General features: G+C 36.7%; 1 protein-coding gene and 1 long non-coding RNA gene across 3 annotated transcripts; one reads left to right on the forward strand and one right to left on the reverse strand.

Annotated features, from left to right (window-relative positions):
• Nucleotides 1-8357: 8357 nt before the first annotated feature.
• On the reverse strand, nt 8358-37010 carry LOC133804161 (uncharacterized). Of its 2 annotated transcripts, XR_009878330.1 has the most exons (10): nt 36751-37010; nt 36519-36669; nt 36312-36425; nt 35715-35894; nt 35386-35465; nt 35156-35303; nt 24691-24771; nt 9691-9813; nt 8829-8972; nt 8358-8649 (listed from the first exon to the last, which is right to left on the reverse strand). XR_009878330.1 is itself a non-coding variant. In XM_062242328.1 (9 exons), the coding sequence occupies exons 1-9, from the start codon at nt 36945-36947 to the stop codon at nt 8928-8930; spliced, it is 1119 nt and encodes a 372-aa protein (XP_062098312.1). In that variant the 5' UTR covers nt 36948-37010; the 3' UTR covers nt 8671-8927. The 2 variants fall into 2 exon arrangements, 1 of the variants encoding a protein (XP_062098312.1); XM_062242328.1 differs by lacking the exon at nt 8358-8649 and having other exon boundaries at nt 8671-8972.
• A 7284-nt stretch (nt 37011-44294) lies between these two features.
• On the forward strand, nt 44295-46034 carry LOC133804162 (uncharacterized). Its single transcript, XR_009878331.1, has 3 exons — nt 44295-44332; nt 44818-44896; nt 45955-46034. It is a non-coding gene; the product is annotated as an uncharacterized LOC133804162 (long non-coding RNA).
• Nucleotides 46035-72089: the final 26055 nt, after the last annotated feature.

Genomic DNA, 72089 nt, shown 5'->3' on the forward strand with positions numbered 1-72089 from the left:
CTACATGCATACTAATTCACATAGTCATGCATTTCAAATAATCAAAAAGTCATATAACATGCATTAAATCATAATCATGCATTTAACTCATTAAAGTCACACACAAAATCCCATTATGCCCTCCAGGCACACTAATCAAGGCCCTTAAGCCTTATTAGCGATTTTGGGTCGTTACAAATATTAAGCCCCGTTATGACTTTCCCGCTATCTAGCTCCTTAGGATCGCCTCAAGTCGCTCGCTGCAAATCTACCCACATAATAATGTGGTTCTCACAAATATAACATTTAACCACACTTACATTCATATATTCATACAAGCATGCTTATCATATAATCATGCATTAAATCAATAAACTCACACATAAACCAATTATGCCCTCCCGGCACACTAATCAAGGCCCTTAATCCATATCAGTAATTTTGGGTCGTTACATATAAGTTCAATAATATTTATAAGTACATTGATTCCCAAGTTTTAGTGATGGTTAAAATAAATCAAACTATCATTTTCCAAATAGATTTATAATTTTAAGCACAAATTACTTCTAAAAAGATAAGATTTTTCTTCACTTTTCAAAATTATAATTTCAAAGCATTTAGTGTAAATCAATCTAATAAAAAAACAAATAAATCAATGAACATTATTTATAAGGCAAAACATAATATTTTTGTTCTAAGCATGGATGTGTACAATTTAATGACACATCTTACACAAAGAATATTATGTTTTTGCACTAATGAAGAACAAAGTGTAAATATGTGCTAACAATCCAAAATACATGATATTTAAGATGAAAGAAGATATTTGAAGAAGAAAATTCCATACACTTTGTTGCACAAAATGAGAAATCAACATACAAAATAAATATTATCTAGTTACATACTGTTTCATCATCACCTTAATAATCTTAAAAAGATTAGAAACTCATAACTAAAATAGTCAATACAAACTAAAAATTACAAACATTAATAAGAAAATTTGGAGGATGAACCCCCAAATTTTTCCTCTAAAAACACATAGAAAAATTAAAACAAAGAAGAAGAAAATTGAGAGGTCTTGAAAGTGTAGAATGTGTAGTGTGGTAACCTCCTAAAATGACACCCCAAATCCCTTATTTATAGCCAAAAAAAAATGTATTCAAATAATCAATTTAAATTAATTAAATTAATAATAATATGGTAAATAGGTGTAAATTATAGGATATATGATGATGTTTTTGGGTAAAATGTATAGAAAAGTTTGGATAAAAAAATGTGGCATTTTTTATCATAGAGGACAAGGGGACATTGGGCAATTGTTGGGTTCAAAATGGTGCAAGGGGGCTGGCTGGTGTACGGCTGGGTTGTGTAGGCTGCTGGCTAGGAGCATGCGTGGGCAGAAGGCAGGTGGCGTGGCGTTTGGCTCTCAGCTGGGACTGGCCTTTGGGTGTGTTAGGGAGCTGGAGGCGTGCGTGGAGTTTGGAGCAGCTGGGTCTGGGGCGCTTTGGTGGAGATAGGCGCAGGAGGCAGCTACATATGGGTGGTTTCGGCTGGGTGATGAAGGAGCTGACAGCTGGCGGGCCCAAGGGAAGCTGCTGGCTGGAAGGAAAGTTGGGTGTGGGCTTCGGTGCTGGTGAGGAAGCTGCTTCAGCTGGAGGCAAATGGGCCGGATCTGGGCAGGCTTCCTTGGGCCTAAAAAATGCCATTTTTTCTTGTTATTTTCTTTCAAAACTACCACCTTTCTTTTCTTTTCTCTTCTTTTCAAGAACAAAAGTGCAACAATTTCTCTACAAAAATAAACATAAATTAAATTAAAACTAAATATTTTCAATAATAAAATATACAACAAAAGTTCCATGAAAATATTAATTAAAACTTAATTTAATTTAACATTTAGTTTCAATAAAACACACATTTTTTACTTCTAACTAAACACAATAATTTAAATAATTAAACTACAACAAAATAACTATAAAAACACACAAAAATATATAATCATGATAAGACTTAATAAATTCAAAATTACTTAAAAACTTAATAAATCAATTAAAAACTCAAGAATTAAGCAATAATTAGCATATAAAAAGTGGTAAAATAACTCTATTTTGTAGAGTTATCAGAGAGACATTCACAGTTCAAACATCCAAATAGCATACCGATATTCCATTTCAAAAGCATCGAGATGAGTTATCATGGAGATCGTTAGTTGTTCAGAATGTAAGGTCAATGAGACTCAGAGACAGACAAAGATAGAGCCAGTTGCCTAGAGTGAAAGTTGTTAGGACTCAGGTACTAAGGTAACATCAGTGCAACGTTTGCCTAAGGTGAAAGTCAGCAGGACTCAGGTACTAAGGCAATGTAGACATGTCGAATGGCAAAGAGTCAGAATGACTGAGGCATTAGTTCAGCATCATCTTCAAAAGGAATAAATGGAACGAGCGACCGCATGATAGAAAGCGGTTAGCTTGCGAGCTATACCTTGAGAGGTACACCTCGAGATAAGAAGTTATTCCCAAGTGGAAGTGGGGGAGCCCACTAATTCATATGTTCATAGGGTTAGGGTTCTTTTTCAGTCTTAGTGTATGAATCCAAAGGGAAACACAACAATAGACGAGTTGTACAGTGCGAAGGCATGCATGACTGATGCGAGTGGGTCTGGTGGCCAAGTGAAACTGCAGATGGACAGTATGCATAGGCGTAGGCTGAGACCAAGATTGGGCAGGTTTTGCAGCATGTTATGGGACATGTTTAGTGTTTTTATGGGGACACGTGTTTATATGAACACAGGTCGAATGATTTAGAGAACGTATACCAAAGAGAGATAGTAGATTGGGACAACTTCAGACCTCAAGAGTGAGGTAGTGTGCAGTTAAGTTGGTCAAGATTCAACATACCATCTAAGTTATGTAAGGTTGATTTGGGGGGCAGAACTTGAGGCACGATGCTGGGGAGTCAGCATGTACTCGAGCCAGAAAGCAGTGTAGTGGTTTTGAATGATGTCAGATCATTGACCACATTGTAGAAGCTCAGAGGAGCAGTTATGCTTATGGTTAAGAGTGGACATTTTGCATCAAGTCATGGGTATGCAGTAAGGTTGGAGGGCCAAAAGTCTGAGAGACTACTTTGTGAAGTCTGTGTGCAAGGATGCACTAGATACTGCATAAAGACTACAGTTGGCACGAGTTTCGCTTGAAGAGAGACATGCCTTCATCGGAAGGATGTTTCGTAGGTATCATTGGGAACGGTTGGTTTGCGAACCTCATCCTAAGGGGTGCACCTTAATTTCTTCCTTGTCAATAGGAGTAGGCATTGGACAGTTGGCGGGAAGGCAACAATTAGATGATGTGTTGGTTTTGGGGTCAGTGTTGCAAGGGCTGCTTGATTGTCTGGAGGGACATCGTGATGGACTCGAAGGAGTTCATGTATGCAAGGAGTATTCGAGTGCAGAGGCAATACTTCATGGGAGAATTCTGAATAGCAACAGTGGCACAGAGTCTTTGATCAAGTCCAAGAGTTGACGTGGGAGATCACCACTAAGTGGGTGATTCTATAGTGGTAGAGGGACAAATGCAGACTTAAGATTCAGAATAAGCATGGAGTGAGCTTAGGAGTCGAGGCAGGAAGATTGGCTAGCAGTCCGTCAATGAGGGCATCGACAATTGAAGTGGGGGTGAGTGTAACATGCCAGCCTTGAGGACATGTTACAAGCTAGGATGGTGCTCGATCAGATGCGCACGCGAGGGTGCAGGTTGGTGAGCATGTTGATGCCTAGTTTGTACGGCAGTGACATTTTTGTAAATATCTTCAATATTGCCCGGAAATGGACGGGACATGGTAGTTCCCATATTTAAGGGGCAATGAACGCAATGGTGCGATCATATTTGGGAGATTCAGAGAATTGGCGAGGTGAGAGCCAAATATGTCTCCCAAGAAAAAATCATATATGTTCTTGATAGAAGGCTAAAAGCTAAGAAGGCTCTTTGTAGGGGGAGCACCTGGTGTTAGCCTTCCACCACCCCCGGCACAGGTGCGTCAAGTGAGCTACTACTAGTCGGAAGGGCTAGTAGGGCGGGCATATGAGGACCACGAGGGGACTCATATGTCTCCATGAGTAGGAGTACTCACGGACATTACCGGGCCGCCCCAATAGTGCATTGAAGTGTGCTGCCAGAGGTTTATGGGTACTTTTCTCTTGGCTTGCTCATATACAGCTTGCATGGAACGTGGCCCAAACCTCCCAAAGACGTCGTGGTGCGCCATGGCCACGAATCTTGACACAAGATGGCACGGAAAGTCATTCGTGAGACTTACTAGCATACAGGCATTGAAGGGTGCACAATGCTTGAGAAGGACAAAGGTCTAGTGTGTGCTACTAGTCTAGCAGCTCGCCTCGAGGGCCTGCCAACATCCGTGAAGGCATGGTGTCTTGAGGATTGGACCATGGACGTATGGGATTCCTTGGTCTGTGACGGGAGCTATTCAGATAGTATCGAATGGGGAATGACAAGAGACGTTGGCACGTCACTTGGTGTTGGCTCTTGGCCACACCTGCCACCTTGGCATGTGAATGTCTGGGTGAGCATCGGTGTTGGGATTTGCCTTGCCATAGTGGGAACCTATGGACAGTGTGAGTATCTTGGCTAGAGAGCATTGACGCACAGATGCACTCATAAATGCTTGAGAACGTGACTCTACGAGAGTTGTTCGAGAGACGGAAGTGTTCAGAGGCATACGGTCGCGCGAAAAATGTGCACATTGTAATCCGAACAGTTGGAAGGCTGACCTTGGCCCAGTGGAGTCAAGGTGTCGCACGGACATTTCCGCTGTCAAAATGTCAGCCTGTGACACTATGCATGTTAATATACCTTAATTAAAATTTATGCTCAAATTAAGGCTCATCCCAAAAGTATGACAGTTAATAAAATTTAGACTATATTTCCATTTTCATAAGCAACTCACCTCTCTCTCTCTCTCTCTCTCTCTACTAAGATCAATGGCACCAACACCATCTCCCCACAGCGACAGAGCACCACTTCCCCATTCTATTACCACAATGAAGTTTTTTCTCCATTTCTTTTGAAGTTTCATTAATGAAAAATTCAATCCAAAACTTGAACTCAAGAAAAGATTGTCTTCAAGACACTAATATATGGATTTCGAGCACTTATGTACAAGATTTTTTTGGTTTTGTTTGAATTTTTTTCAGAGTTAAACCTTTAAAAGATACAGTAAAACGATGTCTAACGATGCATTTGCGATGGTTCTTTGAAAACAATATTTTGGCAAAATACAATGCTTAACGATGCCTACGCGATGCTTAACAATGCATTTGCGATTCTTAGCGATGCATATGCGATGTAGTTGCGATGGTTCCATAAAAACATGGTTATTTGGCCAAAACAATTCCTAACGATTCATATGCGATGCATTTGCGATGATAGTTTGAAAAATGGTTTTTTTGGCAAAAAAACGATGTCTAACGATGCATATGCGATGACGCCTTGAAAACATGATTTTTAGAAGAAGAAAAAAGGATGTCTAAGTCTTGAAAACATGGTTTTTAGGCCAAAAACGATGTTTGGCAATGCATATGCGATGCAGTTGTGATGGTTCATTGAAAACATGATTTTTAGGCAAAAAATGATGCTTAACAATGTCTAACGATGCGTATGTGATGCAATTGCGATACGTTGCGAAGCAAATGCTATGCTATGCTGATAACTCTATATTTTAGAGTTATTAATTGAGCTTTGGGATTTAAAAATCTAAGTGAAGTAGAGTGTTTGTGTTACTAATGTGTGGTTTTAGTCATTTTATCTTTTCATTTTGTTTATGAATTTTGCTTTAATCAATGATAAATCTTGTTGGAAAATAATTGGATTATGAACTAAAAAAATGTGATATCTATTTTGAAGGCCAAAAAGAAAGTATGCTTAGAAAGCTTGGTGGAAATTGTACAAAGAAAGCATTTTGGAGCTAAAATCCTGATATTTTGTGGTAGCGTCATTTCAACTTTGCCACAGCAAAGTGTACACAGTCAGCAACTTAAGTCATTCATGCATACTTGGCAAGTCATTAAATGAGATGGAATGACATGATGAGATGGAATGACATGATGAGATGGATGATGAGGTGGAAAAAGAGCTAATATTTTTAGGGAAAGTTGTGGTCCCCACGTAGAGAGAGAGAGAGAGAAGAGGGTTTATACCCATATTTTAGCCCTAAAAAAGATACCCTTCATCTTCTTCAACTTCCAAAAGCCACCCAAGACCAGGGAAGAACCCATTTTCTGTAATTTTTTGAGCTAAACACCAAGGAAAAGAGGAAGAACGTGGGAGAAGAGAAGAGAAAGAATAAGGGGAAGAGGAGAACTCTTTACCGTTTGGGGCTAGATTTTCTTAATCTTTTCCTATTTTGAGTTTGCATTTCTTTTCTCTTCTTGAACTCATGGAAGAAATGGTGTTGAATGTTTATGGTTATTTGTTTATTTTGAGTATGAACTAACTATTTTGAAGCTAGGGATAATATGAACCATAATTTGTAGTGAACCCCCAAGTTGTTAATTTAAATTTATGATATGTTGCTTTTGTTCAATTAAGCTATGTTTATTGTTAATTCTTGTTTGAGATTGATCAACTTTAGTGAGATCCAAGCTAATATTAATTCCGAAAGGGTAGAAATTAATAGATATGCTTAATTGATGTATGTTAATAACTATGTTGTTAATTAGTGAATATTATAGAAATATTGTATTCACCATGCAAACATATAAGATTAATGCTTAAATTGTGTTCTTGAAATTTGATTAGCATAGGAATATGTGGATTTAATTGTGAGAACTTTAGCATGAGCATTTTGAAAGATGGCATGTACAATTGTTATAGAATCATCGTTACAAGAGTAACTTTGCTGCGAACTTTACTGTAGCATTAGGGGTGAACCATAAATTAGGGAGAATTGATATTCCTAGCTATTTCATCATTCATTTGACAAAGTGGCTATTCATTGAATTGGTTTAATTTGCTCATTTTATTTTTCTGAAGTAATTTGCACATTCTTAATTACTCACATCAATTCAAAATGTTTGCAACTCTGTTAGAGTTGATTTTGATAATATTTAGCTTAAAGCAATCCTTGAGGAGACGATAAAATTACTTAATACTTTATTAGTTGTCAGGCGATTATGTACACTTGCATATCCTAAAAGAAAGAAAAATTGCAACATATGCGCTGAAATTTGACGAAAACTTTGGAGATGCATAAGTTTTCACTCAAATGCATGTTTCAACTGTTTTTTTTTTTTAATTTTGGTATTTTTTTCGACATCTACAAGTTTAGATCACATAAGACTTTAGATTTTGGATGTAGATCATACAATTTCGACGAGTGCTTCAATGGTCGTGTTAATGGGGGTAGGTGCTTCAATGGTGCTTCAATCAAAAGGATAGTTGTGGGTAGAGATTCGAAGGAGAAATGATAGAGATAAACAATTTTTGAGTGAGAAAAAGAGCTTCAATGGTGAGATAGTGGTGGTGGTGGTGGTGGTGCCGTAGTAAAAAGGGAGAGCGTGAGAGATAGGTTGAGAGAGAAGAGTTAATGAGAGCGACGTTATAGTAAAATAATTCAGAAAAACCTATTTTTGAGATGCCACATAATTTTGCATATTTTAGAATTAATGTGCATTATCATGCTCAAAACATGAAATTTCCCTATTAAAATCCCACAGATGTCAGAGAAACATAGGAAAATTCCTACGAACGGGAAAGCCTTGTCTGGTGCAGTTGAACGTGCCTACATACACATGATTTTGTACATACTGCTGAGATACTTGACAAACTATTTTGCAGTTTAAAAGTCTACCGAATATTGGAAAATAGAATGTCTTTCTTTTTATAGCACCACTGATTTGCAGGCTAATCACGCAGTGGACCACAAAAATTTACACAGCAATGTAGCATGACAAGATTCGGATCAACGATTAGCACAAATATAGGATTCACCCCAAATGCAAACGATTATAGTCACTTTTTGTGAGAAAAATTCCTAGTGTTTGGTAAAACTCAGCGACCCATTACGCCAAAAGTCATGGATATTATATCCCAAAAGGGACTTGATTAACAAACACGACAATTTTTCTTTGGGAGCAAGGCCATTAGTTTGAGAAAAATTATTCATTGAACTCTAAAACTTGGCTCATCCGTATTTTATTTTATTTTATTTTTCTCACGACCTTACCTTAAATAGACTCAAGAATACGAGGTACGCCACTATAATATATTTGCCCATAGAAGTGATAATTGCAAGTAGAGTGAGCATTGGTTAAGTTTTAGAGCTGCTTGTTCAAAAAAGATCCGAGGGAAAGGAAAAGGAAAGAAAAATGAAAAAATTGCTTTCATCCAATTAATGAATCTGAGCAAGTTGGGTACTTAACAAAAGCCAAGTGGTCCAACCAGATAAATATCCTTGGTTGAAGAATTATCTTCCTATCTTAGACTGATAATTTTCGTATGCCTAATATCCAAAGCAACCGTGACCAAATAATAAAAGTGGGAGTGACAAGGATATGCCATATACAGATGCCGACAGAAATGTCATTGTTGCTTGATTTGTTTTGTATGGAAAGGGATGAGAACGAAACTGTTTGGCATCAGACAGACTACATCAAACCTACTGTTTGCCCCGAACATGGAATAATATCCAAACAGCCAAAAGAAATGGATTAAAATAAAATATGTAACTATTAACAAACAAAATAGTGGACACAAATTTCACAAATGACAAATAAAGTGTAATAAGATGTACAGGATAACTTTTATATAGAAAGAGAAAATAATTATTTTTGTACTTACAAAAAACTTCCCATCTTCACTGCCTATATCTTGGTCGATCAACAGAAGCACTCCACTATTGCTGGCATGAGATTTCTGAGCTCATCAACATGGCTTTTGTCAGATATGTTTCCTTCTAAGTCTCTCATTCTTTAAACATTCCTCCTGGGCATTAATTGGAAATTAGGAAACAATCTAGACCACTAGATCAAATTCTCTATACTACTTCAGTTCTCCTGACTACTAGTGATTGATGATGACTTTAAATATTGTTAACAGAACTACTGCTATCACTATTATTTGAACTTGCTTGGCCTACTCTAGGGGAAGAATACTACTCAATCAACTGACAGTAAATGGAATCAAATTCACATTATGCTGCAGAACATCCAAAAATTTGGACGTAGAAGATTTTGACTTTTGAAAAACATATCTGACTAATTGTGCTTTCTATTAGACAGCGCAGCTAAACTCTGACCTGACTCTGTTTCTTTTCCCCCTCCTTTAAGAGGTAGAACGTAAAAGTGAAAGCCAAGATTCCAATCTACAGAAATCACGTGATTTTAAGCTCCACTTTGATTTATACTACAAGAGGTAATTCTAAAATATCCACCAAATGCTCCACTAATTGTTGATTTTAAAAAATGTTGCAAGAGAAGTGCAACCTAGAATCAAAAGATGGTAAGTGCAAGAGCAAGAACCGCCAGGTAAAAGGTGGAGAAACACGGCTTTCTCAAGCATTAGAATAACATACAACCTTCGAATAAATTATGCAAATTCAGTAACTAAGAAATCAATTTTAAAAACAGGTGATAAAAAAGTGACCTTAATTACTTGGCCCAAATGGTTTGAGTTGATATATATTAAACCTTAGAGCGCATACCTGAAAAATCTTCAAGAGAAAAAACCATTGTCTTTCTGCTGTAATTTCTGCAGTATAACTTTCTTTTAGAGCATCACATACTTGTTGCTGTTCTTCAAGCCCAAGTTGCAGTTTTTCCAGTTTCTATAAAAAGGACGCAGCAGTAAAAGCCCCTAAGATCGTTAGATGTATTTCTATATGTTATAGTGTGAATATTAGCTGTGTTATAGTGTGCATATTAGCTGTTTATTAGTTGACAATTAGGATTAATTAATTGATTTAGTTTCCTAGAATAACTTCTCTAGTTGTGTATAAATAGATGTTATATTTTCAATACAAAACATAATTCTCTTCACATCTCATTACATGATATCAGAGACAGGTTCTGGGGTTGAGATTCGAAATTCGAAATTAGGGTTCATCACAAATTGGGGTTTGCAATTAGGGTTTAATTTTCTTTCATTTTTAGAGTTCCTATTTCGGAAACCTCCATAGCCCGCTGCCTAGTCCCCCACGCGTCGGCGCATGCGCCGTTCTGCCGCCGTGCTTTCGACTCTGGTTGGTCCCCACGTCTTTCTCGGCGCTTTTCTGCCCAGTTTGTGTTCTTCTCCGGTCATTTTCATCTCTGTTTTTGTGCAGATCTTGTGTTTAGGAGGTTTCTTTTCTTGGCTTTGTTTACTTGTTTTCTCCATATTTACTTTTAAGGTTATGGCTGAGACAAAATCAATGGTATATGATGTGGTTTCTGTGATGTCTAAAATCACGGGCCATAAACTGAATGGTTCGAATTATTTGAACTAGAGTAAGACTATTCGGCTTTATTTACGAAGTATCAACAAAGATGACCATTTGACTGATGATCCTCCTAAAGACAAAGGTGATTCGAGACAAGCATGGCTCAGGGAGGATGCTTGCTTGTTCCTTCAAATTCGAAATTCCATTAATAGTGAGGTAATTGGCTTGATCAATCATTGTGAGTTTGTTAAAGAACTAATGGATTCTTTTGAATTTTTTTATTTGGGAAAAGGGAATCTCTCTCGTATGTATGAGGTTTGCAAAGCATTTTACCATGTGGAAAAACAAGATCAGTCGCTTATAAACTACTTTATGGCATTTAAAAAGACGTATGAGGAGATTAATGTGTTGCTGCCATTTAGTACCGACGTGAAGGTTCAACAAAAACAACGAGAGCAAATGGCTATTATGAGCTTTCTAGCTGGGCTCTCCTCTGAGTTTGATTCTGCTAAGGCACAAGTTCTTTCTAGGTCTGATATATCCTCTTTACAAGATGTCTTTAATCGTGTCCTCCGCACGGAAATAACACCACCCATTTCGCTTAATGGTGCCTTGGTAAGTCGCAATAATAAGTATGCGCCTGGGAGATCCTCTAATCCAAGTGGAAACAAAGGAGGTAGTTCACGAGGATTTGACACTCGAATGTTGGAATCTAGTGGCATTATTTGCAGCTATTGTAAAAAAACCGGGCCACACCAAGTTTGAGTGTAGAAAGTTACAGTTTAAAAACCAACATAAACACTCAGCTAATGTTGCATTTAATAGTGATACCTCTAACAAATCAATCCTTATCTCTGCTGATGAGCTTGCCAAGTTCTCCAAGTATCAGGAATCACTCAAGTCTTCATCTTCTTCTATCACTGCTATTGCTGATTCAGGTAAAACTAATGCGTGTCTTCTTTCCTCATCCTCAAAATGGGTCATTGATTCTGGTGCCACAGATCATATGACAGGTAATTCTAGTCTCTTTACTTCATTTTAGTCTTCTGCTTCTACTTCTACAGTTACTTTAGCCGATGGATCACCATCGTGTGTTCGTGGGTCTGGCAGCATCACTCCTATCCCTATGCTTTCTTTGTCTTCTGTCTTACATTTACCTAATTTATCATTTAATTTGCTCTCTGTCAGTCAACTCACTCGTAATCTCAATTGTTGTGTCTCATTTTTTCTTGATCATTGCTTATTTCAAGATCTTATGACGAAGAAGATTATTGGTAAAGGACATAAATCTGGAGGTCTCTACACTCTTGATACATCGCCACCCAGCTCTATTGCTTGCTCGAGTGTTCCTTCTCTCTTCGAGGCTCATTGTCGGTTGGGTCATCCATCTCTCCCTTTACTAAAGAAGCTTTGTCCTCAATATAGTACGGTGTCTTTCTTAAATTGAGTGGTGTCAGTTTGCAAAACATCATCGTCTTAGTTCGAGTCCTAGAGTCAATAAACGTGCTAGTGTTCCTTTTGAATTAGTTCATTCTGATGTTTGGGGTCCTTCTCCTATTTTGTCTAAATCTGGATTTAGGTATTTTGTTACATTTGTAGATGATTATTCTCATGTAACTTGGTTATTTTTAATGAAAAGTCGTTCAAAGCTATTTTCCCTGTTTTGTGCGTTTTGTGCTAAAATAAACACAATTTAATGTTTTAATTCGTACTTTGCGAAGTGATAATGCCAAAGAATATACATCTGCGTTACTTCAATCTTATGACTCAGAATGGCATACTTCATGAAACTTCTTGTGTTGATACCCCATCCCAAAATAGTGTGGCGGAACGTAAAAACAAACACCTTCTTGAAACTGCACGAGCTCTCTTATTTCAAATGCATGTTCCTAAAACGTTTTGGGCTGATGCAGTTTCCACATGGTGTTTTCTCATTAATCGAATGTCGTCCTCTGTTCTTCAAGGTCAGATACCTTACAAAATTATTTTTCTGCAAAAGTCTTTGTTTCCTGTTGACCCTAAGATATTTGGTAGCACTTGTTTTGTTCGAGATGTTCGTCCGCATGTCACTAAATTAGTTTAAGTCTTTGAAATGTATTTTCCTTGGTTATTCCCGTCCTCAAAAAGGCAACCGGTGTTATTGTCCCAATCTTAACAAATATTTGGTCTCCATTGATGTCACTTTCCTCAAAGATACACCTTATTTCCATTCTCTGCCCGTTCCCACTCGTCAGGGGGAGGACGATGATTTGTTGGTCTATTCTATCACATCTTCTTCTCCCGACTCGAACCTATCACCAATCTCGCAACCTGTTCTTGTGAAGCCTCCTATTCCTCAAGTTTACTGCAGATGACAACCTCTTGATTCATGTCCTGTACCTGCTCCTTCATCATCAGATCCGAACCCGAGCAATGATCTTCCAATTGCATTACGCAAAGGTAAACGTCAGTGTACTTATCCCATTTCTTCTTTTGTTTCTTATAATAACTTCTCGTCTTCCTCTTGCTCTTTCATTGCTTCCCTTGATTCTATTTCTATTCCTAACACTATTCGTGAAGCCATATCTCAACCTGGTTGGCATACTGCAATGATAGAGGAGATGAATGCTTTAGATGATAATGGTACTTGGGACTTGGTCGATTTACCTTCAGGGAAACAGGCTATCGGTTGCAAATGGGTCTTCACAGTTAAGGTCAATCCAAATGGGTCAGTTGCTCGATTAAAAGCTCGTCTTGTCGCCAAGGGCTATGCTCAAACTTATGGAGTAGATTATTCTGAAAATCTACAAAATTGACATCTGTTCAGTTGTTTATTTCCATGGTAGCTACTTATCATTAGCCTTTACACCAACTTGATATCAAGAATGTTTTTCTTCATGGTGAGCTTCAGGAGGTGTATATGGAGCAACCTCCTAGGTTTGTTGCTCGGGAGAAGTCACGGCGAGTTTGTCGTCTTCGAAAATCTTTATAAGGTTCGAAACAAAGTCCTCGTGCTTGGTTTGGAAAGTTTAGTCAGGCTATTGAGAAATTTGGTATGATAAAAGCAAGTCTGATCATTCGGTGTTCTACAAACAATCAGAAGTTGGCATCATTTTGTTAATTGTATATGTAGATAACATTGTTATTACTGGAAATGATACTATAGGAATCTCTTCTCTTAAATCTTTCATTCATACTAAATTTCACACGAAAGATTTGGAGGTGTTAAAGTATTTCTTAGGAGTTGAGATCACTCAAAGTAAACAAGGTATCTTTCTATCTCAAAGAAAGTATGTCCTAGACTTATTGACTAAAACAAGAAAATTGGGGGCAAAACCCTGTAGTGCTCCAATGACTCCAAATCTGCACCTTACAGGAGATGGGGAACCATTTGAAGATCCTGAAAAGTATCGAAGATTGGTTGGGAAGTTGAATTATCTTACTGTGACTCGTCCAGACATTGCCTACTCAGTTAGTGTTGTTAGTCAGTTTATATCATCCCCAACAATTGATCATTGGGCAGTGTTAGAGCAGATTTTGTGTTACTTGAAAGGAGCACCAGGACGAGATATTGTGTATGTGAATCATGGACACACTCATATTGAGTGTTTCTCAGATGCAGATTGGGTCCAAAGTAGATAGAAGATCCACTTCAGGTTATTGTATTTTTGTTGGAGGGAATCTGGTCTCATGGAAGAGTAAAAAGCAAATCGTTGTGTCACAATCTAGAGCAGTCAGAATATCGAGCTATGGCACAGTCTGTGTGTGAGATAATGTGGATATATCAACTATTGACTGAAGTAGGACTTAAAACTGCAGTACCTGCAAAATTATGGTGTGATAACCAAGTTGCTCTTTATATTGCAACTAATCCTCTGTTTCATGAACGGACATGATTAACATTTATGCTCTAGCTTGAGGGAGAGTGTTATAGTGTGAATATTAGTTGTGTTATAGTGTGAATATTAGCTGTGTTATAGTGTGTATATTAGCTGTTTATTAGTTGACAATTAGGATTAGTTGATTTAGTTTCCTAGAATAACTTTTCTAGTTGTGTATTAATAGATGTTATATTTTCAATACAAAACATAAGTCTCTTCACATCTCATTACACTATACAAAAAGCATGAAGAGTGAAAACACAACAAACATAAATTGGGGCCAAGTTATGGCTACTTTGTACACAAAAGTACAAATGCAAGTACACGCCAAATTTTACTCTAGTAAATTGATGTAATCATACGAGGAAATAAGTACTCCACTATAAATGATTGGTTATATGTTCCCAACAAAAGGCGTACAAACAACAATGAGTAACAAAAGATATTAGTTTCATTTACGAAGTGCCAATTGATGTGACATAAAAGAGGAAAGAGGACGTCATTTATAATTATGTAAACCAAAGAGATTTCTTGCACCACCTAACTCAACTAACCAAAACCTTTCTATTAGTTGTATATTATACTTAGAATATCAACCCAGGCTTGTGTATATCGTATATATCTGATTCTTGGGGATTATTTTCCTATTTTTGTGATATTGTAAATCCGACAGGTGTAGATATTATCTAGACCCTAATTTTAAGGAGATGTTCTAGGGGATTTTGTATCTGGCTTTTCTATAAATTTTGTATATTTTTTACGCTTGAAATGAGAAATATGATTCATAGCAAACTCTGAGAACTACAAGGTATCAAAGCTCCAGAGAGAGTACGATCCATTCCCTAATTTTTTTCTCTCCTTCTGCTCCGGTTGCCTTCTTCGGTGCCAGCCACTCCAATTCATCTTCGACGTCTTCTTTGCCTACCCTCCATTATTGAGCCTATTACATTCAGTCCCTATTCCCTATTCCCAAAAATCGTCCATTCCCAAAATCAATAAAACCCTAAAATCATCTCTTTCATTCCGAAGAAAAAAAAAACTTAAAATCGCTCATTCCCTGTCTTTCAATACTGTTCAATCCCAACATGGTAGAATCTGAGCAGACCTCCAGGGAGTCATCCATGACTAATCCCTCTCCTGCTGCACCCATAACCTCTCAGCTACCTCCATCCCTAGTTGAAAGCAACTTTGTCCCCATCATCTCTCACAAATTGATTGGCCAGAACTATCTTCAGTGGTCACAGACAATGATGATGTTCATAAGCGGAAGGAGCAAAGATGAATACCTTATAGGAGATATGCCAAAGCCAGAAGCAACTAGTGCTGAGTACAAAAACTTGGAGAGCCGAAAATAATATGGTAATGTCATGGTTAATTAGTTCTATGATAACTGAAATAGGAGAAATTTTTTTGCTTTACACTACAGCCAAAGATATATGGGACGCAGCACATGAAACTTTCTCTAGTAGTGAGAACACAAACGAGCTTTTTCATGTGGAAAGTACACCCTAGGACCTTTGTCAAGGTGAGAACTCAATTACAATTTATTACACAACTCTTACTCGTTATTGGCAGCAACTGGACCTATTTGAGACACATGAATTGCAGTGCACTGAAGATCGGGCATATTTCAAAAAGATTGTAGAGAAAAAACGCATCTTTAAATTTTTGAAGGGGTTGGACAAATATCTTGGTGAAGGGGCAGAATTCTTGGAACCAAGCCTCTTGCGAGTTTGCGAGAGGCCTTCTCAGAATTCGCAATGCAAACAGTATGCATTGCAAGTGGTAAATAGGCCAAAGTGGTTGGCACTGGAACTATCTGTCTCTCAAATAATCTCTCTCCAATCTGTCTCATTTGTGCCAGAATTTGACCACAGTCTTATATTTGTTAGTAAGTTGAATCGAGATTTAAACTGTGCAACTAAATTTCTCTCTAAATCATGTGTATTTCAGGACTTGAGCTCGGAGAGGATGATTGGCAATGCTGATTTTCGTGTTGGCCTTTATGTTCTAGATGTCAACAACCCTTCAAACCATATTGTCAGTCATCAATTTCAAATGAGTCATAGTCTCCTGTCTGCTAGTCAATTTAATAAGGAAAGTGAGATCATGATGCGGCACTTTCGACTTGGTCATCCAAATTTTATGTATTTGAAACATCTGTTTCCATCCTTATTCATCAATAAAAATCCCAATTTATTTCATTGTGAAGTTTGTCAATTAGCAAAGCATACTAGGAACACTTATTCACCACGATCATACAAACCTAGTCACCCTTTCTCCTTAATTCAAGGTGATATTTGGGGACCATTCCGAATTCCTAGTGTGACTGGTACTAGATGGTTTTTACTGTTAGTAGATGATCATACACGACTATGCTGGACATTTCTTATGGAAGAAAAATCGGAAACCAAACACATTCCAACAATTTCATGTCATGATCAAAACCCAATTTCAAGCAGAAATTCAAATCCTCAATACTTATAATGCCAAAGACTTCTTTAATTCAAGTCTTGGTCCGTATCTCAAATCTCACGATGTTGTTCAACAAAGTTCATGTGTTGACACACCACAACAAAACGGTGTTGCAAAACAAAAAAACCAGCATGTACTTGAGGTTGCTCATTCTCTATTATTTCAAACCAATCTGCCTAAGAAATTTTGGGGCGAGGCTATTTTAACCGCAACATACCTCATCAATCGCAACATACCTAAAATTGTTGGTAAAGTCATATATCATTCTGTAGAGGAGATGAATGCTTTAGATGACAATGGTACTTGAGACTTGGTTGATTTACCTTCAAAGAAGCAGGCTATAGAAAACAAATGGGTGTTCGCAATTAAAGTCAATCCGAATGGATCGGTTGCCAAATTGAAAGTCTGTCTTGTTGCTAAGGGCTATGCTCAAACCTATGGAGTGGACTATTCTGACACTTTTTCTTCTGTTGCAAATTTGGTCAAGCTATTGAAAAATTTGGTATGAAGAGAAAGTCTAACCATTCTGTGTTCTACAAACAATCAGATGTTGGTATCATGTCGTTAGCTGTTTATGTGGATGACATTGTTATTATTGTAAGTGATACTGCGGGAATCTCATCTCTTACGTCGTTCATTCATACTCAATTTCACACAAAGGACTTGGGGGTGCTAAGGTATTGATAGGATTAACCCCCTACAAAATGGTTAGAACATAGAAAAATGGACACTAGAGATGAATAGAAATCAGCTTGTATTGATATTTGCCAGGAGTTCAAGAGCCTGGTCTCTCCCGAATGTTCACAGCCAACCAATTACTCAACAACAATAGTCTCTCCTTGATCTTATTCTACAAAGAATAAAATTAGAGAAGATGTGAAACTATTTTTTCTTGTATATTCGATCAATACTAGGTGCCTTTTACAGGGAATGAACAGAATAATCACAATAAATGTATCTTCCCTACTAGTTGCTAGTATCTTCCTTTGTCAACTAGTGACTTGTTAAGCTTGCAGACAACCTTTGCATCAGGAGTTTCTTCAAAGCCTGGTGGTTGGCTCATGTAAACTTCCTCTACAAGTTTACCATTGAAAAAAGCATTTTTTACATCTAGCTAATGTAATTCCCACTCTAGATTCGCAGCAAGCGAGAGTAGGACCCTAATAGTTTTCAACTTGGCAACCAGAGCAAAGATCTCAGTGTAGTCAATCCCATAGGTCTATTTGAATCCATTTACTACCAACCGTGCTTTATACCGTTCAATAGAGTCATTAGCATTATACTTGACCGTGATTTGTACCATTCAATAGAGCCATTAGCATTATACTTGACCGTGAACACCCATTTGCAACCCACAACACTTTTATCGGGTTGTAGTTCTACTAATCTCCAAGTATCATTCTGTTTGATCGCTTTCATTTCTTCTAGAATAGCTGCTTTCAACTCAGGAATTTTAAGAGCTTCAATATTCCTAGGAATAAAAACATCTAACAAACTAGAAGTGAAAGCTTTAAATGAAGATGACAAATTTGAATAAAAGTTGAATTTGGAGATGGAATGTTGAGTGCAAGACCTAACTCCTTTTCTCAAGGCTATAGGAATGTCTAGACCAGTGTTTGGGTGATTATTACCTGACTCGTTTGGAAGAAGAGGATCTACCATCGGGTTGGCTTCGTGACTATGTTGAGGATTCATGATTTAGTTATTTTTTTGTCGTCTAGAATAAACACGCAGCTCTTGTTGGTTTGGAGGATGTGTATCCGTTTCTATTAACCTAGAAGATAAGGCAAGATCTTTTAAATTTGAATTTGTTGGAGGGTGAGTCGATTCTGGAAGAGTGAGTCAATTCTGGAAGAGTGAATCAATTCTGGAAAAGATGAGTTTGTGGGATGTGATGGAATTATGGATTGACTCAGAGGTAGTTCCAATCCCCATGACCACTGAGCTTCATTCTCTTGATAAGTATTGGTCTCCCCCTAAAGTGAGGTGGGAGAGAAGTATGGAATGTTTTCAAAAAAACTGACATCTCTGGAGACGAAGATTTTTTTTGGTAATAGGGTAGTAGCACCAATAGCCTTTTTGAGTAAGATAGTAACCAATGAACATAGTTTTAATGGCCCTAGGGTCAAGTTTAATGCAATCCTTAAGATGAATATGGACAAAGGCAGTACATCCAAAGGTTTTGACAAGAAGAGGCTTTGAAGATAGATGAAGATATGAAGTCTGAAGAAGAGAATATGGTGTCCGAAAACCAATTGGACAACTAGGGAGACGATTGATGAGATAGGCAGCAGTAAGGATGGCATCACCCCAAAGGTACTTAGGAACGTGCATAGTAAAAAGTAGAGTTCAAGCAACTTAGAGATGACGATTCTTACGTTCAGCAATGTCATTCTATTGAGGGGTATTGACACATGAACTTTGATGAATAAGGCCTTTTTCGAATAAGTAGGGTCCTAAGACAGAATTGAAATATTCTGTGCTATTATACGTTCGTAATATACAAATAGATGTCTGAAATTGTGCTTGAATCATGTTATGGAAATTTTGAAACACGTGAAATGTATCAGACTTGTGGTTGAGGAGATACACCCAAATAAGACGTGTGATCATCAATAAACGTGATAAACCATCGATGACCATGGAAAGTAGTGACTTTTGAAGATCCCCACAGATCACTATGAATTAAAAAGAAAAGGCTGGTTGGAGTATAATGTTTTTGAGGAAAAACAACCCGTGTGTGCTTGGCAAATTGACAAATATCACATTGCAAAGAACCATAATTATTATTGGAAAATAATGAACACAAATGTTTCAAATATGAAAAACTTGGGTGACCGCGTCGATAATGCCATAATATAATTTTGCTAGACTTTGAAAGAGAAACGGAGTTTATTGTAGAGATAGAATTAGAAGTCAAACTAGATGAGCAAGGTTGTTATATTATTGGTTGACGATTTTCAAAGAAATAAAGTCCACCATGAATCCTAGCAATACCAATCGTCCTTCTCGAAGATAGTTCCTAAAATTGACAAGAATTGGAAAGAATAGCAAGGCAACGATTGTCAGTAGTCAACTTACTAACAAAAATTAAATTGCATGTTAAAGAAGGGACATGAAGGACTGATTTGAGGATTAAATCAACCGACAATTTAATGGTACCAATTCCTGCAATAGGAGAGGGTGCAATCTGCTATTCTGACACTAGAAGGATTAGAACATGGAGAATAGGATTCAAACAAAGAATATAAACTGGTTATATGATCAGAGGCACCAGAATCAATTATCCATGACAACAGAGCTAGACGTAATATGAGATTCGAAACCCAGAACCCCATTGTAAATAAATTTTACCCTCAAGTTTATGGGTTGTGATATGAAGAAAGCTGCTGTTAGGGCTATAAAGAGAGCCCATGGAGCCACAAGATTGGTTTTAGGCCTAAGTTTGGGCTTGAAGTTGGGTGGGCCCACTGGTTTGAGAAGAAATCTTTTCACTAGTTGACATCCTCAAAGGAAAACAAAACAAAACCGTCTGTTAAGTTGGCTGGTGTGATTGAGTGGGAGATCGTGCTACTAGGACGTGAGACCGAAGGGAGGTGAGATGTGCGACTGCCGTGAGTAGCTGCCTGAGTGGCCGAGACCCACCGGCAAGTTGCGAGGAAAACGAAGGGAGGCCATGAGAGCTTGTGCGACTTGGAGAATAAGTGTGCGACTAGAAGATGCTGCCTGACATGAACAGGGAGGAGGCGATGATGGAGGGCTTGTCGGAGAGGATGACAGGGCCATGCGACTTCTCTGGATTTCCGATGATGCCACTGGGCTTCAGGAGTGTGCATATGTGTGAAATGAAAGAGGACAGATGCTGCCAGAGCCAGAGAAGACAACCGGAGCTTGGAAAAAACAAAAAATCTGAGGAGAGAGAAACGAGCCTATAGCTCTGATACCATAAAGAATAACATGAGAAAAGATGCGAAACTATTTTTTCTTGTATATTCAATCAATACTAGGTGGCCTTTTATAAGGACTATACTGAATAATCACAATAAATGTCAGAGAACAAAAATCCTATAAATAAGGAAACTTATACATAATAAAAGACTACAACTATCACACCTAATACTACAACTAATATTGCATCTTTGTGATTTTATTTCCTGACTGCCAACATTCTACAACTCAGGTGTGTATTCTCTCAACCTACACCTTACTTACACTACATTATCACTCATATAACTACTCATTTGCTAACTCAGCACCATCTGTTAAATTGGCATTTGTATTACCATCTGTTTTACCCTCCATTGCTGACTTGGCACCCACTTGGCTTCCTTTGCCTCTTCTGGAATACACATAAGTAAGAGGAGGCCTATCAATACCCCCACCTAAAGACGCACCTTGTCCTCAAGGTGGAAATGTGGGAATTGCTCTTGACCACCGAGAAATCCTCCCAAGTTGCTTCATATGTTGGCAGATTAGTCCACTTGATGAGAGCTTGTGGAGACACCTTTTGAGTCCCTAGGCGTACATCCAAGACCCACTTCGGCTCCTGTGTCCATTCTAACTCAGTAGTCATATTAGTAGGGAGAGGTGTAGCTGTCTAATTTGGTTCCAATGCCACCCATAACAAAGAGACATGAAAAATTGGGTGAATGAGTTAGTGGGCAATTTCAGCTGATAGGAAACCGCACCAATGCGAGCCACTACAAGAAAAGGCCTAAGGAATCGCAGTCCAAACTTCTCATTCTTCCTTCTAGCCAAGGACCTTTGTCGATATGGTCTCAATTTCACATACACCAAGTCCCCCACATAAAATTGCATCTCTCTTCTCTTGTTGTCCGCTTGTGCTTTCATCTTTTGCTGAGCACGGATAAGGTTGGCGTTAAGTGTGTCAAGAATCTCATCTCTAGCTTGGAGGTTCTGGTCAACAACCGAGACATTTGTGTTGGCTGTTTCAAAACAAATTAACAGTGCTAGACCCCTATGATAAAGAGCTTTGCAAGGTGCCATGCCTGCGAAAGAATGAAACGAAGTGTTGTACCAATATTTCGCCCAAGATATCCACTTTGCCCACTGGTTTGGATGAGAACTCACAAAGCATTTGAGATATGTCTCCAAACAGCGATTTACCACTTCTGTTTGTCCATCGGACTGCGAGTGATAAGCAGTGTTGTGCTTGAGGGACATTCCTTGTAAACGAAAGAGTTCTTTCCAAAAAAGGCAAAGAAAAATCTTATCTTGGTCTAAGACAATGGATCTAGGAAGCCCATGGAGTTTGACCACATCTCGCACAAAAACGGCAGCTATTATAGTTGCTGAAAACGAAAGACGAAGGGGAATGAAATGGCAATATTTGCAAACAATCCACTACCACAAATATCGAATCAAACCCATTCGAGAGGGGCAATCCTTCAATGAAATCCATGGATATCCTCCCAAACCTGCTCTGGACCAGGAATTGGTTGGAGCAACCCCGCCGATGATTCAGCCAAATATTTGTTCTGTTGACAAATGACACACTCTGAGACAAATTTCTAAACATCCTTCCTCATACCCTACCAATACAAATCAGAGGCTAGCCGCTGAAATGTTTTGAACACGCCAGAATGACCCCCCACCTTACTACCGTGATATTCCTGGAGTAGCATAGAAATAAATGGTGATGTAGAAGGAAGAACCAAGCGACCTTGAAACTTCAAGCACCCCTGATTCATGGTATACACCCCACAATCACGGCCCACTTGTAACTCTTGTATAATCTGAGACAGTCGGATTTGTGGCCACTTGTGACTGTAAGTTCGAAATCGAGAGAACATTAGGAACTGAAATGGCAACAAGAGTAACCTCTTGATGCATGCTGGACAAATCATCGGCTGCCTTGCTTTCAAGTCCCGATTTGTACTGGATGTCAAAATCATAACCAAGGATCTTTGTGAGCCATTTCCGATGCTCAGAAGCCACTAATCGTTTTTCCAACAAGTATTTCCGACTTCGCTGATCCGTGCGCACCAGAAACTTACTCCCCAACAAATAAGGTCTCTACTTTTGAATAGCAAGCACAATGCCCATTAATTTCTGCTCATAGACTGACTTAGTGCGAGCTCTAGGTGATGGAACTTGACTGAAATAAGAAATTGGGCGCTGATTTTGCATTAATACAGCCCCTAATCTAGATCTCAATGCATCTGCCTCTAGAATAAAAGGAGCTGAAAATTCCGGAAGAGCTAAGACGGGAACCGAACACATTGCCTCATTCATTAAGGCGAATAAAAGCTTCCTGGGCCTCAACAGACCAACCAAAAGCATCCTTGCATAGTTAGTCAATGAGAGGTCAAGCTATTGCACCATACCCTTTAACAAACTTGCAGTAATACCCCGTGACGCCTAGAAACCCGCGCAGCTCCCTCAGTGACTTGGGAATCGGCCAACTAGCTGTAGCAGCCAGCTTGCTCGAATTCGCCGAGACACCCTCGATTGAAATAATGGGACCAAGGTACTCTACACTTGGTTGGGCAAAGAGAAACTTCTTTTGATTAGCATACAACTGGTGCTTGCGTAGACAATCCAACACTAACTCCAAATGTTGCATGTGTACCTCAAGAGATGGGCTGTAAACCAATATGTCATCAAAGAAAACTAGCACGAATTTACGCAAAAAATCCTGAAATACCTTGTTCATAAGTGCCTGAAAAGTGGTTGGTACATTTGTAAGACCAAAGGGCTTCACAAGGAACTCATAGTGTGAAACGTCGTTTTTTCGACATCCTTAGCCTCCACTCTAATCTGATGGTATCCCAATTTCAAGCTAACTTGGAAAAAATTGTCGCTCCATGCAACTCATTCAATAACTCATCAATAATCGGTATTGGAAATTTGTCGGCCACCGTTTCTCAATTCAAAGTCCGGTAGTCCACACAAAATCGCCAACTCCCATCCTTCCTCTTATCTAGGAGTACAAAACTTGATAACAGACTTGTACTTGGCTATATAATCCCTACTTTCAACATTTCAGCTACTAACCACTCTATTTCATCTTTTTGGGCCTGAGCTTAACAATATGGGCGAACCGTAGTAGGACCAACCCCACCCTTAAGTTAGATAGAATGCTCACGAGCCCGCTGTGGAGGCAATCCCAATGGCATATTGAAGCCAGACGCATAATGCTGCAGCAATAACGTCATTGGTTGTGGTAAAGATGTAATCTTAGCTTGTGAATCCACCGATAAAGCACCCAAGTGCACCCAAAATCCTTGTCCCTCCTGCTGTACCGTATGAACCATTGCCTTAAGGGAGATTGGAGACTTACAGAGGCTAGGATAACCCTGTAATGTCACCCATAAACCCCCCATTTCAAATTTCATATCCATTGTCCTCCAATTAACCTGCATATTACCCAAGGTCTCCAACCATTTAATTCGCAAAATCACATCTGCACCACCTAATTCCAAAGGCAAAAAATCGATTACCACCCTCAAGGTCCCCAAATCCAATTCAAGTTGCCCACAAATGTCGTCCAAGTGAACCTTACTCTCATGCCTAATAAGATTCCATAGCAAGTAGTAGCGGTAATAGGTATGTTAGCCACTGTGAAAATATCCATGGAGATGAAATTTTGGGTTGCGCCACTGTCAATATGCACTGTATCCAGTTGCGGCCCAATCTTTCCCGCCAGTTTCATTGTATGAGCAGAAGAGATTCCCACCAAAGAATTCAATGAAAGTGTTGCTAAATGCTCCTCAGTGAAACTCTTGGCAGAGGAATCCGAAGTGGGAGGAGAGTCCAAGGGGGATGGTGGAGCTTCATCCATCATTAACATTACTTGGAGGAACTTTTGTTCACACTCATGTCCACAGTGGAATTTTTTATTGTACATGAACATTATGAGAAAAGATTCTCTTTTCATCTAAGATAACACTTTCCATATTCAATTGTTCTAATAAAAATAGGCAAATACCTGTCGGCTACCCTTTACGATTCCCTCCATGGAGTCAATGAGTTTCATGCGACCCATGGTGCTTGAAATGGCAACTTGAAACTGAACATTACCAAAATAAAAATGCATCAGTGATAAATATTATAAAATAACGGATAGGACTACAAAATCAACATAAATGTACACAAATTATCAGCATGCATATATTCAAAATATGAGAAATAAAGTAGGAAATAATGCACTCCATAACACAGAATTAGCCAGCCCCATCCTGAACAAAGATTAACACATGGTGTTTTGTTACCAATAGGAAAGATATTCTAATAGAGGCAGCCCTTGGTTGACTCTTTTAGAGGAGACAATTTAGGATTCAATTACCTCTTCTTGATGTTAGTTGTATATTAGTTGTCTAAATTAGGTGTATATTAGCTGTCTGATTAGTTTAATTCTAGGTTTCTAATTATTTAGTTTCCTAAGATAGATTCCTAGTTGTGTACGTATGTGTATTACTTTTCAATGAAGATTATGCGAATACAATTCATTTTTCACCTTAGATAACATGGTATCAAAGAATTAGATATTCAAAATTAGATTTTTTTTCTCGGATTGGGTTTTCATTAGGTCTTACATAAACACAAAAATGAAATTTGAAATTAGGTTTTAGGTGTTTTAGGGTTCTTTTCGACACCACAATTTGGACAGAGAATTAGTTCTCACTGCCTATCCAGATCTTCTGCCCAGCCACTGGAGTTTGGTCACCAGAATCCACTCACGTGGGCCTCACGCACCGCTGACGTCCTCTACGCCAACCACCACGCGCCTAAGCATACAGACGCGTGATTGCCGGAAATTTTCTCCGGTTTCTGCTGACGTGCCAACGTACTTCCCTATCCTCGTGGGGTTACCTATATCTTGTTTGTTTGACTCTTCCTTTGACTTTTTCTTTATTTGTCTTTCTTTGGGACAAAGTTTGGATTTTGTGTATTCTCTATTCTACCGTGTTTTGCTCTCTTGTCTTCTACTATTTTCTTCTACGTTTCAAGGTCTGATGGCTGAAAATAAGCCTTCTCTTGTGGCGGATATGGTAGCAATGATGTCTAAAATCACAGATCATAAGCTAAATGGTTCGAACTATTTGGATTGGAGTAAGACTGTTCACCTTTATCTTCGAAGCATAGACAAAGATGATCATTTGACTAATGGTGCTCCTAACACAATTCAAAGGAGAAGATGATCTGACATGGCTCAAAGAGAATGCTCGTTTGGTCCTTCATATTCGTAATTCTATCGATAGAAGATGTAATTGGCTTGATCAATCACTGTGAATTTGTTAGGGAACTAATGGATTATTTGGAATTTTCGTACGTTGGCAAAGGGAATCTCTCCCGCATGTATGAAGTTTGCAAAGCCTTTTACCGTGCGGAAAAACAAGATCGGTCACTTATAAAGTAATTTAAGGCATTCGAAAAGATGTATGAGAAGATTAACATGTCGCTGTCTTTTAGCCCTGATGTGAAGGTTCAACAAAGCCAACAGAAGAAGATGCCTATCATGAGTTTTCTGGCTGGCCTTTCTTCTGAATTTGAGTATGCTAAGTCACAAATTCTCTCTGATTCTGAAACCTTCTCTTTACAAAACGTCTTTAGTCATGTTCTACGCACACAAAGTCCTCCATCTATCCTGGTTAGTGGTGCTTTGGTCGGTCGAAATAATAATTGTCCTTTGGAGATCAACTAATCATAGTGGAAACAAGGGTGGTGGCTCACAAAGATTTGAAACTCGAACGCCAAATTTTGGAGGCATTATGTGCAACTATTGTAAAAAAACCAGGTCATACAAAATTTGAGTGCAGAAAGCTTCAATACAAAAATCAGCAAAAACACTCGGCCAATATTGCATTTATTAATGATGCCTCTGATAAATCAGTCATTATTTATGCCGATGAATTTGCCAAGTTCTCACAGTATCAGGAATCACTCAAGTCTTCATATTCTTCTGTCACCGCTATTGTTGATCTCACAGTATCAGGAATCACTCAAGTCTTCATATTCTTTGTCACCGCTATTGCTGACCCAGGTAAATCCAATACGTGTCTTCTTTCTTCATCCTCCAAATGGGTCATTGAATCTGGTGCTACAGATCATATGACAAGTAATTCTCATCTATTTTCAATTTTTCAATCACACACTTCCACTCATACCATTACTTAAGCTAACGGGTCGCCATGTTGTGTTCGTGGGTCTAGCACTATCAATCCTACTCCTTTGCTTCCTTTGTCCTATGTCTTACTTTTACCTAATCTATCCTTTAATTTGCTCCATGACAGTCAACTTACTCGTAATTTTAATTGTTGCATCTCATTTTTCCCCGATCATTGTTTATTTCATAATTTTATGACGAAGAAGATTATTGGTAAAGGACACGAGTCTGGAGGCCTCTACGTTCTTGATACATCGCCATCAACTTCTATTGCTTGTTCAAGTGTCACTACAGATTTTAAGGCTCATTGTCAGTTGGGCCACTCATCTCTTCCATTGCTCAAGAAGCTTTGTCCACAATATAATAAGGCGTCTTCGTTAGATTGTAAGTTGTGTCAATTTGCCAAATACCATCGTCTTAGTTCGAGTCCTAGAGTCAATAAACATGCTAGTGTTCCTTTTGAATTAGTTCATTCTGATGTTTGGGGTCCTTAACCTATTTTTTCTAAACCTGGATTCAGGTATTTTGTTACTTTTGTGGATGATTATTCTCGTGTAACTGGACTATTTTTAATGAAAAATCGTTCTGAATTATTTTCTATATTTTGTGCTAAGATTAAAAATCAATTTAATGTTTTCGTTTGTATTTTGCGAAGTGATAATGCCAAAGAATATACATTTGCTTTATTTCACTCATATATGGCTCAAAATGACATACTTCATGAAACTTCTTGTGTTGATACTGCATGCTAAAATGGTGAGCAGAACGTAAAAAACAAAAATCTTCTTGAAACTACACGAGCCATCTAGTTTCAAATGCATGCTCCAAAACCTTTTTGGGTCGATGCAGTTTCTACCGCGTTTTCTCATTAATCGCATGCCATCCTCTGTTCTTAATGGCGAGATTCCCAATAAAGCCCTTTTTCTCGACAAGTCATTGTTTCCTCTAATATTCCACGACGTTATCTTCATTTATTTACCAATTTCTTCCCCTTCTCTTTCCTATTTTGATCATAGTTAACGTTAAAGGCTAGATTTTTTAACTCCCTACTTCCCCTCTTTTTCGTTTCCTTGGTCTTAGGTCTTAGGTCTTCCATTAACATGAAGTCCCATATCTTCCTATCTTATCCTTCTGCAGATTAACTTGATTATTCTCCTCCTAGACTTCGTCCTCTGTGGTATGAATACTATCCTGGCCCTCATCTACCATGCTTAGCTCAGTATCCATGTTTAATGATAGGCTGACTCCATCGAGATAGTGCTCAAAATCCCTTTCCATATTAGAAACTTCAATGTCATACCCCTCTTGATTTGACCCGCTACTTTATGAACTCAAACGAAGAACTTCATCTTCCACCGTCTCTTCAAAAGCTTAATGATTTTCAAGGTTATCCCTCCACTCCGCCCAATCTTCCTGCACCTCTCTCATAATACTTCTCTTTCCAAAAGTTTTCCTATTTTTATTTCTGGATAAACCTTCAACTTCTTCTGGTCATCATCGCTGCTGTCTTACCTTTGTAATTCTCAGAGTTGGGCCACTTTTGGGACTTTCCTTACTTTGTTTGTAATCAGGCCACTTGCTTTTTTTTTTTGTTTGTAGAAATCTTTATTTCCTTTCGGTTATATATTCTTCAATCTTCCTTTATCTAAAAGTGATGAAATAAACTATTTTATTTCTGTGTATATTTTACAACCTAGAATTGATATTTTATTGGGTTTTTACTAATTGTAGAAAACATTCTATTTTTAGCATTTATTTAGTATAGCTGTATAATTGTAGTAGATATTATTAGATTATTCTGATTAGGCTAATTGATTTACTCTAGAATATTTGTAATTATTTTTTGTATATTTGGTATTAACTACCAGATTTGTTAGAGTTGTACAGTGCCTAGTGCCTATTTAAAGGCCTTATTCCTCGTGAATAAAATATAAGAAAAAGACTCTTTTTCCACACTAATCAATCCCTTTTAATACACAATAAAACTAATAAATAAAATCCTTATAAATCAGAGAACTAAATAACGAAAAACAAATCCAAAGGATTTGATTTCCTATCTATTCTTATCTGTCGACACTCCCCCTCCCCCTCAAGATGTACTATAGATATTGATGAGTCCAAATTTACTTATTAGGAAATCAAATACTTACTCAGATAACTGCCTTGTGAGAATATCAGCCAGTTGTTAATCTGTATGTACATAGCTAATGTTGATGATTCCTGCATCAATCTTCTCTTTAATAAAGTGACGATCTACTTCTACATCCTTAATTTTGTCATGATGTATAGGGTTATGTGCAATACTGATAGTAGATTGATTATCACAGTAAAGCAAAATAGGAGCTTCATACTCAATCTTCAATTCCTCTAATAGGCGTTTGATCCATATTGCTTCACACTCCATGGGCCATAGCGCTATACATTGTTTCTGCACTGCTTCTTGCAACCACTATTTGTTTTTTACTTCGCCATGTTACCACATTACCCCATACAATTGTGCAATACATAGAGGTAGATTTTCTATCATCAATTGACCCAGCCCAGTCTGCATCTGGGAACATTTCAACCTTTCTTTCAGTTGTCTTTCTGAAGAAAAGACATTTTCCTGGTGTTTGCTTGAGACACGTCAAAATTCTATATACTGCATTGAGATGTCCTTGACATGGATCATGCATAAATTGACTGACCAGGCTTACTGCAATGGCAATGTCAAATCTAGTATGTGAGAGATAGATGAGCTTTCCTACTAGTTGTTGATACCTCTCTTTGTCAACTGGGCTTTCCTTCAAACATTTTCCTCGTCTCCGAGCTCAATTGGAGTCTTGCTAGGCTTGCCCCCAAGCATTCATGCCTCTTCTAAAAGGTCAAGGGTGTATATTCTTTGCAACACAGAAATACTTCTTTTGCTTCTAGCAAATTCCATTCCCAGAAAATACCTGAGTGCACCGAGATCTTTGACTTTGAATTCCTTTAACAACATTGTTTTGATCGAATTCATCTCTTCAGTGTTGTTACCAGTAATAATTATGTCATCAACATACATAATTAGTACTAACATTTTCCCTTGTCCCAAGTGTTTAATAAAGAGAGTGTGATCAGTCTGACCTTGCATGTATCCAAGTCCCTTAACTACTTTCAAAAAACGATTGAACCATACTCGAGGAGATTGTTTTAAGCCATAGTGTGATTTGTTTAGCTTGCAGACTTTGGTTGTATTAAGAGTCTCTTCAAAACCCAGAGGGTGACTCATGTACACTTCTTCTAATTCACCATTCAAGAATGCACTTTTTACATCAAGTTGATACAACAACCAATCTAGGTTAACTGCTAGCGAGAGTAATACTCTGATAGTGTTGAGTTTGGCTACTAGAGCGAACGTTTCATTGTAGCCGATTCCGTAAGTTTGAGTAAAACCCATGGCAACTAATCGAGCTTTGTACCTCTCAATAGATCCATTTATATTATACTTGACAGTGAACACCCATTTGCACCCTATTACCTTATTGATTGATGGCAACTCCACTAATCTCCAATTTCCATTTTGTTTAAGTGCTCTTATCTCTTCGAGAACTTCTGTTTTCCATTGAGTACCAAGTGCTTCGTCGATATTCCTGGGAATCACAACATCTGATAGACTAGAGGTAAAAGCTCGAAATGGAGATGACAATTTTAAATATGAAATGAGGTTTGAAATAGGTTAGTGAATGCAAGATCTAGTTCCTTTTCTTGATGCAATAGGAATGTCTAGATCTGATTGAGAGTTTGAGGGGAGAGTACCTAGATCTTTTGAGGGAAGTGGTTCTATCACCGGATTGGGCTCTTAACTATGATGAGGATTCGAAACTTGTTTATTTTTTTCTCTTCTGGAATACATTATCTCCTTCAGTATGTTTTGGTCTTGAGGATGTTCTTCTGTTTCGGTGATTTCTTTAGAAGATGGATGTGGATGTTCAGAGAATTGATGGTTTTCTGGCACAGGAGAGGATGAAGAGTTTTCTAGCTCAAAGAAAGACAATTTCTGGCTCAGAAGAAGATGGAGTGGCTAGGGGTATTTCTAACCCCCACGACCACTAAGCTTCTTTCTCGTGATGGTTGTGCTCCCCTAAAGCAAGGTGGGAGTGAAGTAAGGAGTATTTTTTTAAAAAGTAACATCACCGGAGATCCATGATTTTTTGGTGAGGGGACAATAGCACCGATAACCATTTTGGGTAGGAGAATAACCTAAAAAAATCGTCTTAACGACTCTAGGATCAAGTTTACTCCGATGTTGGCAATGAACGTAAATAAAACCAGTACAACCAAAGACTTTGACTGGCCGAGTATTTGTAGAAATGTGAGGATATAGAGACTGAAGAACATAATATGATGTCTTGAACTGAAGGAGCCGACTAGGAAGACGATTAATGAGATAAGTAGCAACGAGGACAGCATCACCCCAAAGATATTTGGGAACATGCATATAGAACATAACAGCACGGGCTACTTCTAAGAGATGACGATTTTTTCGCTTGGCAACCCCATTCTGCTACGGAGTATCCACACACAAGCTTTGATGAATAATCTCATTTTGTATAAGATAGGGACTGAGGGCTGTATTGAAATATTCAAAACCATTGTCGGTACGAAGTATTCGAATAGATGTTTGGTACTGTATTTGGATCATATGGTGGAAGTTTTGAAATACCTGACATGTTTCAGACTTGTGCCTAAGCAGATAGACCCAAGTGATACGTGTGTGATCATCAATGAATGTAATGAACTAACGCTTACCATGAGAAGTAGTGACCTTTGAGGGTCCTCATCATCACTATGAACAAGAGCGAAAGGGCTCAAAGGTGTATACATTTTCTAAGGAAACAAAAACACTTGTATGTTTGGCAAATTGACAAATATCACATTGGAAATCAGCAACCTTTTTATTGATAAAAAAAAAGATGGAAACAAGTGTTTTAACTATAAAAAACTTGGATGCCAAAGTCGACAATGCCATAACATAAATCCTAGCACTGCCAATCATCCTCCCCGATGATAGATCTTGAAATTGACAAAAATTGGACACATATTTACCAAGACAATGATTATCAACAGTTAACTTGTGGCCAGAGATTAAATTGTATTTCAAAGAAAGAACATAAAGTACTCATTTAAGAAGTAAATCAGCAGACAATTTAATGGTGCCAATTCCTACAATAAGGGAGAGAATGCCATCTGCAATTTTGACACTAGATTTAGTGGAACATGGAAAATAAGAATCAAACAAATGAGGTAAACATGTCATGTGATCAGTTGCACCTAAATCGATTATCCATAGTGTTTGTGAAGCGGAAGAGAGATTACCAGTGTGCAACTGAGGCACTACGAGACTCGGGACCAAACTTGGGTCGCATGGAAGAATGACTTAGAAGTGCTCAAAGTTGTACTTTACATCCAATATCCAAGTACATGTGCTATAGCAAACTCACACCTAAGTTTAAAGCCTTTGCAACCAAACTGGAAGACAATCATTCTGAGGCACATATATGAGGCTTTCTTAAGTTCCGATTGGAAGAAGGTTGATGATGAGGGAATAGGTGCATTGGGAGAAAAACAAAACATGGAGAATAGTCGATCAGCCAAAAAACAAACCTACAGTAGGGTGTAAATGGGTGTTTACCGTAAAATATAAAGTTGATGGCAATGTTGATTGATATAAAGCAAGACTAGTTGCAAGAGAGTTCACTCAAACATATGGAGTGAATTATAATGAGACATTTGCACCAGTAGCAAAGTTGAATTCGATGAGAATTTTATCATCAATTGCTGCTAATCTTAATCGGCCTTTGCAGCAACTGCATATAAAAAAAAAGTGTTTTTAAATGGTAACTTGGAGGAAGACGTATACATCAAGATTCCTCCTGGTTTTGAAAGAAGTTATGGAAGAGGACGGTGTGTCACTTGAAGAAATCTATGGCTTAAAGTAGTCTCCGCGTGCATGATTTGAGAGATCTAACCAGGTAATAAAAAGATACAGATGCAAGCAAGATCAGTCAAATCATACTTTATTCCTTAAACATTCCGGGGATGGTAAGATACATAATGAGAGTTCTAAAGTTTTCGAGATAATACATTCTGTATTATTGAGTTATCTTTTCTGCAATATACACATAAATAGGAATGCAAGAAAGCTATTTTAGGAAGCTAATAGCTGTACGAAATTAATCACTAATTAATTTCCTGATTTCTACCTTTGACTTATTCTTTTCTATTTACAGCCCAAATCTCATATTATACTATTTAATTACAGAATATTTTCCAACACTCCCCCTCAATATGGCTTGTAGATGTCTTCCATAGCTAGCTTGCTGATTAGGAATTCAAACTGCTGTTTGTATAGCCCTTTGGTGAGTAAGTCAGTTGTTAGTTGAGTAGTTGATATATTCGGAATGCAGATTAGGCCACTCTCAATCTTCTTTTTGATAAAATGCTTGTCAACTTCAATATGCTTTGCCCTATCATTTAAGAGTGAATTATGAGCAATTGAAATGGCAACCTTGTTGTTACAGTAAGCTTTCATAGGAAGAGAACCTGTGATCTTCAAGTCTACCAATAATCTCTTCATCCATATCGCTTGTACAAGAGATCTAAACTCTACCTCGGCACTACTTCTAGCTACAACACTTTGTTTTTTACTTCGCCAAGTAACAAGGTTTCCTCCAACAAAGGTGCAATAGCCTGAAGTTGAACGTCTGTCAACAGTACTGCCTGCCCAATCAGCACAGTATAAACCTCAATCTGTAGGTTGTCACATTTTTTAAACATCAAACATCTTCCAGGAGTTCCTTTTAGATACCTTAAGATTCTGCATGTAGCATCAAAGGGGTCTTGTCCTGATGAGTGCATAAACTGGCAAACCATGCTTACAGCAAATGCTTTATCAGGACGAGTATGTGACAAGTAGATTAATCTACCCACAAGTCGTTGAAACTTTTCCCTTTCAATCACATCTTCAAGTTTAGAAGGATTTAGCTTTAAATTAGCTTCAGTAAATGTATCAACAACTTTACATCCTATGAGTCCTATCTCTCCAAGTAGATCAAGGATGTATTTTCTTTGGTTCACAAAGATGCCTTCTCTCGATCTTGCAAATTCCATTCCCAAAAAATACTTTGATGATCCCAAGTCTTTGATCTCAAAGTCATTTGCCATCTTCTCCTTCAACCTTTCCAACTCTTCAAGATCATTATCTGTCAAGATCATGTCATCCACATAAACAATTAGGATTGTAATCTTACCCACCTTAGAATGTTTGTATAACATAGTGTGATCAGACTGGCTTTGATGATAACCATAACTTTTTCACAGCCTTTCCAAAGCATTCGAACCACACTCTAGGAGATTGTTCAAGGCCATATGGGGATTTCTTAAGTTTGCAAACCTTGTTTTGGCCAAAAAAATCCTCAAATCCTGGTGTCAAGCTCGTGAATACTTCTAAATCTCCATTAAGAAATGCATTCTTAACGTCTAACTGGTGTAAGGGCCAGTTGTAATTAGCTACAATATAGAATTTATCTTGGCAACTAGAGCAAAAGTTTCTTGGTAGTCTATTCCTACAATGTTCATTCTTAGTACAAATCTAGTACGAGCCCATTAGTTGGTGTATTCCAACTCATTATATGGAAGTTGTACTATTTTTTAAGTGAATGGTAGAAAGGTGAAACAAGTTCTTTTGGTAGATGGCAGTAGTAGCTATTTTCTGGGTTTTACAGCTGGAAAGGAATAGAAGAATTTCTTACAAGAGGCAAAGAACGTGGAAGAGTTATGAGATAAAGTGAAAATGAGTGTTGCATTGTGGGTTCATGTTGTAAGGAAATTCAAAGATATTCCTTTCTTGGATTGCTTGAGAGAGTGAAATTTTGTTTTGTAATTTGTGTGTTTTAGAGATTCATTGGTATAACTTATTTCTACTTCACTTGTAATTGAATAACATAATCTTGATAAATAATTAAGCAGTTGTGTTTTTCCAAAAAAAAAAAGCTTTTTAATCCATTACATAATAAAATTTAAGTTAGTAAATACAACTTAATAATACGCTGTATATGGGCAACATGAGATCTTTATTTATTTCTTTTCTTTGTATTATTCCTCATAATAATACAAAGGAGTTTCTATTAAAAAAAAGTACATAGAACTTAATAATACGTCATAAAATAACTAAAACTCACACAAATAAAGTTAATAAACTAAACCACCAAGCAAAGAAATCGGCAACATTCAAATTGGTAAGACACGGTACTTGCACAATTCATACCTGGGAACTTAATGAATTCAACAAGGATGTTTCCTTTAGCATCAATTCCTTTATCTCCAATAGCGTATTATAGGTATCGTAGTACTTTTGTGTTTGCTGATGTTTTCCCTGAATATGAGCATATAACTCTGAAAATCTCCGTTCATATCTGCAGAAAGAGTGACGCCCAACTTCTAGTTCTGAATGGTTCTGAAGATTTTAAACAGAGATAGGGGCAAACTGCAACATACTGAATAAGTTCTGATTGAGAAGGCACACTGTCAAGCTGGCGTCTTACTGCTAGTATTGTCCTCAGTAAAGCAGCTAGTTCCTACCAGATGAATACAGCATTTTTATTTATATAAATTACAAATTAAGGCGAGGAATAAAAAATATTATATCATATCATTCATATTCATATGCCATGGCCCTATAACAGAGCACATAAAGTTACCATGATTCCTGTACACAGAAGCTATGTACAGTTTTAATGAACTATATGAATTACCATCTTAGCTCAATTTAATTCCTCTGTTCTGACTCGTTTAACATATGATTTACTCTTAACTTGAAGAATTACCTTCCTAGCCGAAATTAATTCTTCTGCTGATTCACTTAACAAACGGTTTAATCCATCAGAAAGTGTCTGGCTGTCGTAGCCACTTTCTACTTTTTCATTTAACTCAACAACATCTGTTTGCAAATGAGAAAGCCTTGCATTACAATACATCTGGAACTCAATTTCTTTCCTTTCAAGCTCCTGTAAAAGCATCAAACATTCAATCTCGTGCACAACCCTCTGAATCAATAGACGACTTGCATTTTTAAAACAAAGATAAAAATTTAGAATCTTCATATTTTCTTCATATTTTCTTCATTTCATCCCTATAGACTACAGATAAAGAAGCAGAAACTGTTGTCAATTTTACGCTTACTCTACCTATAACACTTGAATAGATTCTGCGTATGCAACATACGAGAAACTTCCCAAAATCTACACTTCTTCAACACCTATTGGTTTAAGACAATTAGACTCAAAATTAGCGGGAGAAATGCACTCATGACATTCCAATGTCCAACATATAAGACTGAAAACATTGTATGGTAACCATTCAAATGCAGAATTATATTTTACATATATATATATACATATAAATACATATGTATATGTATATACCTTTTGAGAATGTACAAGTGATACCAACATTTGCACCTTAGTCTCAGCACCTTGCTTCGCAATCCGCTCCCGTAGCCGCTGCAACTGGTTCAACACATCAAATTTCCCCTGATTCTGGCAGCATAAACCATACGAAATTAATAAAAGAGTGATAAAAACTACCATTGTTGTGAATCGATAGAAAGTAATAATAGATAGACCAAAAACCTCATCTTTCCTATCCCCTCGGGTTGTACGGACACGATCAACAAGCCAGTGTACGACAGAAATTATGGTTTGGCAATCAAGATTTTCAATTTGGCAGGCTTCAATGGGGTGCGGACATTTCATCAACCTCAGAGCTTCAGCAATTTCAAACCTACCATCGTTGTACAGGTACATAAAAACCAATGGAAACTACAGACCAAACACAAATGACAAAGAGGGGAAAGTTACGTACACAATGTCATCTTGAGTACGGGTTTCGCCAAAACCGTCGTGATTTTGAGGGGGATCAGAATTGAGGGCGGCAACGCACCAAGACAGGCCTCCACAGAGTTTTTCAGAAGCCGATTTATCGGAATTTTCATCGCCAGTGTAACCGACAGACGCGAGTAGATCGAAAATAATCCGCAAGCAATTAGGAAACTCGGGCATGTCGCTTTGGTTCAGTTATCATAGGGCGTTTTCTGATACCGAAAGGGAAATTTGAGTTTCTATGAACAAGTGGGTGCCTAAATAAAAAAAAAAAGGCTTATTTGCATGCCAGGTACATAAACTTTACACGTTTTGGTAAGTTGTTCCCAAACTATTATTTTTTTTAGTTAATTAGTGCCCAAACTTTTTATTTTGATGCAAATACGTCCCTAGGACTAACAGTATTAAAAATTATGTTAAACAAAAATCATTAAATATAATTTGGTCCCTAAACTTTGTAAGTATTGATAAATTGGTCCCCAAACTTATTAGTTTTTTTAATATAAATATTTTGATGTTAAAAATAGAATTAAAACTAAACTAAAAATATATAAAACTTAAATTGACTAAAAATATATATATAAACAATAAAGTTAACTTTTATAATTTTATGAGATCATATTTAAGAATGGAAAAATTACTATTTTGGCTCTCATGTTTTAAGTTAATTACCAAATTTATATATTTCTATCGAAAAAAACAATTATATATTTATAATATTTTCTAAACAATTATAAAATGAATTAATAAAGTCTAAAAGATAAATATATGAATGAATTTAAAGAGCGGAGTTTATTATTCTAATTTAAATAATAAAAAAATATTTTAATATTTTTGAAATCACAAAATAAAACTTGGTAATTGACTTAAACTGAGGTGAACATAATAAATTTTATTAATTAATTTTACAATTGCTTACAAAATATTATAAATATATAAATTCGGTAATGAACTTAAACTATGGGAGTCAAAATGGTAATTTTCCTTATCTTAAATATGATCTTATAAAACTATTAAAGTTAGTTGTAACGTCCCAAAACTCCTATTAAGGCTTAGTGCCTTGATTAGGGGTCTGGGAGAGCAATATTGGAATATTTATGTGAATTAATTGAATATTGATGTGATTATGTGAATTCGGTCGATCATTTTTCAATCATTCATTGAATGATAAATCACGCATGTATTATATTTTTATATAGTTGATTATGCATGATTATATGAATTGTGTGAGTTATATTATAATACGACTATATTGGCATGTTTAAGTGTATTAAGAATGCATATGGGTCTGTTTCTTATTAGAATGACATTTTCGTAATTTGGCCTGTTGAGAGCATATTTGTATATACATGTGTGTATATTGATTGAGACCACATTATTATGTGGATATGCTTGAGTTATTCGGCATGAGACGATCCTAGGAAGCAAGTAGTGGTTCAGTCACAACTGGGAGAAATACTCAGCTCGGGGCGAGCCAAGGAGTATTTTGGGTGATATGGAGAGTCACCAGGACTCATTGTAACATGAGTCGTATTTTGGGAGAAATGGCAATATTCCGGGTTTAGCGAAATTATTTGAGGAAATTTGGGTATAGAGCGAGATTAGAGAGTGAAAATGATATGTTTGCCCTTATAAGGTGCTGAGAGAGAAGCAGGTTTAGTGGGGGTATTTTGGTCATTTGGGACCGTTCGTATATAAGGGTTCGGCTGAGTTCATTAACTCAGAAAAAACACTCAAGTCTCACTCTCGTTCTCTCTCTCCTGTTCACTCTTCACGCTTGTTAGCGTTCTCGAATGAAGCTCGAGTTTTAGAGCTCGGATTCAAACAAGGTTAGAGTCATCACGATTCTAGGGAAGATTAGAAGCTTGATAGCCTGGGAAATTAGTTGGAAATTGATTTATCAGAGGTAATTCGAGCTCCTAAACTTCTGAGATTTTATTTTTTAAAGTTTCTTAAGCTTGATTGAATTTTATGGTTTTGGTGAGTTTTTGATCTATTTGTAAGTTGGGTTTTGCTGCCTAGGATATATTGATGATGTTTTGGGATTGCATTATGGGTTTGGCACTATTTTGGGGTGAGATTTGGAGGAATTGGCTCAGAGAAAACTGGGTTCACGAGGTCGCGTTGTGACCTTCATAAACCCAGGAGCCTAGGCAACTCCCTGAACCACCATCGCGTCGCGACGCCTACTGGGATGTGTCGCGGTCTATGTCCAGAGAAAGGAGAGGCTATGTAACACCCTGGTTAGCCAAGACCGTCACACTGTGTATTTTAAATAGTGCTTAACCCTCTAAACGGGCCTTTAGGCCATGAACGTGCATCTAAATGTAATTAATGGGCCAAGGTTAAAAGGAACGGGTATTTGATTAAAAACGGTAAACTGTATATGGGATCCCATAATAATGTTTACAGTTCAAAATAGTCATTACAATTCCAAAAGTTAGAACCCGCCGACCTAAGCGGCAAAAATAGGGTTACATCCTAGTTCCTCTGAGAAACCTTGGCTGTGGTGGTCAAGTGGCCGCATATGTACACGTCGCCACCTAAGCTCTCCACTTATGGCTGGGTAAGTTTTTCTTTTCCTTTACCTGCACCACATAGCACTCGCGAGCCAAGGCTCAACAAGAAAACTTATTACTGCATGCATATACTACACCAAAAACTACTTTCCACAACACATAATTATAAGTCTTTTGAAAATCTATTATAAGATATACTAGGTAAAAAGTGGTAAAGTAATAGAAATAAAATATAAAAAAAAACCAGCCTACCCGATACCTTTTTTCCCATTCTCCTTCGTCTCTCTCTTCCCTTCGCCCTAGTCGCACTCCCGTAACCACCATCATCCTCAGCTCCGACCACCTAACCACCATCCTCAACCGTTTTTCTCCGAGCCAAGCTCAAAATCTCAGGCACCCATGAACCCAACCCCCAAACCAAGTGACCCTAGGTGCGAGCCCACCTCTGCGTGCCTTTGACCCGGTGCGACTTCCATTCGCGGGCCACCACCAAGCTTACGCCGTTGAGGGGAAGATGAAAGGTTCTTTTCATTTTCCTTACGACATTTTGTTTGTGATTCATCGCTATCCCTCGTTTCCTTGAACTATGTTATATGATCATAGTGAAGTAATTTAAACTTTCTTAATAATAATAATAATTTAGGGATCTGTCAAAAATTTTGCAAGTTCTTGAAGCTAAAGCCCTTTGTCCATGGCCGAGAAAAAGAAGAAGAAAAGATGCAGTAGAGAAAATCCACATATGGAAGGCCTACTGGAACGGACGGTTCCGATTTCTCCTACAGCATGGTCGTTGAATCTAGTGAGTTTCATCTCCTATTTCGATTCAATTCAATTTTCATTTCAGTTTACTGTCTGATTTAATCTCTTTTGTTCTACCTCATTAGACCCGACTTTGGTTCTAATGTAAGTTTTTTTTTTATTTGAATTTGAATTTTAAGGTATCAAAGAGTAGCTGAAGGAAAGTCCCACCTGTCTAAGCTAATTTTTGTTCAGGTATATTTGAATTGCTTGCTTGTAATTTCTGCAAATCATTACAGAAATTTCATCAAGTAGCTGCTTCATTTTACTTAGTGTAATTTGTATTTTAGATTTCATAAACCATTCATTTCTGTAAGTTTATTGATGATTTTATTATGCTTAAAACTCACGTCTTGTTAATGAGGAATGGGTTTACTGCATGTAAATTTGGGTTTTCCTAAATGGTATAAGGCTTACGCTGTTGAGGGGAAGATGAAAGGTTCTTTTCGAAAAAGCTTAAGGTGGATCAAAAGTACTTACACTCAAGTCATCTATGGTTGGTGCTGATCATTGGGTATTTTTCATTTTCTTTTCTTCTATAATATATATGTCCTTCTGTTCTGGGTCTAAGTTCTAGTTCATGTTAATTGTTATGAACTGTCTAGTTCTATCTAATAAGTTTTTTTTTTGTTCTTTTGATTTTCAATTTGACAGAACTATTGAAAATCCTATATTAGTTGTTGGATCCTAAAGCCAACTGATGAAGATCTGAACAAATAATAATAATAATCATAACAATTATATCACTCTTGATGTTTGTCCAGTTCAATTTTTTGACCATTCTCTACTTTTTGTTTTGACCACAAAAATGCATAAAAAAAATAACATTCTTGAAAAGCCAAGTTTGGCAAAAATAGGTTTTGGTTTATTTATTATTCTTTTTAAAGGCATATAATGTGTAGCTCCTCAATCCATATCTCTTTCACTATTTTTAATGGAAACTTGCATCCAATTGAGATGAAAAAGTGTTTTCTTTACTCCTTCGACCACTAATTAAGCTCTTATTTACTCCTCTCTGCTCTCATCCCCTGTAATTATTTATGATAATTTTAATAACTCTACCTAACTCTGATTTGATCAAGATTCTTAAAATTGCCATAATTTGAAGCTCCAAGTAGCAATTAAGTATTGCAAAGTTTTAATATTGATATTTCTTTCCATGCTTATTTTTGCATGACTAGAGCTAATTTTCAGATTGAGCATGCCCAGCATCTTACACCTGGGACTGCAGACCGATTTGGTGAACTAGGGATTATTGCTTTAGTACATGTTCATCACAGCTCTTTATTGCACTCTAGTAACATACTGTAAGGTTACAAGAAATGAAATATCAACACTCATTGTCAATATTGTTATCTACTGTTTGAGTTGGGGTTTATTTTATTCAACTTTTAATTTTTAAAATTTATTTATTTTGTTTTAGTTTTTTCAAGGTGATTTTCCTTTTGGTTATTTGTTTTTATTTGGTGGTGGTAAGTTGCTGAAGTATAGTAAGTGTTAGTCCAATCTTTAGTAAGAATTGGCTAGAGTTGTGAGTGTCTTTTAGATCATGTTTAGAAAGAATGATAGGATTGGAGTGTATAATGTTTATTAAGTGTTTATGTTATGTAATTAGAGAGCATATTAGAATTCACCTAAAGAGATAAATTAGTCTAATTGATAAATGTGGGATAATTTTATTCTAACCAATTCATGTATAAGCTTTATGAACGAAGAATAAATAAATGTATGATTGGAGATGGGTTAAACAATTTTGTTTTGTTTCTATGTTATTTTAATAATATACATGTATATATATGTTATGTTGGGTTCATATTATCATAACTAGATTTCAACTATAAGCTTTAAACCCTTGAAGCCACAGTTGCTACACCACTTTAATTCCTAACCCAAAATCCATATGTACAAATTTACCAGCAAATAGACTTATTTCTAACCTGATAGTTCAAAATTTTCAGGTTCAATTCCCTCATAGTTTGACAACTTCTTTGGTCATCTTGTTTTTGACATGAAAGGTAATCTTTTGAACTTAAATATATTTATTTTAAATTCTGGGTTTATTATTTGTGTGTATGGTGTGTTTATAAATATGTATATGTATATATATCAACACTATCACAACTTTTTGTTTTGAATTCAAATAACAAGTTCGATGCCAATTTTGTGTTAGTTATTGAACCACCGTCTTCCTTGCTTAGATTCGAATAAAAAGATAACAATTCAAAGATCTCTAATGCTTAAGTTTTCTCCCCATTAAAGTTTTTTAACTTACAATTAATAGATTTTGTAAGGCTCCTTTGATTTGGTTGGGGTATAAATTTGAGGTATTTAGAGATTGGGTAGCTTACATGTATTTTATTTGACACGAGCATATTACTTTCATGATTTCAAAATAATAATTCATTCTTCTCACTAAAAGATGACTTAAAGAAAAATAATTTGCATTCTTAAAGCTTTTGGAATTTAGGATTGCTCATAATTCCAAGTCCTACTACGTGTTCTTTCTCAATATTTCTCTCAAAGTCCTGCTTGCAACATGTATTTTTTGGCTAGTTTGTGTTGGTGTTGTAGCTTGTTGCAGTAATTAGCTAGAAAAGGAAAGCCAGACTTGTTCTGTTCTGCTTCTAGTTTTATTAATGTTGTTGTGTCTACCATTTCTCTTGCTTCTGATGGTGCATTTAGGTTTGCTTCATATATGTTCATTCCATTTGTACTTCCTTTGATAATTCTAGAAATGCATGTGCTTTGGTTTCCTCTGTTTTTACAGCTTCTTTCACTGCTACAATTTTCAACTTTATGTTGGATGACTAATTATAAACAATGTTTAGTAAACTCAAAATTGTTTTTTTGGAGCATGGGATCCAAAAATAGTTTAGGTTAGTGATAGACTTGATAACTTACGAAAATTTAGTGATTTTTTATGAGAATCTTTGGTATGTTGATATTTAGTGTTGGTATTGGGCCTTTTGGCCATGGTTGGCTACTTAGGATTTCTAGCTTTTTGTCTGTTATGGATTTCCTCATGATGAGCTTTTGGTTATTGAGGAAAAACAAATGGTTGAGTTTTGAATTAAATGTTGGTTTCTATGTGTGATACTAGCTATGCATTTTTTTAAAAACTACATAATTTAACAATGAAGTGTAGATAATCACTACAACAAAGTGAAGTAATTGTCACTTAAAGTTCTTATTTTAATACTTTTCCATAAAACTTGTTTGAAGATTTTTAAGCAAGACCTTATTTTGTTTTGGGATTGACTCTTTTAAATTTAATGGCGCATGATTGAATTATGAAAAATGCTAAGAGACTAAGATAATTATCTATTGATTTATATATATATATATATTTTTTTTTTCTTATGCTTGGTAAGGGTCATGTTTAGTGAGGCTTATTTTGAAGCATGTTTTCTTTTTAGACTCGACCCTGCTACATGAGCTATATTCTCAAGCAAATATCTTGTCTTGAAAAGAATTTGGATATGAGACTGGGTGTAGTCACCAAAGAAACTAAACCTGGTCTAAGTGTAAGTCTTCTATATATCATATTAATTGGAAATCTAGCTTTCTAGAGACTAGAGAGATATTGATTACTGCTAAATTCTTCATGCTGTGTTACAGGAAGATGACATGCAAATCATTAGAGATTTGATTGACTCTGCTATAGTAGATAGCAATGTTCAGGGTGGTCTGAGATGGCCCTTAGGGAAGAATGTTTTTGGTGATAAATTTTATGTATGTTAAGTCAGGCACATAACCCGTAAAGTATACAAAAATTCATCGTTGAAGCTGAAGATCAGAAGGTGAGATTATGGTTTTTAAGTAAAGACAAAATGGATCCTTTTAATTCAAATTGAAGAATTTGACCAGAATAATGGTCTGTCAAAAATCAGGACATCTCTTGACTATCCAAGATGGGAAAATGGAATAAAGAGTTTAACTTATGTGGTGAGCTTTTCCAATTTGATCTATTCTTTTTTAGATGTAAATTATGCTATTTAATTTGTTACATTAACCTTGTTATTATGAACACTTAGAATCTTGTGCAACTGGGATATCTGACTGAAACTAATCTAGATTTATGATGTTTTGACAACACTAATTAACAATTGATGATTTAAAACATTGGACAACATGATGGATATCAAAGCACCAAAATTTCCCCCCTAACTTTTCTTTCCTGGTTGTGTTTTGATAACAGAGGAAGTGAAGACCAAACATCCAAAGATTACCTATGCTGATCTTTACCAGGTGATTATCGTTTGTGTTTAGAAGCTCTGTCTGTCTGGGGCAATAATAATCATTATTCTAAGTAAAAAAATTGTGTTAGTTGAACAACAATTTGTTATGAATATGATTAATAGATAGGTGCTACCCTCTATATCTGTACAAACCTTAGATAAGATGGTTTGCTGTAAAATGCTACAATTTATCTTCAACGGTCATCTTTGCTGTATGTGACATTTTGTATTAATAATTTAGAACCATTCCAATTGTAAGAATGTGGCATAGTTATTATCCCCTTATATTTTCTAAAGTTGGACCATATATGGGTAGTTAAATATTTAGTGTAAATTTTCTATGACCCTAGCATATATTTTTTCTTAGTTTCTTAAATTGTTTGTAGATGTGCATATAGCTTCAGTTGGTCACTCTAGCCTCTCTATAAATTGACATCAATATTTCCATTTTATAGAGTTATTCAATTAAGTTATATTCTGTTATGTTTGGTTTAGCTTGCTGGGGTTGTTGCTGTTGAGGTCACTGGAGGTCCAACTATTGACTTTGTTCCATGAACAATCTTCAAATAATCAGGTTAGACTTACTGACTGCTAATTCAATATCCATTTCTTTGTTTGTAGGATCAAGAATTTTTCTTCTTCTTTTCTCTATTGCAGTAGAGAAAGAACACACATAAGACATTACCATAATTCTATTAAATCATAGCACTATTTAGGCACTTGTTATGGAAAAAAAACACAAACTGATCAACCAAGTTTGCCATTCTTTCTAGTTAAGATCAGCTCGTTCATGTGCCTCACTTGAATAGAAAGTCTCATGATTGTTGATTGAACTTTTATAGCCTTTACATACTCTTTACAGACTACAATGATACACATATCTAATTGGCTTTTAGTAATTTCAATGGCTTTAGTTTTATGATTATGTTAATATATTTAATGGTCAGAACTGTTAAATTAATGTACCAAGAAACTTTTGCTCATTTATGTTTTTCTATTCTTTGTATTTTGTATGCACAAACTTATGAATGCCTTGGAGTCCAATGTAGTTGGTTAATTGTGTGCTTTTGTTTGATCAATTAGAACTCTTGCATGATATTCACTCGAGTACGTTACAAATTTTAGTATTTTCCTTTTATTTTTTTAGTATCTATTCATTCCTTCAAAAAATGTGTGCTTTGACCTTTGATTTGTACCAAAGCTGATGGTCAGCATGATTTGATGGGGGACGTACATCTCATTCATTTGCTTTGCATTTTGACAAACGTTTGTAATGTTCCTTACTTTTTTTGGCAGTGGCTTCGAACATAAAGCACACTCTGCTGCTAGTTTTTGTAGCTTAGTTTATTGTGGTGTTCTATTTGTGTTTCTCTTTTATGAGTTTCTTATGGCTTGTTGGACTTAGTCTAAGTACATGGTCACGCTCTTTATTTAATCTCTCAAACTACTTCAGGCTAATGAATTGGCACAACCATTTATGCTCTTTATTACTTCTTTTTAAGTAAGCCTAATCACAACCATCTAATTTTGGATGTCCAGTTCCTAGTGTCACCTCTAGCTATCCAACTTTGAACAGTTAACAACTGCCACCTCCACCTCCAGGTCCACCTCCACCTCTGGTTATGTCCCAAGGTCCACCTCCAGGTCCACCGCCATACGCTTCGTCTTGGAGGCCTGAGTCCAGTTCGTCTGAATTCCCTCCTGTGTAGGTTTGGATTTTCTATTTCAGAGTTTAGGAGGAAAATTACACGCTATTATGTGTGAGCTTATGTCTTGTATATCAAATTATTTTCTTCTTATACATATCAGCTCTCTAATATTGACATCTTATGAGTTGTCATAATGATTGTGATGAGAGCTTTAAAAATATCATTGAACCTTAATAGTTTTGCAAAAATTACAAACACTTTCTGGCATTTTATTTTGAATACTTTTTTACTTGATTGGGGTTGGAGGAGCTTTATGTCAAGCTGATACAGTCATGTCTTGTCTTATCTAAATGCTATTTTTTGATTTTTTAATTTATAAAATATGTGCTGAATCCCCCTAATAGAAGAACTAGAAGTGCTTATTTTTCATCTGTCAGAGTAGCCAAACATTGTTGGTATAGATGCATCTGGTCACTATTTTTTGAATCTCTTCAGTTTTCCTTCTCATTATTATTGATAATTATTCCCTTTCCACTTCTCATACAAAATGATCAGACTACAAACCCATCCGTTGATTGGTTTTGCTGTAACAGGTTTCAACTGATGTTTTTTCGTTGGGATTGTTTATCACGAATCAAGTCAAACTTACTTGTGGTACCTGCTATCATGATGCTTTGGTTTAGGTTTTGTTGATATTGTTAGCCTTTTCCTGTTATGCTAAATTGCATTTTCTTTGCTTGCAACTTGCCATACCACATTTATGGGCTTGCCTTTCCCAATACCTTCTTTCTATTCATCTGGCTGAATTAACAGTGAGGTTCCCTTAATTTTGTTTTTAAAGAGAGCAAGAGTGTTTAACATTGCTCGCCCATTGTTGAACTCAAGGTGTATCATGTGCTTCTCTTTAATTAAGATATTATTAAGATGAGTAGATGAGTTTGTGTGTTAGTGGTCCATTTCAAGGCCCTGTAATATATATATAAAAAAGATATGTATATATATGAGAAACAATGCATAATATTTTTACATTGTTGGAAAAGTATTGTCTTTAGATTTTTTTGTGACTGAATGAACATTTTTTATTGGTTGGTTAGATTAATAAGTTATTTTTTGATTAGTGCATGATTATTGTTAAAATGCAATTCTTTAGGAATTGCTTGCCAGTTTGCTTGATTTTTTTTTAAGTTGTACAATTTCTTTTCTCTTCTAAAAAGTTGCCTCATGTGTATACATTGAGTGTCTAATATGGATGATCAATGCTATATATATGTGTGTTTTTTTTTTTTGGTTTTATTCATTTTATTTTAGTTTTAACTTTATTTTTTCTCTGTCTCTCTCTGATCTGCTACTACGAAGAAAATCACCCAAAACCAGTTTTGATTTTGTGGTATATATATGTATTTATTTATATATATGATCTGTAGTTGATAAATATATGAGATTAGTAGTTGATTTTTGTTTTTGTTGATAAATAAATATGATCTATAGATTTGTTTTTGTTTATATCTGTAGTTTTTTTTATTTTGTTTTTGAGATATGTTTAATGGAGTGAAAAATTGAGACTTTAGTGGAAAAATATGTCTAATTTGCATATGATTGCCATTAGTTGCACTGATTTATGGAGGTTTTGTTATATTCTTGATTTTCCAACTTTAAAGCTTGTGGTGCTTGCTTACATGATTTGTTATGTTTTGCTGGTTAAATTTTTTGTTGTAATAATTTTATTCTCTCTTTTTTGTGTCTGAAAGGGGAAAGTTTTTGGATTTTCTATGTAAATTATTACCTGTATCTTAGTTGGACACTTTGATCATGATTTTGAGCATGATATCTATACATTTCCCTCATAACCACACTTTATATATTGTGATACTTTTAAGCTTAGTAGTAATTGTGAATAGGATGATTTATTTCGGTTTCCATATAACTGCCATATTGTTTGTCTCTCACTATGAATGATATGATATTTCATGACCTCATTAGTTTTTCTTTTATGTTTTATTTACCAGATTCAACAAGTGAAGTGCAAAAGAAAATCTGATTTGGAAGGCTTTGGTGTTCTTACATTTGGAAGATCATGAATTCCTACTACTTCACTTTTGAATATGCAATTGTTTAAGAATATTTTGTTGACTATTGTGAGAATGTTTTGTTTATGTTAATTAGGCCGTGTTGAATATTTTAAGATTTTTAGATTGTATTTTAGATAATCTTGAATGTATTTTGACACAATTATTTGGTTATATGTGTTATGAACTATATAATTGGTACTCAAAAATATATTTGTACAATGTTAAGGGTGTCTTAAGTATATTAAATGAAGTGGGTTTGAATTAAAGCAATAAAAAATAATTATAATGTATAGGTTTATATAATAATAATTCAAACTTATCCAAATATTAGAATAATACAAAAAATGTGTTATTGTATCTTTTACAATAACACAGGTTTATAAGCATAAAATTATGTTATGCAAACTATTTTCTATAATGCGAAAAGTGTGGTATTATAAAGTGTATCATAACACTACTTTATAAGTACAAAAAAGTGTTATATAATCTATTTATAAATAGCATAATGAAATACTTATCTAACTATTAAAATAACGCAACAAAAGTGTTATCGTAGGCTATACCATAACATATGTCTATAACTATGGAAAAGTATTATGCAAAGTGCTCTGACCTACTATAACACCGCTTTCCTTAACACATCAAAAAATGTTATGGTATATATTTGATAATACTTTTTCGGTCTTATTGAAAGTATTTTTTATTGTAGTGATATAAGTACCAATAAATGATTATTGAATCATTATAGGGCTCGCATCCCTAATCAGATGACCATAGAGTCAACCTGGGGTCCTTTGCCTTGAATAGATGACCATGGAGTCATCCTGGGGTCCTTTGCCCTAGCCATGTGACCATCAAGTCACCATGGGCCTTTTAGCCCTAGCTCTAAGTAACTAGCCATAGAACTAGTCAAGCACTTTAGTTTTCTTCAACCATAAGGTCGGATGAGCTTGTGACGCTTTGTTGATTAGATCTAATCATATCGACCAGTGCCCGGCGCACTATTATCATTCTTGACTGATAATTCAGTGCTTTACGACCAGCGCTCAACGCTATTGTCGTCCTTGACTGATAAGTCTCTGACACCCCTAAGGTAGGGTACGTCTGTCACATACTCGTAATTCCAAGGTTTACGAGTATGTTAAGCACTTGACCAAATGAATTAAATAAAATGATACTAAGAAATACAAAAAAATTTAAAACTTTTATATAAACTTATTAATAGAAATTATTACACGCATAAATACCTTAAGTTTAAATGTAGCAATATGAAAAACCCTAAACTACTATTGCATTGCTATTGAGTCCGTGCTCCACAAGTTGCTCAACATCTAAAGCCACTCCTGAAAAAAAAAGTTGGAAAATAACATAATGAGCTAACGCTTAGTAATTAAATCTCATGCATACACATACACATGAATGTCGTGAGTTTGAAGTGCACATATACTCATATCCTGACTTATAATACTTATGCATTTCATTTATTGATCAAGCACTTTCAAACTTTACTTTTGTGCTTTTTCTCTTTTTACTTCCACATTATTATGGGCCCATTATCTTATGTGCACACTGTTCGATTTAGCCATTGCCTGCAGGGCTTGTTACACATATAATATGAAATCCCATGGGTTCTCCTCCGGCTAGCCATCAACGTAGTTGGGCTTATTGTATTACTCATTTCATCGTTGCCATAGCTGCCATACTTATTACACATATAAATGGAGGAGAAAGATGGGAACGTGGCAAACATATCTGAATGGTCAACTTTGACCTATCCCACACTAGTGGGCAGCCACTATAAGCCTTATAGACATTCGTCTTCTTTACTGAACTTACTTAGTTGCTTTATCGATACAGTGACACCCTTTTTAAACATCTTATTATCACTTTGCTTAAGCCTTGTGTCATTAAAATGTTTAACTTTACGTAAGACTTTTCAAGACATTTCATAACTTTTCTCATATTCTTATGCATGGTCTAATATCACATAAATGTACATGCCATGCATACATGCTGATGCTGAAATGCCAATGTTCATGTTCATGATTCATGTTTGATGGTATTCAATCAAGGCATTGTATCACATCTCATATAACTCAAAACATCTTTAGTCATAATACATGAAGCTTTGGGTTGGTGGCGTTGTTATACCTTAATGTAGAGCTATGGCTCAGGTCTAAGGTTTCCAGCCTAAAAACTTAAAGACTTCCTATATCATAACATGTAACAAAATCATGAATATAGAAGGCAATCCACATATTCATCAACATGAGAACACATAGTTGCACATAACTCAAATCAAACTTAACAAATTAAGACAACTTTCACATATCACAAAATTCATCCATTATATATCATATAATCCATTATGATATACATACCACACATAACTCATATAACCATTCATCACATACTCATCATATGCATCTTCATCCCATACTTAACACAACTGACATACACAATCAATGTAGTCATGCATATCACATTTAAGCACAAAATGTGAATTTTACTTACCTTAGGTCCTTAGCTTATTTTAAAACTGCTCCCCAAGAGTCAATCAATCCAATCCATACAGATCCTATTCAAGGTACATCATTTATTAAATTCTATCAAAATCGTAAATATACACTATTGATGTTGTATATTAACAATACCAAAAACACATAAATGATAATAATAATTATTATCATCATAATGCTAATACTCTTCATGCATCATAATCCTCTTTACAAAACACTGCTTTAAACCTTGTTCACAATATAATGTACTTTTATGATACATTAACAATAATAATAATAATTTTCGTCTATAAATAAACTTATTTCAATATTAAAAGACTTTTAAACATATTGATAATATTAATAACAAAATACATGAATAACAATATGTGTGTGAATGTATATATTCGAATAATCATTTTATAAAATAAATCATATTTTTAACATAAAATTGTAATTATCGATATAATGATAATAATATAATTATTATATTACTATTAATCAGCCATAAAATCAATCACATTGATAAAATAAGTATAATTTCTACAAAATTCAATGTTCTTACAAATATCAATAACTGTATGAAAATTCAATTTCTACTAAACCTCACTCCTAGGACCTCGAATTGTACACAAACGATGAGTAGATTCGATCCTGAGCCTTAGGAATCGAAACCCCGAGCCAAAAACCCTTAAAAATGCCCAAAACAGGATTCTGGTAAAATAGGGTAGCACTGTAGCTCTACCCCCCCCCCCCCCCCCCCCTAGCGCCCCAGCGCTCTTGGCAGAGAAGACAAGCGCCTAGATAGCGCTGTAGCGCTACAACCAGGGTTTTCAATCCTGGTTTTCCCCTCCTTCAACACCACCAATTCCAACCTGAATAACAAGCTTCCAAACCTCATTTTAAGTCCCAAATGAACCCAAAACCCATCTACACATGTTCTAGGCATCATAACCCAAGTAACCCTAGCCAAAACCTCCCATCAATTCCCATTATCCAACCTAGAAAACCAAACTGAAATCCAAAACAAAAATAGAGCAAAGCGAGAGTTTTAATGGCTAGAATCTTACCTAAAGCTCAGTTTAGGTTCTTCTTCAATGATGGAACACAATCCTAAGCCCCCAAGGTTCACTTCCCTAGCTTGAATCCTCAAAAGGAGCTAAAAAATCCAAGAAGAAAATGAAGAGAAAATGAGGAGGAAAGATGTGCGGGAGAGAAAAAAGCTTGCTCTATTTTGGCTAAGCTTCTACAGCCTTCAATGGCTTAAGTATATCTTAGGGTGAAAAGACCTTTTTGCTCCTAGGCCATTTAAAGTCTTCTAAAGGCTCCCAAGGGTAAAACTGTCCTTTCCCGCCTATTTCGTTAATCATAATTAACACCCTCCAATTCTCATTATTCCCAAAATTCTCAAATACCAATAATTCATATCCCGTCACTCTTTAATTCCCGGCAACAATCTAATCACCAAACTACCTCGAGACTCACCCCGAGCCCCGAACTTAATCCAGTTATGACAAAACTGCTAACCTGCACTCAAAGATCGTCTCATGCCAAAATGGCTCGAACAAATCCACATTATTATGTGGCCTCAACAATAGTTCACCAACATGCATACAAATATACAATTATGCCCTCAACAGGCCAAATGACCAAAATGTCCCTATGATCAAATGTGGACCCACATGCATGCATTTAACATCATATTATAATATAATTCACATAAACATGCACATAATCATTTAATGGCATAATAAATCAATTATGGCCCTCCCGGCCTCCAAATCCAACCATTAAACCGCATTAGGGATTTTGGGGCATTACAGGTGAACTCATTATATTCTAATTGAGAGTAGTAATTTGGCTCAACATATTGATCTCCACCATAGAAAGTATGAGAATACTCCTCCCATTGTGAATTGTAATTGCTAGAATAGGAGTCATATCTATTCATTTGAGGATCATAATAGTGTTGATAGTACATTTTCATGTCTCAAACCAAGTTCAATGCAAGCCCTAAAAACATCAGCCACAACTAATAGACTAAGTTAGTAAAAAGAGAAAAAAATGAATAACAAATTAAATAAAATAGTCCCCGGCAACGGTGCCAAAAATTTGATACGTGTCGTATGCCGTATCAAATTTAAATATTTTTTTTTTTCACTTACAGCAGCTACTTCAGTATAGCGGTAAATAAGAGTCGAAACCCACTAGGACTATGATCAAATTATTATTCAAAATAATAACTAAACTAAAATTAGAAAGGGGTGTTAGTTTTAACAGCTGAAAACATAAAATAAAATAAATATCAAAGATTGAGTAACTAAGGATATAACGATATTAAAGAAATAGTCAAGAATTACTCTCCACCTTCAACAATCAATCCATCAACAATGACAAATAATATTCCCTATTCCCAATTAAACTATTAACCTCGCAGATAACACTTAAGCAGTCAATTATCCCAGTTTCCCTATTATACTTAATTAAAGCTAAGTGCTCTTAATTAACCCTTTTTACCCAGTAATAAACCCATTAAGCATGCGATCTACTTAACCTAGTAAAAGCATTACACTTTGTGGAAACAAGTTAATCTAGGCAACAAATTCATTAAGCATGCAATTCATTTAACCTAGGTTCTATTTTTCATCACAATCAAAATACCCGTCACACTACTCTAATTGCAATTTATCACTCTACTTAGAATCCTAAACTATTAGGTGAATAGAAATCCTAAGATGATAGTAGAATAATGCAAAACCTTAATTAGCGGCTGTCTAAACAAGATTTTACAAGATCCATGACATTCAAATAGAAAAATAGAAGCAATTTAATATAAGGGAATAGAAGGACTAAAATTCATCAATGCATTCAAGATCTCATGTCTAGGGTTTTGAAATAACCCTCAACTATAAAGAAAACTACTCCATAATCATAAACATAAATATTCAATGAAAATAAAAGAGTTTTGAGAAGAAAGAAAAAATAGATTGAAGAATATAGATGATGATGTTTTTTTATTCTCCTCTACTACTCTAGCCTCTAAAATTCGCAATCCAAAGTTATAATAAAAGTTAACCCTAATCCCTTTTATACCCCATCAAAAATAGCATTTGAAATTTGAATTTTAAGGAAAAACTTGTCGCACGGCCGCAGCCAGTGTTTCTTGGTGGCCGAAACCTCTAGAAAAATGTATTTTCCAGAAAATCGGGCTCCAGCCGCGGCCTGGGACATTGCTGGCCACGACCACTACGTTCTGTCCCCCAGGCCGCGACCGTAGCAATTTTTCCCGTTTTTTGGTTTTCTTCTACTATAGTGACTGAAAGTATTTTAACCATAACTTCCTCGATATAACTCGGAATTAGACGATTAAAAAAGATACAAAAAGCTAAGAAAAAGATCTAAAACTTGTATTTGTAGGTATATTTCCAAAAGAGTATTGAAAAATTATCAAAATCAAGTGTGAGGTTTTAGACTTGTAATTCCGAGCTTAACCATTGCTTGTAAAACATCCCAAATTCATTCATTTTCACCCAATTGTCTTGAAAATCCTAAAAACACAAAATATACTAATTAAATATATATAAATAAATAATCAAGTGCATAATCATAGAAGAATAATGAATTAAAAATAGACAAATTCGATACTTATCAATCCTCAAACTTGAATCCTTAACCTTAGCCTCAAAAATCAAACCGAGAGAGAAAGAAAGAGAGAATGATCGAGAGAGAGAGAGAGAGAGAGAGAGAATGCCATGTTTCTTTGGTTAATTCCACAACCTTCCCTTGGGCTAAGTCTATCTAATTTTAACCTAAAATGACTCAAATGCCTCTATGGCCAACCTTCCCTCTCACAGCCACCCAAGGGCAGTTTTGTCATTTGCCACCTACCCCGTTAACCATAATTAACGTCTCACAACTCCCGTTACTCCCAATGTCCTCAAATAATTATCAAATCATTTCCCATTTCCCGCTCAAACCCGGTAATGTACTAAGTGCCAAATTACCCCTAGGCTCACCCCGAGCCCGATATTGATCCCATTATGACTAAACCACTAACTTGCTTCCTAGGATCGTCTCTTTCCGAATAGCTCAAATATAACCACATAATAATGTGGTCTCACCCATATATCACATGCATGCAAATAAATACACAAATATTCCCTCAACGGGCTAAAATTACGAAAATGCCGTTATGATAAGAAACGACTCCATATATATGCAAATACAACCATATAATAATACAACCTGCATAATCAAGCATATAATCACATAATAACACATTAAACCAATTATTGCCCTCCTGGCCCCTTAATCTAGGTACTAAGCCATATTAGGGAATTGAGACGTTACAACTATCCCCTCCTTACAGGAATTTCGTCCTCGAAATTTTACCTGAACAGCTCGGGATACTGACTCTACATATCTGACTCCAGCTTCTATGTCACTTCCTCGACCTTGCTGTTCCTTCATAATACCTTAACCAAAGGTATAATTTTATTTCTCAAGACCTTGTCCTTCTGGTCTAGTATCTGGATTGGCTGCTCATCAAAGGAGAGATCTACCTCAGGCTCCAGATCCTCGTAACTCAATACATGAGTCACATCTGACACATACTTCCGAAGAGTTGAAATATGAAATACATTATGCACGGTCGAAAATGTCGGTGGTGAGGCCAACCCATAGGCCACCTGACCAATCTTCTCCAAGATCTGAAATGGTCCTACAAATCTAGGGCTCAGCTTGCCCTTCTTCCCAAATCTCCTCGCCCCTTTCCATGGTGAGACTCTAAGGAAGACATAGTCTCCCACTTGGAACTCCATGTTCCTATGTTTGGGATCAGCATAACTTTTCGGTCTGCTTTGAGAAGCGAGCATCTGAGTTCTAGTCTTCTCAATGGCCTCATTGGTCCTTTGAACTGCCTCAGGACCCAAGTATCTCGTTTCTCCTGTTGTATCCCAATGAATAGGAGACCTACATTTCCTATCGTACAACACCTCCTAAGTAGCCACCCCAATGGTTGACTGATAGTTGTTATTGTAGGAAAACTCTATCAAAGGCAGATACTTACTCCATGACCCACCAAAATCCAGCACATGATTGCAGCATGTCCTCTAATATCTGAATGCTCCTCTCAGATTGTCCATCTGTCTGAGGATGATAAGCAGTACTGAACTTCAACTGTGTACCCATGGCTCTACCAACTTCCCCAAAACTTGGAAGTAAATGTGGGGCCCCGATCTGACATGATCGACCTCGGTGCTCCATGAAGGCTCACAAGCCCCCTCACATAGAGATCTGCATACTGGTCAATTGTATAAATTGTTCTCACTGGTAAAAAGTGAGTTGTCTTGGTGTATCGATCCTCGATAACCCACAATGAATCATGTTGATCCAAAGTCCTGGGTAACCCCACCATGAAATCCATCATGATGTCCTCCCATTTCCACTCTGGGATGTCCAGAGGCTATAATAGCCCTGGTGGTCTCTATTGGGAATTGTGCCCTGAAAGCATATGTAGTAGACATTGTTTTATGAAATAAATAAATGAATTGAATTTGTTATGCATATATTTTATGGACTATATTATTCTTTGATAATATTATGTAAATGTCAGAAAAATTCCTAAGTTCATATATGTGATCTCAAACACGTATTGGTACGAGAGGATTGTGTTTGAGATAAATGAACTTGAATAGTTCGCAGTAAAATAAAGTTATGGAATCTTTAGATTAATTACTGCAAGTACGGTCCACTAGTATTATGAATACATGTGATCTAGATTTGGATCACTAGTGTGGTAGGACACTTTAGTGGGGGCGCTTTATATATAAGAGAATATATAGAACTGGACCAGATATGTTTATTAATACTTAGTTAAATACCGTTTCGAAGTATTAATTAAATATATCAACTGATGATCATATACAAATAGATCTTAATCCTGAAGTTACTATGAACTCCTGTTTATGTTATATGAGTTCTTTGATTCACTCGTTAGGGTCTGTCAGAATGATCAGGCTAGAAACTTTTATTTTAGGAACTCATTAATGTAGATGGCTGGGGACATAGTATACAGATATGGAATCTATGCTTTCTCGCAAGAGATTGAATAATGGTTCTCTTAAGGGTTGACTTTTGGGACTGAAAGGTTATTGAGCCAAATATGCAATTATATGATAATAATGATTAATTAATTAATTACAAATTAGTTATAGTTAACAAAATTAATTAATATTTAATTATTGTATACTTTTTGAAATTATATTAAATAATTAAATTAATTTCAAATTTTAATTAAATAATTATTAATTATAATTTTCGAAATTATAATAAATTAAATATTTATTTTTGAAAATGTTGGATTTAATTAATTGGTAGAATTAATTAAATATCTTTATTTGAGTGGGAGATAATAATCTGATAAGTTCAAATTGGATTTTAATTTAAAAGATTAATATTTATTCAAATAATTAATTATATTTGATAATTAGTTAAAAAGATATTTAATTTAAATTTGAATTAGTTATCAGGTTGTTAGATCTTATCTGGCAAAGTAGTTTTAATAAATAATTAAATAAAAATAGAAAAATCAAATATCCCTAAAAATAGGGGTGGTACATGTGCACACACAGTTGGCGTGTGCTGCTATTTTTTAGGGATAGGATTTCCATTTTTATTTAATTAATTAATGGATAATTCAAAAAATTAGTTTTTGAATATTTTCATTAATAAAATAATTAATTAATTAAAAAGTAAATTGTAAGTTGGTTACAGATTTATTTTTTAAATTTGAATATTTTCTTTTAAGTATGACTAATAAGAAAATATACAGATAACTAAGACAACTCAGTCTATTCGCTCTGTGAAAAAATAGAACGATATTTTTCTCTCCCTGAAAAATAAAGAACCAGTTCTCAGGCCTATTCTCTTGATCTCATGTGTTGAGTACATGAAGTAGAATCACAAATAAACTATCCTTCATTCTCTAAGTGCCCACACACTTCTTGAGGTGTAGAGAACGCTGTGGAAGATCTTGGTTTGAGTACCCAGGAGCAGCTTGGATAGGAAGATCGTTCTTATTATGAAAAGATAGCAATGATACTTGATAGGCTTCAAGAGGTATGATTTCTATTCCTAACTTGATTATGATTAATGTATGTATATTAATGGATCCGCATATTTAAAGGTAGTTTAAATATGTTACAAAATTTTTGTTGTACACTGGGCTAACCCCACCACCATTCCGCTGCGTATTAGGAAACTCGTTCCTAACAATTGGTACCAGAGCGATCATTAATCTCTGCATACATTAATTACTGTGTGGGCATAATATGCATTCTTATGTTACTGTAATATATGTGAATGGATAGATGTATGTATGATTATTGTTTATTCTTAAGGGTGTTAATTATATGGTGTTTTGGGTTTAGGAATTATTCTTAAAATTCTAGATGAAAAATGTAAGCAATTTTGGGGCATAGGAATTTTTTGTAATTAAAGTTTTTGCGTTAAATTATTTGAAAAAAAAATTATGTAAGGCCCGAGCCCCGGGTTCCGTGCCCTGAAGCCCGAGCCTATGCCCAGCCGTGCCCAGCACCTGCTGCTGCCAGCGCGCCATGCGCACCTCGCCCAGCTGAGTGGTCGCGCCCTTGCGCACCTCGCTTGTGCGCCCCTGCGTACCTCGCCCAGTTGCACGCCCGCGCCCCTGCGCCAGCTACTATCGCACCCAGCTGCGCGCCCCTGCATGCTACACCCTACTGCGCGCATCTCGCCAGTACACCCAACAGCTGCCTGTGCGCCCCAGCCGCACCTCCTAGCTGCTGTCGTGCCCCATGCCGAGCCACCATATGCAGCCGCCCCTAGGGTTTCTATACCCTAGGGCTTGCATATACAATTATCCATTTAAATTATGGCCTTAATTAATTTTAGCTCATAATTAAAATTGTTTTATTTTGAATTAATTGTATGAGCCCAAATTCAAAACTGGGCCTAATAACTTATCGGGCATTAAGGCCCAAGTTAATTATTCTTAAAATTTGTTTAAGATAATTAAAAGTTATTTTAATTCAAAATTAAATGGATAAGTGGCTTAATGGATCAAGACTACTTGTGAAGGCCCAAAGTTAAAGATAGAGATCTCTTTAGGTCTTATTTAGTTTCTTACATTTTTATGTATAATTTTGCAAGTGTTGTAATTTTTCTAGAAATACCCAAGACACCCGGCCCACATTTATTTATTTATTTAGTTAGTATTTATTTTTATAAATGTTTGAATATGATTAAATTGTTTAATACTTTATCATGCATTTTTGACATGCCATACATATAACCCACACAGTATTTAAAATTGTGCATGCATCTCATATGAGTAGAAACATGCCTTAGGATTGTCCTATGTGATTATATGCTGGACCATATAATAATAAATCTAGTTTTTAACTAGATCAAGAGCGGAAATATATTTTAAAAGTTGTTTAATTTCTAGTTTTTAATAAAATTGTTTTATTAAATTATAAATGATATTCTTAGTAATTATAGAAAATTAAAATTGAATTAATTATGGCATAATTCTATAATTTTAATTTTTCTTAATTTGATTAGCAATTATTAGAATATCATTTGGTAAAAATAGATCACTTTATTTATACAACCAATTAAAAAGCACAAGATGTTTTGAAAAAACACATATTCTAAAATAGTGAGTGGGAGAGGGAGTTATGACAATAAGTCCCATGGTCTCCATTATTAGTTAGTACCGAGGTAGCATGGAGAGGGCCTCGTGGCACCATTGCTTGTGTTCCCCTAAGGAAGGCTTCCGACTGTGTTATTCTCAAGGAAAACTTCTTTTTCAAGAATAAGATTTAATGATGTATTTCAAGTTTGACTGACCCTAAGGCACACTCTTGAGTTAAGTCATTGATCTAAAATAATGGGTTACACTCACAAGGTACATTAAGCTTTCGAGCGGACTAGTGTATTCTTGACCAAACAAGCGGTTGTTTATAAGTCAAAAGAGAAATATTGATTTAAGTTTTCACTTATAAATTTGAGAACTTGTCTCAAAATTAATTTGGAATTAGTCTGACCTACCCTAAGGCTGGTCCATTAATGTTCAAATTAATTAATCGTGGAATTAGTAATTATTTTTTTATGTGTTCTTTAATTGTTGCATTCACGCATCACGTTTACTATTATGAAAATGACTGATATTTATTATATGCATAAATTCATTTTGTTTATTTATTTATTTTCAGCAATTATGTCTAGCTCAAATCTTGTATCTTCTTTACTTGCAAATGAAAAGTTGACTGGTGAAAACTACATGAAATGGAAATCAAGCTTGAACATTGTATTAATATGTGAGAACCACAAGTTTGTCTTGACCAAGGAATGTCCTGAAGTCCCTCCCGCTACTGCTGCCAAAATTGCAAGGGAAAAGTTTGATAATTGGATCTTATCAAACAACAAAGCAAAGTGTTATATGCTTGCGAGTATGAGCGATGCGCTCAGAAAGAAGTTTGAGAACACTGAAAATGCTTATGAGATCTGGGATACCCTTCAAGATATGTTTGGGCAGTAGTCAGACCAGTGCTGGCATGAGGCCACCAGATCCTACATAACCAAGAAAATGAAGAAAGGAGTTTCTGTCAGAGAACATGTATTAGACATGATCAATATAATGCATGATGCCATTATCCATGGGGCAATCATTGATGAAAGGACTCAAGAAAGCATTATACTTGAATCACTTTCCCCAGCTGTTAAAGGTTTCACAACCAATTATGTCATGAACAAATTATCAGATAACATGACACAGCTGTTGAATGAGTTGCAAACTTATGAATCTCTTAACAAAGGTTCTGAGAAAGAAGGAGAAGCAAATGTTGCTGATTCTAACCCATCCTCTTCAAAGGCTAAAACCAAAAAGAGGAAAAATGAAAATGGCAAAGACAAGGAGAAAGACAAGAATACGAAGAAGCCTAAAAAGTCATCCCAAGGCAAAGAGAACAAGAACACTAAAACCTCCAAAAAGAAGACCCCAAAAGGGACTTGCTTTCACTGTGGAGAAGATGGTCATTGGAAGAGAAACTGTCCAAAGTATCTCGGTGACCTCAAAGAGAAAAAGAAAGGTAAATTTGATTTACTTGTGCTAGAAGCTTGTTTAGTGGAAGACAATTCCTCATCCTGGATAGTAGATTCAGGAGCCACTAACCATGTTTGTTTTTCTCTACAAATTCTTAGTTCGACGAGGAAGCTTGCTGATGGAGAGGTGATTATGAGGGTAGGCAGTGGTCAGATTGTCTCGTATTCCTGGATTTTCTAGAAACTTAATTTTTGTTTGTATGTTGCATGAACAAAATTTTAAAATTTCTTTTAATAATAATTCAATTGTTATTTCAAGATATGGTTTTAAGATATGTTATGCAAAATCTATCGATGGGCTTTATAAACTGCAAGCTAAAGAGAAATCTATTTATAATTATGAATTATTTAAAATAGCTAACCCTAGATCTATTAAACGACAAAAGGCTGATCCGATAGTGAAACATATCTGTGGCACTTGAGATTGGGCCATATTGGTCTAGACAGAATAAATAGACTTGTAAAGGATGGTCCTTTAAGAGAACTATCTATTGGATCTCTCACTGTTTGTGAATCCTGTCTAGAAGGCAAAATGACCAAGAGACCTTTCTCTACTAAAGGTTCAAGAGCCACAGAACCATTTCAGCTAGTACATACGGATGTTTGTGGTCCACTTAATGTACAAGCAAGAGGAGGTTATGAATACTTCATCACTTTCATTGACAATTATTTAAGATATGGTTATCTATATTTAATGCAAAGAAAATCTGAAACTTTTGGAAAGTTCAAAGAATTTCAAGCAGAAGCTGAAAAGCAATTAGGTAAATCACTAAAAGCTCTTCGATCTGATCGAGGAGGAGAGTACTTGGATTTTGAATTGGAGGACCATCTGCGTGAGTATGGCATTCAATCCCAACTCACAGCACCTGGAACACCACAGCAAAATGGTGTTTTAGAAAGACGGAACACTACGATATTAGATATGGTTAGATCAATGATGAGTTTCTCATCATTACCACTGTCATTCTGGGGCTATGCGATTCAATGTGCTCTATACATATTGAATGTTGTTCCATCTAAGTCTATCCAAAAGACACCCATAGAATTATGGAATGGTTGTAAACCTAGTTTACACCATTTTCGAATTTGGGGGTGTCCTGCACACGTCTTAAAGGAAAGACCGGGAAGTTGGAATCACGCTTTGAAGTGTGCATGTTTGCGGGATATTCCAAAGAGACTAGAGGTAGAATTTTCTATAGTCCAAAAGAAAATAAAACATTTGTATCGACAAATGCAACTTTTCTTGAACATGACTATGTTAATAACCACAAACCTCGCAGTAAGGTTGTTCTAGAGGAGATGGTCTCGAATGAAGTTGCAAAGTCACCAACAACAACCAATGAAAAACGGCAAGAGGAAATTGCTAGTTCTAGTCAGAATAGTAGAGAACCTCGTCGTAGTGGGAGGGTTAGGAAGCAACCCACATGCTATGAACACGAAGTTCAAATGCTTGTGTCTGTCACAAACAAAGGCGATCCATTGACATTTAAAGATGCAATGAATGATTCTGACAAGGACAAATGGCAAGAAGCCATGAACCAAGAAATGGAATCGATGTATTCCAATTCTGTCTGGGTTCTTGAAGATCCACCTGAGAATATCAAACCCATTGGTTGCAAGTGGATATTCAAGAAGAAAAGAGGAGCGGATGGGAAAGTAGAGACTTTCAAAGAAAGGCTTGTAGACAAAGGTTACACACAGAAAGAAGGGGTTGACTATGAAGAAACCTTTTATCCTGTAGCCATGCTAAAATCCATTCGTATACTCTTGTCCATAGTTGCATGCATGGATTATGAGATTTGGCAAATGGATGTCAAAACAGCTTTATGAATGGCTACCTTGACAAAACCATTTACATGTCTCAACCAGAAGGGTTCGAATTAAAAGGTCAAGAGCAAAAGGTTTGCAAGCTTCTTAGGTCCATTTATGGACTCAAAGAAGCTTCTAGATCTTGGAATCTTAGATTTGATGACACAATTAAAACATTTGTTTTTGAACAAAACGTTGACAAACCTTGTGTCTATAAACAAATCAAAGATGGTGTGGTAGTATTCATCGTTCTTTGCGTTGATGATATATTACTGATTGGAAATGACGTAACATCATTATCAAAGGTAAAGAACTGGTTAGATAAACAATTCCAAATGAAAGATTTGGGAGAAGCCAAGTATGTTCTGGGCATTAAGATTCTTAAAGATAGACAGAGCAAAACTTTGGCACTGTCTCAAGCAACTTATATTGATAAGGTGCTAGAACACTTTAACATGCAAAAATCCAAAAAGGGTGATATGCCAACCCGTTCTGGAGTATTCCTTTCCAAGGAGCAGTGTCCCAAAACACCTCAGGAAGAGGAAGAGATGAGACAGTATCCCTATGCCTCAGCAGTAGATAGTCTGATGTACACCATGTTGTGTACAAGACCTGACATTTTTTATGCAGTAGGGATAGTCAGCCGTTATCAATCCAATCCTAGATTGAGTCATTGGATTGTAGTGAAGAATGTTCTCAAGTATCTTAGAAATAGATCATATGCTTGTATATTCAGGTGGAGACCTGAACTCCACTAGTTACACTGATTCTGAGTTTCAATCAGACAGAGATAGTCAGAAATCGACTTCTGGATCAGTGTTTACTCTTGGAGGAGGAGCGGCAATCTAGTGAAGTATTAAACAAACCAACATTGCAGACTCCACCATGGAAGCTGAGTATATAACGGCTAAGGAGGCTGTGTGGCTCAAAAAGTTCTATTCCGATCTGGAAGTTGTACCAGATGTGGATAAGCCACTAGTCCTATACTGTGACAACAGTAGGGCAGTAGCTAACTCAAAGGAACCACAGAGTCACAAGAGGGGAAAGCACATCGAGAGGAAGTATCACTTGCTAAGAGAGATAGTTCATTGAGGAGATGTTGTAGTTATGAAGATAGCTTCAGAGCATAATCTTGCAGATCCTTTCACAAAGACTTTATCCATAAAATCTTTTAAGGAGCATGTAAGAAACATGGGAATGAGAGAGATGCCTCATTTGCTTTAGGGTAAGTGGGAGATTGTTGGGAATTGTGCCCTGAAAGCATATGTAGTAGACATTATTTTATGAAATAAATAAATGAATTGAATTTGTTATGCATATATTTTATGGACTATATTATTCTGTAACAATATTATGTAAATGTCAGAAAAATTCCTAAGTTCATATATGTGATCTCAAACACATATTGGTACTAGATGATTGTGTTTGAGATAAATGAACTTGAATAGTTCGCAGTAAAATAAAGTTATGGAATCTTTAGATTAATTACTGCAAGTACGGTCCACTAGTATTATGAATACATGTGATCTAGATCCGGATCACTAGTGTGGTAGGACACTTTAGTGGAGGTGCTTTATATATTAGAGAATATATAGAAGTGGACCAGATATGTTTATTAATACTTAGTTAAATACTGTTTCGAAGTATTAATTAAATATATCAACTGATGATCATATACAAATAGATCTTAATCCTGAAGTTACTATGAACTCCTGTTTATGTTATATGAGTTCTTTGATTCACTCGTTAGGGTCTGTCAGAATGATCAGGCTAGAAACTTTTATTTTGGGAACTCATTAATGTAGATGGCTGGGGACATAGTATACAGATATGGAATCTATGCCTTCTTGTAAGAGATTGAATAATGGTTCTCTTAAGGGTTGACTTTTGGGACTGAAAGGTTATTGAGCTCAAATTCATAATTTAGTTATGAATTAACCTTCACTAGTAAGGTCAATGGTACTTAAGGAAACAAGAGATAATTAAAAGGGTAAAACGGTAATTTTATTCCCGATTAATTATGAACCATTATTTGAGGGTCAATTTGTATGCAATGATTATATTAATGGACGCTTTATAATTATAAAGTACTCAGTAAATGAAATGTCTATAATTACAAGAGTGGAGTCTTATATTTATAGTGGAATAATCATGAGATTAATAAATTAAGATTATTTAATTAAAGAGTTTAATTAATAATCTCAAATTTATTGGAGCTTGGAATTATAAGTCCATAGGTCCTCATAGCGGCTCTATCAACACTATTCAAGTTAAGAGTTGATATGAAGAGAAAAATAGTTTAAATTCATATTAAGAAGAAATTTGTTCTTTAGGCCAAATATGTAATTATATGATAATGATGATTAATTAATTAATTACAAATTAGTTGTAGTTAACAAAATTAATTAATATTTAATTATTGTATAATTTTTGAAATTATATTAAATAATTAAATTAATTTCGAAATTTAATTAAATAATTAATTAATTATAATTTTCAAAATTATAATAAATTTAATATTTATTTTTGAAAATGTTGGATTTAATTAATTGGTAGAATTAATTAAATATCTTTATTTGAGTGGGAGATAATAATCTGATAAGTTCAAATTGGATTTTAATTTAAAAGATTAATATTTATTCAAATAATTAATTATATTTGATAATTAGTTAAAAAGATATTTAATTTAAATTTGAATTAGTTATCAGGTTGTTAGATCTTATCTGACAAAGTAGTTTAATAAATAATTAAATAAAAATAGAAAAATCAAATATCCCTAAAAATAGGGGTGGTACACGTGCACACACAGTTGGCGTGTACTGCTATTTTTCAGGGATATGATTTCCATTTTTATTTAATTAATTAATTAATAATTCAAAAAATTAGTTTTTGGATATTTTCATTAATAAAATAATTAATTAATTAAAAAGTAAATTGTAAGTTGGTTACAGATTTATTTTTTAAATTTGAATATTTTCTTTTAAGTATGACTAATAAGAAAATATACAGATAACTAAGACAACTCAGTCTATTCGCTCTGTGAAAAAATAGAACGATATTTTTCTCTCCCTGAAAAATAAAGAACCAATTCTCAGGCCTATTCTCTTGATCTCATGTGTTGAGTACATCAAATAGAATCACAAATAAATTATCCTTCATTCTCTAAGTGCCCACACACTTCTTGAGGTGTAGAGAATGCTGTGGAAGATCTTGGTTTGAGTACCTAGGATCAGCTTGGATAGGAAGATCGTTCTTATTACGAAAAGATAGCAATGACACTTCATAGGCTTCAAGAGGTATGATTTCTATTCTTAACTTGATTATGATTAATGTATGTACATTAATGGATCCGCATATTTAAAGGTAGTTTAAATATGTTACAAAATTTATGTTGTACACTGGGCCAACCCCACCACCATTCCGCTGCGTATTAGGAAACTCGTTCCTAACAGTCTCTGATGAGCCTTGACCTGTTGACATGTCAAGTACTTAGCTGTAATGACCCAAATTTGCTAATAGGGCTTAGGGCCTTGATTAGCGTGCTTGGAGGGCAATAAATGATTTAATATGTTAATATGTGAATTTATGTGAGTATGTGATAGAGATGCATGTTTAGTTGAGTTAAATGTGCATGTGGGCCCCGTTTGGATATTAGGGGTATGTTTGTGATTTTAGCCGTTGAGGGCGTAAATGTGATAAATATGATATGCATGTGATATATTTCTGTGTAGCACGATCCGAGACAGTCCTGGGGAGCGGTTAGCCAGAAAGTCACAACGGGGTTGAGAATTCGACTTAAGGTGAGTCGAGGGGTATTTTGGGTATTAGATGTATTATGGGGTTATCGGGTTATGGAAATAAATATTTGGAGATATATTTGAGGTTAGAATGTCTAGGAGGGAATATTGGGGAAATTTACCATTTTGCCCTCGGGGACGTTTTGGTACCCCGAGCCTTGAGGTAACCTTAAAGCTTAAGTTAAATAAAACAAAGTTTAGGAATCTTTTGGAGACTTAGAAACTGACATTTATTTTTCCCTTCTCAGCTGAAGATAGTTTCTCCCTCTCTCATCTTTGCTCTCTAAGACAAATCAAGGAAACAAGCAAGGGGAAGAAAATAGTCAAGAACTAAGGATTGGAGCTGAGCTTGGGGACTCTAACCAGAAAACCAGGGCTTGGAGCTTGAGGAATTGAAGTTGGAACTTAGGGGATCAACTCTGAATCATAACTCAGCAACCGTAAGCTTTAACTTTGAGAATTATGGTTGATTTCTACTGTGTTCTTAGGTAATGCATGTGAGTAGGATTTGATCTGTTCTAGGGTGTTTAGCTGAGTTTTGGAGCAGGTTTTGATGTTAAAACTGGGCTAGAACCTTTGTGATGATAATCTGGAATTGCTAGTTTGGTTTTGGGTGAATTGGTTTGAAGAGAATACTGGAAAAGATGGAGATTTCTGGGTTTGGAGGCGAGGGCCGCGACCTTAGGAGGGGCATGCCACGGCCCGTGTGCGTGTGCGGCCATGGGAGGCCATGGTGTTTGATGCGCACCGCGATGCTTGGCCAAGTGCGCCGTGGCCCGTGCGTGCTTCAGGGAGGTGCTAGCCTCTGTTTCGAGGCTAGCCGCAGTGCTTGTGGGTAGGGCTGCGACTCTTAGTGCCATTTTTGTGTTTTTAAGTGTGTTTAGGCTTGGGAACTCAGAGGTTAAGGCTCGGGATGGATTTTATCACCCGGATTGATAGAATTCAAGGTTTCAGAGATTAGAGTTATGGTTAAAAGTTATTTAATGGATTAGAACTTGATGGATGAGTATTGTTAATGTGTTGTGACTAGGGTTTAGCGAGGCTCAAGTTAGGGGACTGTGCTCGGGATATCGGTGCTCGGGAAGCTCGGGACGCAGGTAGGAAAACCTCTGTTCCCATATAGCTTGTATGTAGGGCTGACCCCCAATATGTTTGAATTGCAAGGCGTAGCCCTTTGATTGAATTTGGTAGTGTTCAGTATGTGTTTATTATGCTATGAATGCGGTTATGTGAATGTTCGACAAGAGCCGAGAATGGCGCAGGCCGTGGTCGGCAGGGGCCGGGAACGGCAAAGGGCCAGGAATGACGTTGGGTACGTTGAGTGCAAGGCCGAGTACGGCAATGGGCCGGGAGCAGTGTCGAGCACGTGGAGTGAGAGCTGCCAGAGCGAGACCCTAAAGGATACCTGGGATATCCTCATGGTGTGGACCGCAAACCCAGGGCCTGGTAAAGCGCCTGGGACGGCTTGGCCGTATGTGTTTAGCCTATTAATGGCCTGTTATAATGCTATGTGTTTGTTTTGCATATGTTATCTGTTTATGGGTTTTCTTGGTGGGCTTAGGCTCACGGGTGCTCTGTGGTGCAGGTAAGGGCAAGGAGAAAGCCAACCAACCATGAGTATAGCAAGCATGAAGTGACGTGTACATGTTTTGCCTGCCTGGCTGCCACAGCTAGTGGATTTTGGGAGAAGATTGTAATAAAACCTAGATTTTGTCGTTTAGTCGACTTGGTTGTACTTATATGTTGTAAATATTTCTAAATAATATTTTGGGATCCCAAGTGTTAAACTTTTATGATTTTCAATGAAATAGAGTTATTTCTTAAGTTTCTACTCTGTTTATGATTTAATTACACTTTTGCTTTAAAAGCCTTGATTAGCGAGTGATTGGACGTTTTTAAACTCACTTAGTAACGACTCTAAGGTAGTAGGGCGTTACAACTTGGTATCAGAGCGAGCCAAGGTTTATGGTTCTGGAGATTGACCGAACATGTACGCTCGCTGTCAGTGACAAGCTTGACTCAGGGTTGGTTGGTATGATTGACTAATATGCTTGAATATATGCTTGAATGCCCTGTTTGCCTGCTTATTTCACATAGAGCATGACGAATAAGTTAACATATGCATGATGCCAGGGCATGGCCCGTTGTGTGCTATATGCTATTTGTATGTTATGTGAATTACTGTTTGTGGATGGTTGATGTGTTTGGGAGGTGGTTTTGGATGTTGTTATCATGCCTGATGAGCGGTGTCATTGGTTGCAGGCATATTTGTTGAGATACCTCGACAATCATCTAGACTCCGCGGCAGTAGGGCCGAGGATGACAACTGGGTCAGGACCCTCCACCTGCCCACAGAATTGGCAAGAGATGTTTGCCGAGATGGAAGCGAGACTGCAACGAACAGAGGAAGAGCTGCGACAGTTGAGGTAGCAGGCCTCACCTCAAGACATTGGGTTGCCAGTTCAGCAGGTTACGCTGCCAGTGCTAGTTCAATCTACTATGGAGAATAAGTGGGAACCTTTGTATGAGAGATTCAGGAAACAACATCCTCCCACCTTCGAGGGTGGACCAGACCCACTGCGGGCAGAGCAGTGGATGAATATGATTTCCTCAATTCTGGATTTTATGAGGGTTTAGGGAAATGAGAGGGTAGCTTGTGCTAGCTACATGTTTAGAGAGGATGCCCGCATCTGGTGGGACGTGGTGGTTCAGAGAAGGAATGTAATAGTTATGACCTGGGAAGAGTTCAGAAATTTATTTAATGAGAAGTATTACAGTGTGGAAGTTCGAGCTGCGAAGGTTGACGAGTTCATCAACCTGACTCAGAACCGATTGACAGTGACAGAGTATGCTTTGAGGTTTGACAGATTGGCGAAGTTTGCGCTAGATTTAGTGCCGACTGATGCGGCGAGAAGAGACAAGTTTGTGTGGGGGTTGAACGTTATGATCGCTGGCGATGTGAATATTACCTTGGATCCAGAGACTACTACTTATGCACAGGTAGTGGACAAGGCCCTTACAGCTGAGAGGGCCGAAGATCAGATATGGAAGGAAAGCGTTGTTAGGCGCGATGCCAAGAGGACAGTGCCTCCTTTTGTTGGATCCATTCGGGGTGGTGGTTCTAGTGAGCAGAAGAAGAAGGCCCTAGATTCCTTTGTTCCTCCCAGTTCAGATAGGAGGGCACGGGGTGCTTCTACTGGCCGTCAGGGTGGAAGTGACAACTGGAGGAGCATTCCAATGTGTCCGCGGTGCAGGCGACGACACTAGGGTGAGTGCAGGATCAGGGCCTGCTTTGTTTGTGGGAGTGCCAGTCATCTGAAGAGGGATTGCCCTCAAGTAAAGAAGGAGGAGCAGAAGCAAAGTGACAGTCTTGCTCCTGCCAGGGTATTTACTTTGACTCAGACCCAGGCGGAGGCTAGCCCCTCAGTTGTGACAGGTTAGATCTCTAGTGCTGGTTCTCTGTATATTGCATTATTTGATTCAGGGGCTACCCATTCATTTGTATATGCTAGAGTGATAGATCAGCTTTGTAGACCTAGTGGTGTGTATGCTAGGGGATTTCAGACTTTGTTGCCAACAGGAGAACTGGTAGTCTCTAGGAAATGGATTAGAGCATTTCCAGTAGAGGTAGATGGTAGGGAACTGTCTGTTGATTTGATTGAGTTAGAGATGGATGATTTTGATATGATTCTAGGGATGGATTGGTTATTGAAGTATGGAGCAACGATTGACTGCAAGCGCAGAATGGTGACTTTTGAACCGGAAGGGGAGGTACCCTTTGTGTTTGTGGGGACAGTTAGTGGACTGCGAGTACCAATGATTTCAGCATTGAAGGCTAGAGACCAGATGCAGGAAGGTTGCATGGGATTCCTAGCGAGTGTTGTGGATACCTCTAGGGTGGTGTCAGTTGGACCGGGTGAGACTAGATTGGTGTGTGAGTTTCCGGATTTGTTTTCGACAGATTTGCCAGGGTTGCCGCCGCAGCGGGAGATTGACTTTGTTATAGAGTTAGTACTAGGAGCGGAGCCAGTATCTAGGACACCTTACAGAATGGATCCAGCAGAATTGAAGGAGTTGAAGATTCAGCTGCAGGAGTTACTTGATTTGGGGTTCATCAGACCAAGTTTCTTGCCATGGGGTGCTCCAGTATTGTTCGTTAAGAAGAAGGATGGATCCCTTAGAATGTGTATTGATTACAGGGAGCTAAACAAGTTAACCATTAGGAAAAAGTATCCACTGCCTAGGATCGGCGATTTATTTGATCAGTTACAAGGAAGAACAGTGTTCTCCAAGATAGACCTCCGATCAGGTTACCATCAGTTAAGGATTAAAGAGGAGGACATACCAAAGATCGCTTTCCAAATGAGGTATGGACACTATGAATTCCTGGTTATGTCCTTTGGATTAACCAATGCCCCAGCAGCCTTTATGGACATGATGAATAGGGTTTTCAGGGATTATCTGAATAAGTTTGTGATTGTGTTCATTGACGACATCTTGGTGTATACTCAGTCGGAGGCAGAGCACGAGCATCATTTGCAGTTGGTTCTACAACAGTTGAGGGAGCATAAGTTATATGCTAAGTTCAGTAAGTGCGAGTTCTGGTTACCACAAGTTACATTTCTGGGCCATATTGTCAGTAAGGAGGGGATTTTGGTTGACCCGAGTAAGATTGAGGCGGTCAGAGATTGGCCTAGACCGAGCAATGTTCCTGAAGTGAGAAGCTTTTTGGGCTTAGCGGGGTACTACCGGCGGTTCGTTGAGGGGTTCTCTAGAATAGCTACGCCATTGAAAGAACTAACAAAGAAGAAGACAAGGTATGTTTGGACAGACAGGTGTGAGAACAGTTTCAAGGAGTTGAAGCGGCGATTGATCACCGTGCCAGTGTTAAGCTTTCTGACAGATAATGAAAAGTTTGTGGTTTATTGTGATGCATCCAGACAGGGTTTGGGGTGCGTGCTGATGCAAGCTGGTAAGGTGATAGCCTATGCATCGAGACAGTTAAAGGAGTATGAGCAGAGGTATCCCACGCATGATTTGGAGTTGGCAGCGGTGGTGTTCGCACTTAAGATTTGGAGACATTATCTTTATGGTCAGAAGTGTGAGATATACACCGACCATAAGAGCCTAAAGTATTTCTTTACCCAGAAGGACCTGAATATACGCCAGAGGCGGTGGCTGGAATTGGTTAAGGATTATGATTGTGATATCCTATACCATCCTGGGAAGGCTAATGTGGTGGCTGATGCATTGAGTTGGAAAGGCCCAGGACAGTTGTTCAGTTTGAGGAAGATATCTGATAAGCTAGCCGAGGAGATGACCAGAGCAGGTATAGAGTTGGTGGTTGGTCAGCTGGCCAACATCACTCTTCAGTCAATACTCCTTGAGAGGATCAAGGAGGCGCAGGGGAAAGATTCCCAGTTGAGAGGTCACAGAGAGAATGTCTTAGTCAGAGCGACTAAGGACTTTTCTATTTCAGAGATGGGGTTACTAAAGTACAAGGGTCGGATCTGCGTTCCGATGGATTCTGACATCCGGCGAGAGATCTTAGATGAATCGCATACTAGTCCCTATTCTTTGCACCTGGGTACAACAAAGATGTATCAGGATTTGAGAGTTTTATATTGGTGGTCGAGCATGAAGAGGGATGTGGTGGGTTATGTGGCCAAATGCTTAACTTGTCAGCAGATTAAGGCTGAGCATCAGAGGCCAGCGAGGTTGCTGCAGCCTCTGGGGATCCCAGAATGGAAGTGGGAAGATATCACCATGGACTTTTTGGTTGGTTTACCGAGGACCGTGGGA

The sequence above is a fragment of the Humulus lupulus genome, chromosome X, assembly GCF_963169125.1.
Source record: "Humulus lupulus chromosome X, drHumLupu1.1, whole genome shotgun sequence".
Taxonomy (NCBI): Eukaryota; Viridiplantae; Streptophyta; class Magnoliopsida; order Rosales; family Cannabaceae; genus Humulus; species Humulus lupulus.

Coding starts and splice junctions, on each gene's coding strand:
- LOC133804161 (XM_062242328.1), bottom strand. CDS start 36,947: ATGCCCGAGTTTCCTAATTGCTTGCGGATTATTTTCGATCTACTCGCG. Junction 35,466..35,714: donor AATTAATTTCGGCTAGGAAG/GTAATTCTTCAA, acceptor TTCATCTGGTAG/GAACTAGCTGCTTTACTGAG. Junction 8,973..9,690: donor TTCTCTTGAAGATTTTTCAG/GTATGCGCTCTA, acceptor ATTAATGCCCAG/GAGGAATGTTTAAAGAATGA.